The 72,089-nt window shown below is 35.9% G+C and overlaps 3 protein-coding genes across 4 annotated transcripts; 2 read left to right on the top strand and 1 right to left on the bottom strand.

The window, feature by feature from the left end:
• The first annotated feature begins 8,716 nt into the window (after positions 1-8,716).
• On the top strand, positions 8,717-19,585 carry LOC105061130 (uncharacterized). Of its 2 annotated transcripts, none has more exons than XM_073246014.1 (7): positions 8,717-8,878; positions 9,018-9,193; positions 9,618-9,679; positions 9,951-10,065; positions 18,099-18,221; positions 18,715-18,886; positions 19,270-19,585. In XM_073246014.1, exons 1-7 carry the CDS (start codon positions 8,804-8,806, stop codon positions 19,456-19,458), a joined length of 912 nt encoding a protein of 303 aa, XP_073102115.1. In that variant the 5' UTR covers positions 8,717-8,803; the 3' UTR covers positions 19,459-19,585. The 2 variants fall into 2 exon arrangements, with proteins under 2 accessions (XP_073102115.1, XP_073102116.1); XM_073246015.1 differs by having other exon boundaries at positions 8,740-8,878; positions 8,962-9,193; positions 18,090-18,221.
• A 23,849-nt stretch (positions 19,586-43,434) lies between these two features.
• LOC105061129 (uncharacterized) lies at positions 43,435-46,833 on the top strand. Its single transcript, XM_073245236.1, has 7 exons — positions 43,435-43,668; positions 43,783-43,958; positions 44,030-44,085; positions 44,348-44,462; positions 45,023-45,145; positions 45,749-45,917; positions 46,269-46,833. The coding sequence occupies exons 1-7, from the start codon at positions 43,567-43,569 to the stop codon at positions 46,455-46,457; spliced, it is 930 nt and encodes a 309-aa protein (XP_073101337.1). The 5' UTR covers positions 43,435-43,566; the 3' UTR covers positions 46,458-46,833.
• Positions 46,834-47,771: 938 nt separating this feature from the next.
• Positions 47,772-56,753, bottom strand: LOC140852619 (protein TRI1-like). Its single transcript, XM_073246111.1, has 2 exons — positions 56,431-56,753; positions 47,772-48,100 (listed from the first exon to the last, which is right to left on the bottom strand). The coding sequence occupies exons 1-2, from the start codon at positions 56,665-56,667 to the stop codon at positions 47,975-47,977; spliced, it is 363 nt and encodes a 120-aa protein (XP_073102212.1). The 5' UTR covers positions 56,668-56,753; the 3' UTR covers positions 47,772-47,974.
• Between the last annotated feature and the right edge of the window lie 15,336 nt (positions 56,754-72,089).

Below are 72,089 nucleotides of genomic sequence, written 5' to 3'. Positions count from 1 at the left end.
ATATTTTCTGTTTAGTCACCGGATTGACATGCTTTTTTAGCTTAGGTAGGAGTGTGGTGGATTTTCACTCTGATAAACTTTCTTATGATAATAATGGAGGAAGACAAATATGAGACAAGTGGTGGTTCTCATTTCATTCTTTGGTTTTTACTTGTGTAAAATAGTTTAACTATATCACCATTTATAGACTAGATAAGCCTGATTTCAATGACTTTTCATTTAACCAATACTTCATTTAATACCACTCTTAATTACCTACTAAGTAACATTAGCACAACTCTTCATCTTATTTGAATTATATATATCTTCTATTATGACAATATATGACTTCTACCTCGACCCTTCACTTGGCCCTTGATTATTAACTATGCTAAGTAGGATAACATGTAGGATGGCTAAAATGGTCAATTGATCATATTTAAGTTTTTGCAAGAGAATGCTCAAATCAAATCGTACCAAGGTTGAAATCAATATTCATAATTAAAGTAAATTTTAATTGAAGCCTCACAAAGCTATAGCCATATTAGGAATATTTTAGTAGGACCCTAACTTGGTTGTAAAGTAATTTATGTTTTATATGATCTCAAATACAAACTTGCTAAGCTTATGTGAAATTTATTGAACTTAGTTCAGACCTCATGGTACCGAGCTTTAACTTGGTACTTAAATTTAAAATCATTGTTGAATCAACCCAACCCAATTATGTGTAGCTCAAAAATTACAATTCTTCCCAATATTTCTTGTCAACTCCAATGTAAATTCATTAAATTCAATTTAGAGTTAATTGCACTAATAAAATCCATTTCAATTAGACATACTTTGTATTAAAATAGGTTTCATTTAATAATATACTGCAGCCAAACAAGTATATTACATTTTTTACAAAAGAAAAATGCCTATATTGAGTTAGCTACCAGCATGAGTCAAGCCATTTGTAAATCTAGGCTCAATTCAACTTGCAAAAAATTTTATTCTCAAAATTTCAGAAATAGATATTAATTTATGCACTGGCATCCTAAAATGGCATCTATTTGTGCATTTTAAATTTTAGAGTAAAATATAAAATCCCCCTAAAATTTTTGTTTATTATATTTATATCCAATAATTTGAAAACCTATACATATACCCTTGAGATATAACGGTGTTATTTAAGGTGTTTCAAAAATATGAAAAAACCAAATTACCATCCATTATAAACTTGATAAAAAGAAGTCAGTTAATCTCGACCCCTTTTTCCATCTTTTCTTCTCCTTTTTCCCATCTCATTTTTCCTCTTTTCCCCTATGATTAAGGTTTCTCATTACGAAGCTAGAATATTAAGTCACCATTTGAGATTCTTAAGGAGGAATGAGATAATGTGAATACATTGTGCCACTAACGGACCCCACAAAATCTTGAACCCCATTCTGATTAGGATAGTCATTTATTCATCCATAAACCAAAAATCTTATCCATTTACGATATTTGGAATTGTTAGACATCTGCTTCAAGTTTTTATGTCAAAATGCCAACCAATTACTCAGCATAATAGAAACCTTATAAATTATAAATTTTCTATCAAGTCCTCTAGGATGAAAGCAAAAATCTTACCTCATTTCTCGGACAAACAATAGCATTAAGCATCAACAAAGTCCACCTAAACAAGCAAGGCTTGCCCAAGGCATGCATCTTAAGGAAGATCACTTAACATAATTTCAAGATCACATAACATGCACTTCGAAGAGTAGATTTCAGCAGAGAAAAGTTCATCAAAGTTAGATGGGGTCAGAATTTTTGATCAGGTTGAGTGATTTCTGGTTATAGAGCCACAAAGATCATTTACCGATCGGGCCAACTTTTACAAAAGAAAGTCTATAAAGAGACAAAGATCTTGCCTATTTGCTAAGCCAACCGCTACCAAATCAGCTTCCTCTATTTTTAAACTGATCTTATACTTTTCATCCATAAATATCTTGCTCTAATAAATTGTAGGTATAAAAAGAACTGCCATACACTAGAACCTTCTTTTAAATAAAAAAGTCTACCCACCCATCTACCATTTCTCCTTTTTTTTTTTTTTTTCTTTTTGACTCCTTTCAAGAAACAACATCCCTCTCCACGCCACCTCCCCTCTTTGAATCGCTTCCAAGGAAAATAGAGACCGATCTCCTCTCTTTTCTTTGGGTTCTTTTGGTTTTTTGTGAGGGAGAAGGGGTTAAAGTTGGTGTTGAAGAATAGAGAGGAAGAGATTGTCGAACGGAGCTGGAGTGGTTGGGAGCTCGAGTATTTTGGTTGTGTCTACCATCTGGACATCAATTTTGTCGGCCATGAGTACTGCCATCTTTGGTTTCTCTATCTCAGGTATAAGTATGTCGTCATATTCAAGAAGGATCCTTACGAGAATCATGGCATCAATATACTGTATGCTTCAAAAAGAATTCTTTCTTGATCTTTTTGTTATAATCTTTGAATTATTGGTGGCTTTTTGAGTTTTTTTTTTGAGCTAGATGGATACAATATTTGGGCTTCATATGTATTTTTTTTGAAATTATAGTTACTGTGATATAATAAGACATGGATGACACCACCATCTCCATAGCAATAGAGGCAAAGGACTAGGGTGACGACATGACTGAACTAGTTGATAGATATAGCGGATGGAGCACGTCATTAGTGTGAGTAAAAAAGTTGAATCGGCAAGTATAACTAGTTCCATCCTTGTGAGAGCTGGAGAGTAGAGGTACACAGGAGGAGACTATTGATGAAAATAGAGGAGACCAATTATTAGAAAAGGATGAGTTCCGACTACGTTTTGCTTATTTATTGAAGACTATTTTGATTATTTCATAAAATTATTATGATATGAAATTTAGATTTTGTTTAGGATTAATAGTTTGTTAAATGACATGGATAAATTGCATGCTTAAAATAAATATGGAAGATATAAGTGTAGATTTTGTAAATTATTGAATATAAATATAATGTCTCAGGAAGATTTTTGTAATTTATTTTAAATTTTAATAATATTTTTTAAAATTTTGGAAAGTTACTGTTAGCGAGTATGGAGAAAACTCTTGGACTGAATGTATCAAAAAAAAAAAAAAAAAAAAATATCTTGGGCTGAAAATTTTATAACAGAAACCATTTTTGTGGAGGGAATTAAATTGAAGCCATCATTTAAGAGGGGCGGAAAATAACAAAAGGTGCCAGTGTACCAGTGTCAAACCTCCAGGGCCACCAGCGTGTACGAAAATCAAGTCCATGTTCTCAGAGTATCTTATCTAATTAATTAAAAAAAATTATTTACATAAATAATTTAATTTTTAATTTATTTATCAAAATGATGCAAATATGATAAAATATCATTTAAAATAATATTTTTTGATTGCCACCTCACCACCCCATTCCATCCAAATTTCTACGTAGATGAAAAAATAAAATAAAATAAAATAAAATCATCATTTGAAATGGCATTTTTGAAAATGCCATTTCAAATGGTACTTTTGAAAACGCCATTTAAATAGTATTTTCAAAAATATTATTTTTTTCTTCATTTTATTCCAAAAATAAAATGATATTTTAAAAATACTATTTTTTTTTTTCTTCATTTTATTCCAAAAATATCATTTTATCCAAAAATATCATTTTATCCAAAAATATCATTTTATTCTTTTTCTTCATGTTACCCCAAAAATGTTATTTTATCCCAAAAACATCATTTTTTTCTCTTTTTACGATATTTTTTATTTTTTTAATTTTTTAAGATATATTTTTTTGGGATATTTTTTTAAAAAATTAATTTTAAAAGAAGATTGTAATTTGAAATGATATTTTTATTTGAATTAAAATTATTTTTTTTAATTTAAAATTTTTATTTTTAAAATTACATTTTTGGGGTAACATGAAAAAAAGGATAAAATGATATTTTTGGGATAAAATGATATTTTTGGGATAAATGATATTTTTGAAATAAAATAAAAAAAAATATTTTTGAAAACATCATTTTAAATAGCGATTTTATTTTATTTTATTTTATTTTTGTCATGGCCTGGCCTGGCCCATACAACAATCAGCCAAAGTCCAAAACAAAACAAAAAAAAAAAAAGAAGGAAAACAGAGGAGAAGAACTCCCGAAGGGAGTCTTCTTCTCCGTTCACCGGCTCCTAATCGGAGTCGGAAACAAGTTCTCTCTGGCTCTATTTAAGGAGGAGAACCCTCTTCTCTCCTCTCATCGAGAAATTTGGGGCAAAACGACGGCAATCGCCGGAAATTCTCACGAAGACCGTCCCTGTCCCGTGCAATTTCTCGCCGGAAAAGCTTCACCGGCGACGGAGGTAAGCCTCCTCCCCTTCCTCTCTTCTCTCCCCTCCTTCCCGTGCCGATGTGCACGCTCGCTGGCGACCGAAGTCGTCGGATTTTGTTGTGGAAGAACCTTCCTTTTTGCCATTTTTCATCGTCGGTGGTCACTGCCGACCACCGGTTTTGGCCTCCTCTTGCCGCGGATCGCCTCTCCTCCTGCCGACGGCCGTCCATGCTGGTTGTGCCGCCGGTCGGAACATCATCGAGGGGACCTCAAGGTCCCTTGTTTCAGCCCAAAAAGAAACCCACGGGAAAGAAGAAAAGAAGAAGAAGAAGAGGAAAAGAAAAAGAAAAAGAAAAGAAGAAGGAAAAGAAAAGAAAAAAAAAGAAAAAGAAGAAAAAGAAAAGAAAAAGAAAAGGAAAAGGAAAAAAAAAAGAAGAAAATAAAATAATAATAATAATATAATAATATAATATAGGATTTTCTCTCCTCTCTTCTGTGAAGAAAAAGAAAAAAAAAAGAGAAAGAAAGAGAGCAAGAAAAGAAAGAAAGAAAAAAAAAAAAATATTAAATTAATTAATAAATAATGATATAAATAATAAAATATGAGAAAGAGAGTTTCTCTCTCTTTCCTCTCTCCCTTCAACTTGAACTAGTATTTTTTCTCTCTAGAATTGGACTTTCTCTCTCTACTTTCTCTCTCTAGAATTCTTCCTCTAGATTATTTCTCTCTCCTAAGATTTTTAGAATTTTGAGAAGAATGATGATGAATTTAAATGATCCTTGTGATAGATTTTTGATCTGTGATCGTCGGACGGTACACCGACATTCACTTTGATCAGATCATGTATTTTTAGATTTTATTTCTCATGATCTTATTGAATTGTCCACATGATAATTTCAGCATGATTTGATCTGATCGATCGAATTTGTTGAATCATATTGTCTGAAGAATTCAAAATGAGTTTTCTCTCTCTAAAATTTTTCTCTCTAAAATATTCTCTCTCTTGATTGATTCTCTCTCTAAAAAGGTTAGTGAATGAAGAAATTTTTTTAATAGTTCTGATCTGATTCTAATGAAGAACCTGATCCATGGTTGTCAGACACGTACTGGCACCCACTTGATCAGACCATGAATCTTTAGATTTGATCATCCATGATTTCGATCTAGCCATGACTTGATTTGATCATATTGATTTCACCAATCGAGATATTGGACCAATCATAATGTTGGATTGTGTCACCTGATAAATTCGAATTGTACCTCATGAATTCTCTCTCCTCTGATTTTCTCTCTCTACTTGATTTTATGAAATCGATGAAGAAACCTTGTCCTATCACTTCTTATTCGACTTGATCTGATAGTCAAACTTTGGATCATTTAGGTCCTAATTAGATTTTGATTAGATAAAATTAGATGATCGGACCCAATCTAAACCATTAAAATATGATATTCGTATTCTTTCTAATTATTGAAATTGATTCTGTATAGGATTGTGGATGTTTGATCATGGGATATCACGATATGATCTATGAACAGAATTTTTGGAAAAAAATTTATAGAATTATGTGGATTTATTGGAATGCTTCGAGGTAAGTAATGTTTCACTTTTTCTAGATTTATCGGTAAATTATAATGTATTTTTCTGACATGATTTGTGAAACGATGCATGAATTGGATGAATGTATTTTGTTATGAAAATATCTTATTTGAAATGTTATGATGAAGCATGATTGAACATATTGATTTCATGATGCATTATATTGATTGATTTCGATACTACATGATTATATTTTTATTATCGAAATTAGAATATGAAATATGATTTATGAAGAATTATGATATAAGAAACATTATGAATTGACAACCTGACTATGTAAAGGACCCTGCCAATGGGGTATATACGTTGGCAATTGTTTGTCCTGAGGATTTATGTCGCCAGCGAGACCAGCGACATGTCGCAGAGAGACCAGCGACAAACCGCCAGAGAGACTAGCGGTTCCGAAGGACTTTGCTGCCAGATGATTCGCAGCCTACCGCAAGCAGATACGTGGTATTATGACCCTGCATAGGAAAATATGGTCATAGCTCATGGTTGATGAAAAGAATTGAAGAACAAAAGAAATTGAAATCTCGAAAGAAACTTGAATTTTTGAAAAAGAAATAAATTTGGCATGAATTATGTTGCATAATTGAAATTGATTTCGAATTGATGAACTTTATATGCTTATTTTCTATAAATATTATTTACTTAAATGCCTGATGAAATCTGTTGAGAAGTGATCATTGCTTACTGGGCTGTCTAGCTCATTACCTCCTATTTACTGTTTTTACAGATGTTGAAGAATTAAGATGATACAAGATATGAATGGAAGAGTGATCAGAAGCAGAATCTTTATACTTTTATTTTAGGTTGAAAGGCTTATTGAATTTGATGCAAGGACTATGAATCATTGTTGAATTTATTGAGACATTAAGAAAAAAAAAATTATGTCGTTATGTTTTGGATTTAAATTATTGACTAATTATTCCGCTATTGGTTTAAGATAACATGATAAGATGCCTTGCATGCTTATAGGAAGAGTTTTCTATGAGTATGCGGCGATTGCCATGACCCTCGATTCACAATCTCGGATCGGGGGCGTGACAATTTTCATCTACGTGAAAATTTGGGTGGAATGGGGTGGTGAGGTGGCAATCAAAAACACCATTTTGAACGGCGTTTTATCCTGTTTGCATCATTTTGGTAAATAAATTAAAAGTTAGATTACTTTTGTAAATAATTTTTTTTAAATTAATTAGGTAAAGTACTTCTCATCAATCTGTCACTTTTTTTTTTTAATTAATTTTTTTTAGTTTTTTCGGTTGGTACAATTCGTCATTTTCATTTTTTGGTAAGATCCGTCCGTCATACAAAGATCATTTACCGATTGGGCCAATTTTTGCAAAAGAAAGTCTATACAAAGACAAAGATCCTACCTATTTGCTAAGCCAATCGCCACCAAATCAGCTTCTCCTATTTTTAAATTGATCTTATACTTTTCCTCCATAAATGTCTTGCTCTAATAAATTGTAGGTATAAAAAGAACTGCCATACACCCCACCTCCCCTCTTCGAATCGCTTCCAAGGAAAATAGAGACCGATCTCTTCTCTCTTTTCTTTGGGTTCTTTTGGTTTCTTGTGAGAGAGAAGGGGTTAAGGATGGTGTTGTAGAATAGAGAGGAAGAGATCGTCGAACGGAGCTAGAGTGGCTGGGAGCTCGAGTACTTTGGCTGTGTCTACCATCTGGGCATCAATTTTGTCGGCCATGATTACTGCTATCTTTGATTTCTCTATCTCAGATATAAGTATGTCGTCATGTTCAAAAAGGATCCTCATGAGAATCGTGGCATCAATATACTGTATACTTCAAAAAAAAATTTTCTTGATCTTTTTTTTTCTTGATCTTTTTGTTATAATCTTTGAATTATTGATGGCTTTTTGAGTTTTTTTTTTTTGAGCTAGATGGATACAATATTTGAGCTTCATATGTATTTTTTTTGAAATTATAGTTACTGTGATATAATAAGATATGGATGACACCACCATCTCCATAGCAATAGAGGCAGAGGACTAGGGTGACGACATGACTAAACTAGTTGATAGATATAGCGGATGGAGCACGTCATTAGTGTGAGTAAAAAAGTTGAATCGGCAAGTACAATTAGTCCCATCCTTATGAGAGCTGGAGAGTAGATTACATAGGAGGAGACTATTGATGAAAGTAGAGGAGATCAATTATTAGAAAAAGATGAGTTCCGACTACGTTTTGCTCATTTATTGAAGATTATTTTGATTATTTCATAAAATTATTATGATATGAAATTTGGATTTTGTTTGGATTAATAGTTTGTTAAATGACATGGATAAATTGCATGCTTAAAATAAATATGAAAGATATAAGTGTAGATTTTGTAAATTATTGAATATAAATATAATGTCGGTTTAATCTTAGGAGGATTTTTATAATTTATTTTAAATTTTAATAATATTTTTTAAAATTTTGGAGAGTTACTGTTAGCAAGTAAGGAGAAAACTCTTGGACTGAATGTATCAAAAAAAAAAAAAAAGTTTTGAGCTGAAAATTTTATAACAGAAATTATTTTTGTGGAGGGAATTAAATTGAAGCCATCATTTAAGAGGGGCGGAAAATAACAAAAGGTGCCAGTGTACCAGTGTCAAACCTCCAGGACCACCAGCGTGTACGAAAACCAAGCCCATGTTCTCAAGTCGAAGGCATCAGCCCCGAACTTCCGCTTCGTTGGTCTGGGTTCTGCCTCGTCAATCTGTCACCTTTTTTTTTTTTTTTTTTTAATGCAATTTTTTTTAGTTTTTTGGGTTGGTACAATCCGTCATTTTCGTTTACCAAATCCGTCCGTCATCTTTCTTTTGACGTGTCGGTCCGTCTTCTTTCCATCACCAGGCCATACAAGCCATCTCCCTCCTGCTCCTCTGCTCCTTCCGCTTCGCACAACAAGTCCTCATGTCTCTCCTCCCCATCCCTCCTGGCTCTCTTCTCACCGCTGCCGCTGGCACTCGCCCCGCCGTCATTCTACCAGTTGAGCAGCTTCTCCTCCTCCTCCTCACTTAATCTCTCTTTCTCTCTCTCTGCATATAACCATTTGTTTGCTTATTTGCTAGCTTACTCCCCTGATGCCTGCTGAGCTGAGTTTGTGTGTGGTGACGGTATGTGGCAGGGGCTGGGAAACAACACAGGGGACTACCAAGGTCTGGCCATGGCGCTGAGGGAGAGGTACGGCATCCCCTCGGTGGTGGCCAGGGTGTCTCGCTTCGACTGGCTCCGCTACGCCGCCGGTCTCCTCGATGCCAACTTCTGGAAGGGCACCCTTGGCCCCCGCCCCGTACTCGACTGGTACTATGTGCTACTAGTTATCTTGCTTCCTCGATCTCTTTCATGCTAAGATTAGGATTAATTACACTTAACACTTAATAGTTCAAAGGCCCTTCCATTGTTTAACTTTATCCAACACTTTTCACAAATAACTTAATAGAATATTAACCAAACAATTAATCTTAAATAGAATCTAAACTTTATATTAGAAATAATAGCTATCCAAAGATATAAAAAAAAAAAGTGTGCATCTTCCTCCTTACCCAAATACAATTAATTTTGACATTTTACATGATGCACAAACGTCGTCAATTTAATTGAGTGTAAATATAGGTCTTACAAATTATTGGATATAAGTGTGATACATATAAATTTTAGAAGAATTTTTATAGTTTACTCTATTTTTATAAAATTATTGTTTTCTCTCATCCATTCCAACCACTAGGTATCTGGAAAGAGTTGATGAGGCTGTCTCCGAGGCAAATCAGCTCTGTCCACGAGATAAAGGTATTCCTTATTCTCCAATCATTAGGTTAGCTAGTTTATTTTGACTCTATAATAAACTACTCTCTTACTTTAATAAGATTCGAAGTACCTATAGCATTTTACATAATGTTAACACTTTCTTTCATACATCTCTCTTTTGGGTGAGGTAGTTTCTCGGCTTTGGCTTTTCTTTGCTTATTTTTCTTTGTGTGCTAGCATTTGATTATTGAATTTTGGAATCACAAGGGGATCGAATTGCTTGCTTTTTTTTTTTTTCTGGCATCTTGTGTAGGTGGGAGCATATCATTTATAGGTCATTCTGCAGGGGGATGGCTCGCACGCATCTACATGGAAGAATTCGAGTTGTCTCATATCTCTCTACTGCTCACTCTTGGATCCCCTCACATGTATGATTTTGTTAATGTATCATATATGCATATGCTTTTGCATTTGGTACCATTGATGCAAAATAGACAATTTGTTCACTGAATCTCAAAGTATGAGCTATATCAAGTATCCCTCCATCTATCAGAGATTAACTATAGTTCTTGTCCTTTATATCCACTTTAATTTGCAAAAACACGAGGGCAGTTTCTCATTTGGTGTGACAGCTTTGGTTATTGCTGTTTTTATATTAGTTATCATGATATATGTTGTTTTCTATCAAATTTGTACTTTTACAATAGATGTTGATTTGGCATCAAATAAACATGGTGATATGGTGCTATTAGATTTGAATAGCATACAACTGACATGGCAACTCCATCAACATGATCAGACCGGGTCAACCCTACCAACCATATGGTCAAGCCAAGTAGAGCAAAAGCAACCAACTTTCGAGGTCAAGTTCCTAGCTCAGCCATGTAACCTCTAATCTTAGTGCCAAGCTGATGAGGGTCCTCTCATCTCCGACAATGGACAAAGATGTAAATTACAGCTAGTGCCCACTCCTACAGATAGTTATAACATGTTCTGTTGAATATGGCTTGAATTTGTTGTGACTCATGGTACAAATCCGATCTATTTTAGATTTTAGTGATTTGTTTGAATATTTTGATTTTTTTTTTATTTTAGAATTTGATGGCTATATATATATTGTAATTACACCTCTTTTATTATTGAAGGATCATTTTTTGTTATTTAAGCTACCATATACTTTTTATACTTTAGTTTTTTGATATGGTGAAATCTCTCATCATCTTCATCCATAGACGTAGGCCAAAGGTCGAACCACATAAATTATTGCATTCTTTTTTTTTTTTTTGCATGTGATTTTTTGTTTCAGATTTCACATTAATTAACAAGTAATCTTACAACAATCTGGCATTAGAGCTTGGGGTTCAGATTTGTTTTGATTTGTTCATCAGATCTATTTTGGATTTTAATTATCATTGATTTTATTTTTTATTCTTAGTGATTTCATCATGATGGCTTCGAAATTTGAGATCAAAAAGCTCCATGGCAAGAATGATTTGAGTCTTTGGCATGTAAAGATATGAGTCTTATTGGTTAAGTAGGAATTGCTGAAGGTGCTAAAGAATAGAGATGCTTTGTCAATGATATTGTTAGAGAATAATAAGGATGATCTCCTAGAGCATGCACACAGCACGATTCAGTTGTCTCCAATAGACGAGATTTTGCGAGAAGTTGTAAAGGAGTCATCTATTGCAGGATTATGGCTCAAGCTAGAGAAAATCTATATGGAAAAGTCTCTAATAAATGGATTTTATCTGAAGCAGCTGCTTTACACTCTTCAGATGAATGAAGGTATGTCTCTTAAAGACAATCTTGATGAATTCAATAAAATTATTTAAAATTTAAAAAATATTGATGTGAAAATTGATGATGAGGGTGAAGCTCTTATTCTATTATATTTATTACCTTCCTCATTCGAGCATTTTGTTGATACTATGCTATAAGATCGAGATACTCTTTATGGAAGATGTGAGAGCTTCATTGAATATGAGAGAGTTAAAGAAAGGATACTTGAAACTTAGGATGAAAATTAGGCTGATAGTTTGGCTGCTAAAGGTTGATTAAAAGAAATGAATTTGGGTTCAAGTAAAAACGTAAAAGAGACAGATCAAAATCCAAAGAAAAAGGAAAGAAAGACTAAGTTGTAATTATTGTAAGAAGAAAAGGCACTAAAAATTTGATTATCCTAAACTCAATGAAAAGAAGAAAAACTTCGACCATATCTCTAATGCTGGTGATTTGGCCAGTATAGTAAAGGATAATTCTGATGGTGTTGATGTTCTCTCAATATCTATTAATTTATCTAAAGATGCTTGGATTTTTGATTTAATATGTTCTTATCATATGTGTCCTCATCAGGATTGATTTTTCATTTATCATCCTATTGATAGTGGTGTTGTGCTCATGAAAAATATATACCCTATAAGATTGTCTGTATAGGAACAGATCAAGATGCATGATTGTATTGTTAGGATCTTATTTGATGTGTGGCATGTACTAGATTTGAAGAAGAATGATTTTTTTGAGTGCTCTTGACTCACATAGTTTTCAGTATTCTAATGAAGATGTAGTTTTTAAAGTTTCAAAAGGTGTTCTTAATTATTATGCTTAAAGGTAGATTGTCTCGTAGCTTTTACTTGCTTTAGGATAGCACAGTTGTTGATGCCGCATTAGTTTCTTCAACAGATCCAAATTCGGATAGTACTCATTTGTGATATATGTTTGGATCATATGACTTAGGCAGGTATGTCTATTTTGAGCAAATGGGATCAGTTGTGTAGTCAAAAAATTAGAAAGTTTGACTTTTGTGGGTATTATTTTATGGAAAGCATTCTGGAGTCAAGTTTAGCATAGCCATTCATAGGACAAAGGGTATGTTGGATTATATCCATTCTTATTTTTGAGGTTCTACACCCATTCAGTCTAAAGATGATTTTCGGTATTTGTTGACTTTTATTGATAATTTTTTGAGAAAAGTTTGGATATATTTTCTAAAGTATAAGAATAAAGTCTTTTCTCTTTTTAAGAAGTGGAAATCATTTATTGAGAAACAGTCTAGCCAGAAGATCAAGAGATTGAGAACTTATAATGCTATAGAATTTTGTAAGCATTACTTTAACGAGTTCTATGAGGTGGAAGGCATTGTAAGGCATCACATAGTTAGAAAGATATCATAATAGAATGGTGTTGCAAAATACATGAACATGACTTTTTTAGAGAAAGCACGATGTATACTTTCTTAATTAGATTTATCTTAGGATTTTTGGGCTAGAGCTGTTAATATGACATGCTACTTAGTAAATAGATCTCTATCCACTCTCTGTCAAATTTTTTAAAATTAATCTTCAACCTGCTACATATGATATCTCAAACCACAATCACAACAACACAGATCTGATTAAGAAAGATATCTTTGACAGAGAACTTCAATCTTGGCATCTCTTTCCTTCTCCATGCTCCATTCTCTGATATCAATTTGTCATGCAGATTTTCAGGATGTGGATACTTGAGAACACCGCAACCTGCACCAAAGGAGGCAACATCAGGGTTTTGCTTAATCTCTACCTAGAGCAGCATGCAAACTAGAGAGAGATGAAGGATTTAGAGAGAAAAGCTTTGTATTGGTTCTATCCTCAATATGTTACAATACATGGTTTATATATCTTAGGGTTTACACCCAAACCCTAATAAATTCTCCTGGCCAAATTCAATTACATGAAAGTACTCACTCGAGCCCATGTACACCCATGCCTCACATGCTCTCACCCTTAGACTTAATCCGAGTCTAAACCCTTGAGTTAGCCACTTTAAGACCTAACAAACCAGATCTTAAGACCTTAAGATCAAAATTTGATCCCAGACGAAATAAGAAATCCTGCTATGCTCAGCCCATGCAGCTGAGTCAGCTCAGTCTCAGACTAAGTCGACTAACCTGACATTTAGTCGACTCAGTCTGAAACTGAGTCGGCTAACCTGTGTACCGTGCCAATTTTTTTAAGAGCTTATTTTTTGTCACTCTCAGACTTGGTCAATCAAGTCTGGCACTGAATCGATCCAGTTCTCTAAAATCTGCTTTCCACCGCAATCTTCAGCCCCTTTTTAGTTTCTCGCTCCACCTTGTGTCCCTGGTATCCGGAGTCCCAACCAAGCTCCTCAAAGTCTTCATCGCTTGAACCTCAAGCCTGTGGATGCTAGATACCACCTCCACCCTAGGATCACTCCTGTCCTAGCTTATGACCATGCCCGTCATCGTGAATCTGAAGCCTATCGATCGGCTCCACCTGTGGTCACATCCAAGGCTATGGGGCACTACAAAAACCCTACATAGACCATGTTGGATTTCTTGCGGGATTGTCTTAGTTGGCTACAGTGGGCCATCTGTGCTTACAGTAGGCCACGTTAGATTTTTTGGAGGGTTGCCCCGATTGGCTATGGTGAGCCATGTGGCTACAGTGGGAAGGCTATAATGGGCGATGTTGAATTTTTTGAGATGTTGTCCTGGTTGGCTACAGCGGGCCATGTGGCTACAGTGGGCCATATTGGATTTTTGAGGGCAAAGCCTCCATGCTATGGAAAACCTCAGGGAGTCCTTAGCCCTTTCTTGAATGTTGAGCCACCTTCAATCCTTGAGCCTTGGGAGGCTTGAGGCTTTGTCTGCATGCGAGATCAGTCGATAACCAGTGTAGGCTAAGATCCTTTACGAACTGGAAGAGCAAAATAAGACATCGGAGCTTACTCGAAAGGGAGGCGTAATTGCATGCTTCACTTCAAGTGCACTAGCAGTTTGAGGAACCAGCACCCAATGAGCCTGCATGGCTGGGGGCAGATGTAGCCAAGTAGATCAATGCAGTGGATTGTGAATCCACCATGCACGGGTTCAATTTCCGTCGTTCGTCCATCATATTATTTCAAATTCAAAACAAATTGGAGGATTCAATTATCCTGATTGGATTGTCATATACCGCATGAGCCTTTTGAGGCTGCTTCAAGGATACCATCACTGGAGTCGAGTATCGTTCGACATAGCTTCGGCTCTAATCTCTCCTCCTTTGGGTCAACTAGCAATTTTACCCTTCAGACAACATCATGAAATGAAAGGTTAGATAAATTTTCATTATAGGCAGAGCTTGTATTTACATCATGGCTGGCTATCGTTGGCTGTGCGATGACAGTGCCATTAACTTCCCAAAAAAATTAAAAAGGAAAGTGATGCCCCCAAGTCTCCTGCACCCCACACCATCAACTGGGGTGGAGATGGTGCTGATGATGCTAATCGTTGATTGCTTGTCGTTATTCTCCTCGTCGGATGCTCGATTTTGCCACTCCCGAACATATTTACTGAGGTAGCTAGCCCCTGCGATCAAGGCCTCAATTTTGTCCTCGAGTTGATGACACTCTTCAATGTTATGGCCGTGGTCGTGATAGAAACAATAGTACTTCTATTCCTATCTGAAGAGGACTTCATTGACCCAGTCATCGCAGGTACCCTTGGTCCTTGATTTCCATCAAGATCTGGGGTCAGGGGGCTGACAAAGGAATGTAGTTGTCGAACCATCAGGGAGGACTCCTCTGCGGTGGCATTTTTAGGATCGAGAAGATTTCCTCTTGATCTGAGCTATCGGGGATCTTCCTGATTTCTCTTCTTGTTGGAGGTCCTCTTTCCTTCAGCCTACCTGTGGAGTTTTTGAGCTTCCTGGCCTGAGCATACTTTCGAGCTTAGACTAGTAGGTCAGTGTAGTCCCTCGAGAACTTCTTATCGAGAAAAAAAAAAAGATGCTCATTTCGCAGCCCTCGTTTGAGTGCTGACATTGCCATTGAGTGATCGAGGCTCTGCACTTCCAGTATGGCAGCATTGAAGTGCAGGATATAGTTGCACAGTGACTCACTCTCTTCATACTGGAGGAAGAAGAGGCTGTCCTTAGTTGGAATGAATGAATGGACCCTGGTTTTAGTCTAGAATGCACACATGCCGACTTTCTGAGGGTGGCTGGGAAGGCGAGGCAAAAGAGGACATCTGAAGCATCCTACAGCATCATGAGGGCTCTATAATCTTACAGATGATCAAGAGGATTTGTGGAGCCATCATAAAGCTCCAGTTGAGATATCTTGAATCGAGTTGGGATCAATTCCTTCTGATTGATCTGGGTGAATGGGGGTCGAGAGTTGAAGTCAAGACTAAAGGTGGCAATTTTTCACATGATATGCGAACCTGACATGAACGTGATACAGAAAAATTTGGTTCTGGGTTAAGCTTATGTAGGTTTAGGTCGAAAATGGGTCGATACGATTACAACCCACAAAATTCGTATCATTCACAGGTTGACTCATGAACCCAAAATAGACCCGCATAATCTGTTTCATATTTTTATAATTTTATTAAAAAGAAAGATTATTTCTATCAAGTTTATAACAATCTAAACCCTAACAATACCTAACCATTTTAATCTAACAGAAAAAGCTTGCTTTAATTTCTACATACTGATATTCTTTTACAGTTTAGCTGAACCCCCAAAAAAATTAGATTTATTTAATTTTTTTAAGATTTTTATGTATATTTTGTTAATCATGTCATAAACGTGTCGTGTTCGTGTCGATCCGACATGATTCATTTAATAATCGGATTATACAGGTGACCCTTTAATAAGTAGTCCGTGTACGAATTGTGAATCCCAATCTATTTAATAATCATGTCGTATTCGTGCTTAGGTTATATGGGTCGTGTCGTAAACGGATTGATCCGTTTATGACCTGCCAACATGAATTGCCACCCTTAGTCAAGACCATCATTGCTCCAATGAGGCTCATCTTGGACTTCACCAAGATGACGCTCGATGTCCTGAACTCTCTTGTTGAGGTCCTCCTCCTGCTAAGATCTTTTAGGACTAAGGAAGTAGGCTAGGATGGAATCATCGATGGATGAAGAACTTCCCAGGTGTGCCTCTTCCCTCAAGCTTCGATAGGAAGATGAATGAACTAAAATGGCAGTGTAGTGGTGGGAGTGCCACTGGGGGATGGATTTTGGACTCTGGGAGCGAGACCGCCAGCTGAGATGGAAGGGAACCGCTTGGGAGTTTGGTTCTACATGTGCTGTTGTTACTCCATCATTTGTTGGAGTTGTTGCATGGCACAGGTTAGTACTGGGATATGGTGAGCCAGGAATCGAATAGCAATGGATCTACTGCAACAGATCCACAAGCAGCACTGCTTTGGCTGTGACGATGGATTGTCAACGAGAGGCGGTGGAGTTTTGCTCTCTCGTTGCAATCATATTTTCTGTTCTCTCAAAGGAGCCTAAGCTTTCCTCTGATGCTAATTTGTTGCTGCAAAACTTCGGAGAGATGCTGATATGGGGGAGCTAGATGCCGTCGTAATTTGTGATGTCAGAGGGTACTACAAAAGAAGTCCACATTCGCAAGGGATATTTCGATGGGGGACCCTTTGATGTTTAAGTTAGCTGGAGCTTTGGAAACAGTAGAGAGAGAATAGTACAAGAGTTGGAAGAGCGAGGGAGAGCTATAGAGTGTTTGAGTGTTCTTGCTTACTTACTTTAGGAGTCCCCTTCGTACCTCTTTTATTTGGAGATTGAGCCCATAAGCTGCTAGTTGAAATCTATAAGTTTGTTAGGTCTAGCTTTGCAAGCCATTAGGCTACATTCTGGCCCCTTTATTGTGCATTAAATATTTTGCACCTTCTCTGAATCAAGGTTGTTAGTCGTGGTTGGCCGAATTGATGGTCCTGGATTCATAGCTAGTGTGACCTACCACATCATTTTGGGCGCATCTTGATGGAGGATTGGTCCCGATCAGTGGGTCTCTCCATAATAGATATGAATGACTAGGATATAGAGGATGTATAAAAATTATTCACTGCTATAAACAACAACCATTACTCCAAGTTTCAATTTGCGGATTCTAACCTTTTTTTCCTTCCCGGCTTGAGCTATGTTACTTGCAGATTTTACTGAAGTAAAATTATATTGCACGATGATGGTCAAATCTGATTATGCAAAATTCTTATCAACTATTAGTCTTCTCCTTTGTCATCCTCGTATATGTTGGATAATGATTGATAATAATCAAGGTTGTTAGTCGTGGTTGGCCGAATTGATGGTCCTGGATTCATAGCTAGTGTGACCTACCACATCGTTTTGGACGCGTCTTGATGGAGGATTGGTCCCGATCGGTGGGTCTCTCCACAATAGATATGAATGACTAAGATATAGAGGATGTATAAAAATATTCACTGCTATAAAAAACAACCATTACTCCAAGTTTCAATTTGCGGATTCTAACCTTTTTTTCCTTCCCGGCTTGAGCTATGTTACTTGCAGATTTTACTGAAGTAAAATTATATTGCACGATGATGGTCAAATCTGATTATGCAAAATTCTTATCAACTATTAGTCTTCTCTTTGTCATCCTCATATATGTTGGATAATGATTGATAATTCCTCTAGTTATTTCAGGCCACCTCCGGCGGGCTTGCCAGGAGTCATCGATCAAACCAGAGGCCTACTGGATTATGTTGAAAAAAATTGTGCACCGGCTGTTTATACGCCACAACGAAAATATGTATGTATTGCTGGAAGGTATTTCCACCATCTTCTTCGTAGCAGTAGCTGTTGAAGCAATTTCCATATATTACCGGCATATGTACCTCATAAACAGTATGACGCAATGATTTTACACAGCATTTCAAGGTAAGCTAATCAGTATGGTTATCATGTGCATTGTTTACAAGTTATATCGAGGTTCATCCTGCAACTCTAGTACTTTGTGCAATTTTTTCTGTTCTTTTTGATACTTCACTTCAGATAATACTTGAGAGGCAGCACCAAGCAAGCCAAATCTTCTAGACCAGACAACTTATCACGTATTTTTCTTGCATCTATAAATATGTGGGAGACACGAGCAACTTAATTCACAGACAACAATGTTTCTTTGATAAATAAATATAAATAAATAAACATTATCAGATGATTAGACCAGAAAGAAATTAATGTAACAAGAAAGTAAAAAATAGTAGCAATTCTACACACGGGATCTTGGATATGATGCAATAACTTCAGCTCTTTTATGCAGGTATATCCAAGGAGCTACTTTAGCTGGCAATTCTGATGTTACTTCTGGCATGACCCCTACCATCGATAAGGACCAGGGCATGGCTGAATCAGTTCCAAATGTTAACAACAATAAATCCATCTCGCTTACCCCAACCTTGCGTGCCTACTTCATTGGTCAGGGCTACAAACAGGTATATGGCATGATTACCCAAAAAAAAAAAACAGGTATGTGGCATCCTTTGGACAGATTTGTAATGCCTCAATAGTCGTGTGCGAGCAACATCCATCTGGTTGATGCTTCAAATGACCATAAAAGACCATATCCATGTTCAGCATATGCTGACGCTGGTTCTAAGCTGGCTGGATGAAACTGGTGGAAGGTTGATATTTGATTGGCAGCATATTGCAAAATACTACCGAATGATGTGAGACATGCATGCATCTGCCTTGCTTCTATAATATCTAGCAAACCACCTTAGGATTTCTCTTTCTCTCTCTCTCTCTCCCCCCCTTTTTTCCCCTCCGATTTTTCTCTTTCAGCATGAAGTATTAACAGCTTGCATTATGTTTGCAGCTCTGCGGGCAAGCAGATGTGTGGGGTGATGGTGTGGTTCCTGAAATGTCAGCGCATCTAGAGGGTGCACTAAACATGAGCTTGGATGGTGTTTGTCACTCTCCAATTGGTTCAGATGATAGAATGAGGCCTTGGTATGGCTCCCCATCTGTGTTGGAAAAATGGGTCCATCACCTTCTGAATCCATAATTACCTACTTAAACATAAAAAGTGGAAAGCTGAAATCAGCAATTTCATGATCTGGTGGTCTGTTATTTTAGATGGCTGAATATATTTGCTGATGATTGTAAAGTCATTGGATAGCATAGTTTCTGCCCTTACCATGCATGCTGAGATCATGAGTTTGATGCCTAAGAAAATTGTGGGTGTGCCCTCCTCATGCGGGACCCATATCTTTTTAAAATAACAAAAAAAAAAAGAAAGTCCAAATATGACTGCTATAAAGTTGTGAGCATGGAAAAGTTGTGTGGCGTGCGGAAATCAGCAGCGGTGCCGTTAAAAGAAGCTGAAGCAACGTGAAAGAAGAAGAAAAATATGAATTTGATGCTATTTTATCAAATGATAGTTGATTATATTCCATTATAATAAACTTTTAGTATGTTGTTTCTAGTATCGATAACTATAAATTGAATGGTTTTGATTTTAAAAAATTTTTTCATTAATTATTTCAAGTATCCATATGTTTAATGAGATCTATCCTCTACCTTTATTTATTGTTAAATTTATTTTATTGGTGATGGTTATTTTATTATGAAAGTCAAGATTTATTCTTGATGATATATATTTGTGTAACCTTTAGTTGATCTAGAGAAAATATGTAGTAATCCTATTATTTTAAATAGTGAAAGATTCACATCAAAATAGTGATATCTTTTTATAGGTTGATTATTTTTACTTATTAATTACTAAGTAAGTAGTAGAGATTATAGTTGCTTTGTGATATTCTATTTAATTGGACAAATAAGAAAAGAAAGTTTGCAGTTTTATTGTCTATGATTGCAGTTTTTTCCCAATAATGTGGTATCAGAGAAAGAGTTGTTGTTGATTGAATTTTCTTGCATTGACTAAATGAAAGAACATATGGGTGGAAGTATTAAACTTACGTCTTCTAATTATTTAATTTGAAGCTCCAAAAGAAGATTTATTATTCTGTAAAAATTTATACAATCCCATTAAAGGGGATAGTGCCAAACTAAGTAAGAAAACTAAATAAGAATGGTAGAAAATAAATAGAAAGTCAATTAGATTAATCAGGAAATGGATAGATGATAGAGTTTTTCATTATGTTGTCATGGAGCCTAATGCTCACAATTTATGGAAGAAACTAAAGAGCTTCTATGACCGAAAGATTGCATAAACAAAATATTCATAATTAGAAAACTTGTGAATATGAAGTATAAGGAGGGAAGTTCAGTTGCTAAGCATTTGAGTAGTTTTTAGGATGTAGTAAACCAGTTGCTGCTATGAAGATGATGCTAGATGATGAGTTGCAAGTATTGTTGTTGCTTAGTTTTCTATCTGACAATTGAAAATCTCTGGTTATATCACTCAGTAATTCAGCTCCTAATGGTATGGTGATATTGAAATGGTAATGGATAGTATGCTTAATGAGAAGAGCAAAAGAAAAAAATAGATGTGACTACACAGTAAAGACATTGGTTACAAAATGGTAGGAGAGAGTAAAACCAGACACACAATTTTAACAACCATGGTAAGTTAAGAAGAAGGTCCAAATTTAGAAAAGAAATTAAGTATTTTTATTGGGGCAAGCTAGGGCATATGAAAAAGAAGTGCAAAAAATTTAAAAGGGAGCAATCAAGTAAGAGAGGTGAAGAAGAAAAGGATGAAAAAGTAGTTGTTGCATCTGATGTTGATGTTGCAATTATTTATGATGATGATTCTGCAAATCTTACATTTATGATTGTACCTGGATTGTTAACTTAGGTGCCTCTTTTTATATTATTTCTTAGGTGATTTCTTCACATTCTACATTAGCATAATTTTGAGAGTATCAAATCGAAATGATAACTAACTAAGATTTTGGGTGTGGGCGATGTTTGCTTGGAAACTAATATTGAATGCCAACTATTATTGAAAAATGTGAGACATATTACAGATATCTACCTCTACTTGATCTCCACTGAATACTTGATGATAAAATTACCACAGCCATTTCGATGAAAAAAATAGAAGTCACCAAAGATTCTCTAATGGCAGCAAGAGGAAAGAAATCAAGCACACTATATATGATGCAAGCAAAATTAAGCAAGGTGGAGGTGGATACAGCTGAAGACTCCTCCACTGAATTATGGCACAAGTGGCATGGCCACAGAGCGAGAAGGGACTTGACATTCTTATTGAAAAGAAATTCCTTCTATCAAAGTATATCTCTGAAGATATGCACTGATTGTTTAATTTGTAAACAATATAGAGTTATATTTCATAAATTCCATCCACAAGAAGATTATATGTTTTGGATTTGATTCACATTGATGTTTTGAAATCTAAAGATTAGGTGCTTTTGTTTTGAAATCTAAAGATTAGGTGCTTTTGTTTTGAAATCTAAAGTTAGGTGCTTGTTGTATTCCAGCATTTTCATGCTATTATTGAAAGGGAAATATGAAGGAAACTAAAGTGTAATTGAGCAAATAACGTAGTGAATACAAAGGTCTATTTGAGAAATATTGTAGAGATCATGGCATGAAGCTTGAAAAAATTATTTCTAAAATACTTCAACATAATGAGTTACTGAGAGAATGAAATATATATTTATGAAAGAATTTGGTATATACTTATTCTTTCATGCTAAATTATCTAAATCCTTTTAAGATGAAACGACAAAAACAGCAATGGATTTGATCAATCTTTCTCCTTCAATTTCTTTTCAAGGTGATGTGCTAGAAACAGTGTGGATTGAAAAGATATTTTATATGATCGCTTGAAATATTTGGCTATAGGGTATTTATTCACATCCCTAAAGATGAGAGATCCAAGCTTGATAGAAAGTCTAAACAGCATATCTTTTTGGGTTATGCATATAAAAAGTTTAGGTATGGATTAAAGAATTTAGTTGATTAAAAAGCATCAGAAATAGATATATTATGTTTCTAGAAGATCAAACTATTGAAAATTTGAAAAGATTGAGAAGCCAAGGTCAAAATTAGAAACTATATATGTTGATATGAGTCTAGGGCCTCTTACCATGTGAATAATGATAATGGGGGATTGTACAGGAAGATGATAATAATGCAGTTGGTGAGCCTATACTAAATAATAATATATCAGTTGAGTATGCTGAACAAGCCCCTCCAAAACAATCAGTTGAGTCTCAGTTGAGAAGATCTACTAGAGAGTATCATCCTTTTCAGAAACATTCTCCTTATGAGTATATGATGATCAATGATGGAGAAAAACCAAAATATTACCAAGAGGTCATGAATCATGAGCAAAAGAGAGTGGTTAAAAAAATGCAAGAAAGATAAAATTCTTGTATGAGAACCATATATTTGAGTTAATAGAACTACCTAAGGGTAAGAAAGCACTCAAAAATAAGTGGTTGCTCAAATTGAAGACTAAAGAAAAGAGCTATGTAAGAGAAGATAAAATCCTTGCATACGAACTACACATTTGAGTTGGTGGAACTACTTAAGGATGAAAAAGTACTCAAAAAAAAGTAGGTGTGCATTTGAAGACCGAAGAAAATAGCCTATAGCCAAGATACAAGGCATGATCGGTTGTAAAGAGATTTGGTCAAAAAGCATATTAATTTTGAAGAAATTTTCTCATCTGTAGTCAAGATGTCTTCAATTCGAATTGTTCTTGATTTAGCTGAAAGCATTAATTTGGAGATTGAACAACGTAATATGAAAACTGCTTTTCTTTCTGAAGTCTTAAAGGAGAAAATTTATATGGAGCAGTTAGAAGGATTTATAGTTGAAGTCACAGAGCATCTTATATGCAAATTAAATAAGAGCTTACATGGACTCAAGCAGACACCTTAGTAGTATTATAAAAAGTTTGATTTTGCATGATGGATTATGGGTACAGCAAAATTATTTTTGATCATTATGTATTTATAAAAAGATTCTTTGATGAAGACTTTTTTATTCTCTTGCTTTATGTAGACAATATGCTGATTAGTGCCCATGATGCTAGAAAAATTGAAAGCTTAAAAATAAAGTTAAGCAAATTCTTTGCTATGAAGGACTTAGGGCTGGCTAAACACATCTTTGAATAAGAATTACTCATGACAGAAAAAGACTTTGATTATCTCAAGAGAAAATATCGAAAAGGTGTTTGAAAGATTCAACATGAGCCAGTTTTCTCTCTACTTGCAAGTTACTTCAAGTTAAGTTTCAAACAATACCCTATAAGTGAGAAAGATAAAGAAAATATGAAGAAGATTCCTTATACATCCGCAGTTAGTAGTTTAATGTATATCATTGTTTATACAAGGCCAGATATTGCTCATGCAGTGGATGTTGTAAGTCGGTTTCTTTCTAATCTTGGTAAGGAATATTAGATAGCTATCAAATGAATCCTCAAGTATCTTAGAGGTACTTCTACAGTCTTTTGTACTTCGGTAAAGACAAACCTATATTGGATGGATATATATATGTAGACATGGCTGGTGATATAGATTCTAAAAGGTCTACATTGGGATACTTGATCACTTTTTCAAGGGAAGCAGTGTCATGGTAATCTAAATTATAAAAATATATTGTTTTATCCACTATAGAGGTCGATTATATTACAATTATAGAAACTTGCAAAGAACTTTTATGGATGAAAAATTTCTTACAAGAGTTGGGCCTAGAACAAAAGATGTATATACTCTATTGGACAGTTAAACGCCATCCATCTTTCAAAGAATCTAATATTTTATTCGAGATCCAAGCATATTAATGTGAGATATCATTGGATTTGGGATATTTTGGAGATGAAGTTGTTTTGTTTTGAAAAAATCTATATCATGACAATGAGTCAGATATGATGACTAAAATCTTATCCATGAAAAAGTTGAATGTTTGTAGAGAGAAAGCGGACTTGATGGAACCTCCTATGCGAGTTGGGAGGGAAAGATTTGTTGGTGTAGTCCTTCTTCATGTGGGACCCATACCTCTTTAAAATAAAAAAAGAGATAAAAGAGTCTAAGTAGGACTCGAATTAATTGGCATGTTGGTCTTTACGGCTAGAAAGTTGTGAGCACAGAAAAGTTGTGGTACGTGGAAACCAGTAGTGACACAAAAAGAGAGATGGCGGCAACAAGAAAGAAGAAGAAAAAAGGATTTTGGTGTTATTTTATCAGATGATCGGAGGGTTGATTATCCCAATTGTGATGAAATTTCAGTATATTATTTCTGATATCGAGAACTACAAATTAAATGATTTTGATTTTTGAAAAGTCTTCTTTATTAATTATTTCAAGCATCCAATATTTGGTGACATCTATCATCTATCCCTATTTATTGTTGAAATCTGCTTTATTGAGGATGATTATTTTATTGTAGAAGCAAGATTTATTTTTGATAACATATATTTGTTTGACTTTTAGTTGATCCAAAGAAGACTGTTGTAATTCTATTATTCTAAATAGTGAAAGATTCATATCAAAATTGTGATGTCTTTTCGTAGGTTGCTTAATTATTTTTACTTATTAATTGTCTGAGTAGATCATAGAGATTATTGTTGCTTGGTGATATCCTATTTAATTGCATAAAAAAGAAAACAAAGTTTGCGGTTTTATCATTCGCGATTGCAATTTTTTCCAACAAAAATCAATGTTCGAGTGCTATCATTCAGTTTAGCAAATCAAGTATTAAAGGTTTAGGAACCCCTTTCGCTTCACTGATTTCTCTTTGAATCCATTAACTGATTTGCCAATCTAGAGTAAATAATAAATGGACTTCTTAGTATCTTGACACGAAAATAAAATTCACTAAAGGTGTTCAAAGTAATGAAATGGTCTTTGTGGAGTGCACATCAGGTCAAATATCAATAGAAGTCCTGTAGACTTGCTGATTCACACCTCCATGGTTGCAGGTTTTAACTGGTCAAGTGCCTCTTTAATACACCCTGGAATCACTTGAGTTACATTGGCCCCATGTCAAGATCAAATGTGCTGGTGTGGTTTTGCTCGGTTTTTATTTCTCAACTTGGCTAAGGCCTAGAAGATATCATTATTAAAATCATTCAAGGATCGGCTAAATGCAAGTTGGTGATAATCCTTAACAGAGAAGACATTGTTATTGAATAATGTTTAGCAAAATTGGATGCAAACCTCCAGCACTAATTGACACAAGGTCTCTGAATAAATTATGCAATATGTACGGTGTTATAATATATAATCCTTTCTACGCTGACCATGGTGGGGTCACCTAGAAAATTGGCTGAATAGCTTAATGATGTATGCTTGTGCAATTACCACTGCGAGAGTGAAAAAACACAGCTGACATTTTTCCCCGACTCAGACAATTTGGTCGGCTCTTCCTTCATAATATCTGATCGCTTCTCCAGATCAGAAGACATTTATACAAGTGAAGGACTTGCTGTCATGGCCTCATAAATTTGTTTGATCACAGGATTTGCACTTTGCTGCCTGTCCCCTGTGAACACACACACTCTGTTGGTCACTAGATCAAGGTGATTTTAATACCGCTTTGTTAGCTTAGGTTTTCACTCTGACAAACTTTCTTATGATAGTAGTGGAGGAAGACAAAATAGGTTTTTACTTTGTATAAAATAGGTCGACTAGATAAGCCTATTCCCATAACTTTGCACTGATCCATTATTTAATATAACTCTTTACCTACCAACTAATATTAGTGCGACTATTCCTCTTACTTGAATAATATATACCTTCAACTATTGTAATATATCACTCTTCTTCTATCATGACTCTAGACTCGGCCCTTGATTATTAACTATGCTAAGTAGGATAGCATGCAGGATGGCTAAAAGGGTTAATTGATCGTATTTGAGTTTTTGAAAGAGGATGCTCGGATCTAATTGTACCCAGGCTGACCTCAATATTCATAATTGAAGTATATTATAATTGAAGCCTAACAGAACTATAGCCTTATCACGAAATTCTAGTAGGACTCTAACTTGGTTGTAAAGTAATTGATGTTTTATATGACCTCGAATATAAGCTTTCTTAGCTCATGTGAAATTTACTGACCTTAGTTTAGAGCTAATGGTACCGGGCTTTTACTTGGGACTCAAACGTGAAATCAATTTTGAATCAACCCAACTTAATGAGGCATATGTCAAAAATTACAACTCTTCCTAATATTTCTTATCAAGTCCAATATGAAATCCATTAAATTCAATTTAGAGTTAATTGTGCAAACAAAATCATTTCAATTAGACATGCTCCAACAAAACTTTAATTGGATATGCATATAATATGCTCTATAAAATGAAAAGTATATTTGACAGTGCAGTTTATGTTCTTTTAAATTTATCATATTTGAGGAGCTTTAAATCAAAGCTCAGCAATATTAAAGCAGATCTTAGCTTTTATTAAATAAAAATATATATTTGATAATTTTCTTTAGTTTACATCACATCTAGACCAATTGCGATCTAAAGACCGATACATTAAGAGAGATCGGACTGAAATGCCAAGAATCCATATGGAATGAATGTGGTGCAGAACCAAGGTAGTAAGAGTTATCGGCTGTGATGAGGCCTTAGTGAAGCCGAATCTAAGAAAGGTATCCATCTCGACAATCCAGCTGGTGATCAAGAGCAAGCACTATGCAAATATGGTTTTGATGGAAACAAATAGATGAATGTGACATGACTTTTGTTGAACACAGTAGAGTTTGGTAGTCTTACTAAGGGTAGAGTTGTAGGTGAAAAAGGTAGAATTCGGCAATAATATAGATAGTTAGATTGAAGAATTGGAACTCGACTATGGTTACCATGATGTATGGGTACAAGCCACAAACTGAAGGACATCATGATCTGCTTCATTGTTGCATGTGAGTGAACCTCAGAACCACTCATGGATGGTTATAGGGATCATGTGAATGTGTTACCATAGTTTTGTTGTTAGTATAAATAATTGATTTGTATTCTGAATGAGAACTTAATCCAAATCAATATATTTTATCTTATCTTAGCATCTACTGATAATTTCTACATGTAACTTAGATTCCCTATGACCATAATCCAATGCTATACCTCTACCTATATTAAATCAATCTTCTTAGAATGGTGGTGTGGTAGTGGTGAAAGCCCATAAAAATGAGGCACTGGAAGCTAAGCTATTCTCTATCCTTCCTTTGGTCACCATCTTTTTGATTGATTAGATATGGTGGCACACCTGCATATCTATCTACCATTATCATTAACCTTGTGCAAACAAGTATCTCCGGTAGACGGTGTGAGAGAAGCTCTATGGCAAACAAGTTTTGTGGCATGCTCGATAGAACACTGCATGTCATCATGCCACTGAGGAAGAAGGTGGAATTTTCATAGTCAGATCACCATGCTATTCGTCATTCCATGCCCAGGAGGTCTATATTCTCAAGTGGTGCAATCCAGACTTCCTTCTCTAGCTTGCAATGCCACTCACATCTCAAATCTAGGCATAACATTACCATGCTATCATGGGATACCACCCACGATAACGTGTAGCCAATAATTACAATCTATATACAAATCCACCTTAAATAAATATAACAAAAGGATCCAAATCCATCATTCAAGCTATAAAATCTCTAAGCTTTCTGGCATGAACTCCAGCCTGGACAATCTTCATTCTATCCTATTCATCTAGAAAAAAAATAAGAAAGAGATATGAGCTATATATTAGTAAGTAAATCCTACACCATCTTATCAGATTAAGTATAAGTTTTATTGAAATAATACATCATTTTAAAGAAATAACATCATTATAAAATAAATATTTATAGTACATCATGATAAAAAAAAAATCACAGAAACCAATCATATATGCATAAATCATGTATGAAGATTTACAAACATGGTTCGAAGTATATTACATAAATAAAGTCATAAATCATAAGCCATTTAGCCTATTTATAGTGTATAATAGTACTCACAAACATTCAATGTTACGGTTACATTATGTCCATAACATGATCGTCATCATAATCGACATAGTATCACATTTCATATTCATTTCCAACTTTATGCCTCTTGGTAGAGGACCATTTTCATTGGATGCTAATTCCAAGATATCAATCAACCCCACTTCAATGAGACTATCATTTAAGAGCCTTTAGCCATATTTCTTAAATGATTTTTCTTAAGTCATATTTTTTTAAAAATTAAAGAAAACACTAAATATATTTATAGAGTTTGTAGTCCATAAATAAGTCTTTAACAGTAAAGCAATCATGAAGTTGATCTTTTCATAAAAATACACGTTTAATAAATTTGAAGTTTATATTTCATAAATCAGCTATTATAGTAAAATATTTATGGAACAATAATTATTTCACAATAAATCATGAGTTGCATAATATCATATGCTCGATTCTTAATTAAGAGAAACAAAATCATTCTTTCATGATAAAATAGACAATAGATGAAAAAGTAGTAAGGAGTGTCCTAGTTACTTCCCTTTTCCACTTTGGAACCCTCAAAGCTCAACTATGAGAATAATCCGAACCTATTCAAAGCCATTAACATGTATCATCAACAACTTCAAAACCTAAGAGAAGGGTTAAAATCCTCTAGTTTGAGGAATTGTAAGGTGTATGGCTTCAAGGTGGTTCAAGGACTCCTCACTGGGTCAACTTGGATCTATAGAAAAAGAGAGACGGGACCATATAAGAGGAAGAGTAAAGAAAGAAAAATAAGAGAGGGGTGGGTCTACTTTTTACTTTTTCTTCATTAGCAAAATAAGAAAAGAAGAAAGGGCTGGCTTATGGCTGTGGTCATTATGATCAGTGCTGGAGGGCCAGCCATACATGATGGTGCTAGGCAATGAAGAGTAGCTAGCAGTAGCAACCAACTAGTGAGAAAAATAAGGGTAAAAGACCTACAAAAAAAAGATTTTCTTGGCAACCCATCTTTGATGGCTGGGGCTTTGGTCCCTGGTCATGGGGAAATGAGTGAGAGCCCCGATGACAAATGTTTGTGGCATGCGTGGCTAGAAAAAGAAGAAAAAAGCTAGAAAATAAGGGATATAAAATAGAACCCTTTCATGAATAATTTTTAGACGATTCATTGGCCGACAACAAATCTAATCACAAAGGAAGGTGAGGAGAAGGAGGACTGCAACACTTACTAGCTCTAGCAAGTGTTGCAGTCCCAAATTCCAATGATAGAGTGACTTGAAGTCATGGACTCAAAGGGAGAAAAGAGGAAGAAAGAGAGAGAATGAGAGGCATTGCTTGGTAGTGGAGTGTTATGGAGGAGAGAGGTGTTCCCTTCCCAAACTCAAGGGAGAACAAGACTCACAATGAAATTTTCTCTCTCTCTAACATCTGCAATGTGCATGCCATGCCAATGGGCTGACTTCTTTGGTCTAGGCCAATCCAATTAAGAGGCTGGGTCTCACACATAGAGAGTCGAAGTCTTCAACGATCACCACAGATTCCACCTTTTGAGGGAGCTTGCTCAGGAAAGTCACTCTCCTTAGGTAGGGATGACTCATTCTCCAATCAGTCTTCTCCATAATATGGTTGCACAGATTATATTCCATATTTATGAGAGTCAGCACAATCTCTTGGAGGGTTGTCGGTGGTCAAATGGCCACATTGTTAAGGCCATTCATGGAGCAAAATAAAGCTTCATCTGCTTTAGTTGTTAAATAGGTCAATCAACTTGTTTCAATGTTCATTAGTCAGTTCCAAGTGCCATAGTTCACTCTAGTGTATAGTGCAATGAATAGGCTAATTATGTTTCAATCAGGAATCTCTATAGTATAAGAACATCAAACTATTAAAGATGCCTAATTTTTAGACAATAAAGCCATGTTTGAATATTACCATGATGAGATCTTAGGTTCTCAAGATCGAGATGATGAAAATGCTTTTTGGGAGATAGGTGCTTTAATAAACAAGCTGAAGCAATGGTTGCTAATGCCACACCTTCGGCATGGCCATCAAGCAAGCCTAGGATGGATTCTAATCATCCTAATCCCCTTAATCCTATGCAAAGGAATATTGGTGATGCTTCACCAATACCAATTCTAATTGTAGGGATGGTTCATCCGTAGGGAGGAATGAGCAAAATGCCCCATCTTAGGCACATCCCATGCTTGCATCGAGGGCTAGGGGGCAACCACCTCCCAAAGTACCACCACCTCCTCTTCATTAGGAGCCACACACACCAAATCTATATACCAAGGGCATCGGCCATATCATTGGGGCTTTACCCTTTAGATAAGCTGCATTCGCCATACCCACAAGCGATGAGGCAAGTATGGTGATACCTCCACCAAAACCTCCATGGTTTCTAACCATTACTCAAGTTTAAGTCTCACTACTATCAGATCCTTCGTGATCCCCAATCAACCAAGTTGAATAATCTTAATTTAAATATTATACTGATGGATATAGTGTTAGATACATCCCATCATCCTTATGACCATCAACTAATGGTATATAAAGGGTATTATTTACACTTCATCCAGACTGATTATGATTTAAAAGGCTGATGCACCAAGCAAGGTGTGGATCAAAATACCACAGGTGCAAGCCGAATGAATGTGGTGTAGACCTGAGGAAGCAAGAGTTATTAGTCTATGAAGAGGTTTTATTCAAGTGAAATCTAAGGAGGATAGTTGTTTACACCCCATCTTGACAATCCAACTAGTGGTTGAAAGCAAATGCCACATGGATCTAGTGTTGATAGAAACTTTGTAGATGAGAGTTATGCAACCCTTGATGGATGGGGCAAATTGTTGTCTATGATGAATCTCAATAAGGATGAAGGCATAGACCAAAAAGATAGGATTTAGGTAGGTTGGAGAATTGGAATCAGATTGTGATTAACTATGATACACTAGTAAAAGCCATAGGCCGAAAGATATCGTGATCTAGTTTACGGTGTCACCACACGTCAAGGAACCATCGGAACCACCAAGGATGATAACAATATGGGAAGTTACAGGGATCAACGGTTGTTTTATAAATTTTTTTTTGTTATTAGTATAAATAATAGATTTATATTTTGTATGAAAATCATTTGAGAATCCAAATTAATATATTTTATCTTATCTTATCTCTTAATCCACCTGTAGTTTCTATCTTATAAATAGTTGTAACTTAAAATCTCTACCACAAGAGCCCAGTGTTACATCTTTACTCCTATCAAATCTATCTCTTTTGAAGGTGATGTGATAGTGGTGAAAGTCATTGAAAGTTATGGCACTTGAATATATGCTAGTTTCTGTCCTCTATTCAATCACCATCTTTTTGGTTGATCCAATGTTGAACATATGTCATCACATCTATCCACTCTTATCAATAGACTAATGCTATCATATTTTTTAGAACTCCTACCCCCCTTAGGCAGTGCAAGAGAAACTTTGTGCAAATACCTTTACTTAAGAATGTCTAGAGATTTCTTTGCTTTTATGAGATATCTAAAGGTAATTTGGTAAACTCATCAATATACAACTGAGGAGTGAAAGAGGAGAGAAAAACCATAAGATATTCATAATTTTAGGATAAAATTATATAGATAGATCAAGATAATTATGCTAAATAAAATGAAAGCAAGTAATGTGGTCAAAAGCATTGAAAATCCCCATACTAACAACTTTGATTAATTTTAGTATGGAAAATATTATATATTTCAATTTTTTTTGTTATTATTATATATTTTGATTAATCAAAATATTTTCTTGGTAAACAAGCAGTATGCTTCCAACCAAACAAATAGTTTATAGTTTTTAGAAAAAATATGTATACGAAGTTAACTGCAAGTATGATTGCCTATGTCAAGCCATTTATGAATCTAAGCTCAATTCAACATACAAGATTTATTCTCAAATTTTTAAAAAAATATATTAATTTAATTTATGCACCCACACCCAAAAATAGTAGCTGTTATTTATTTATTTTTGTATATTTTACATTTTAATGATGCTTTTTATACTTTGAAAAGCTATTGAGGGTGGGCTTTTCGGAAACACTTTAGGCGAGATGGCTTTGATCTTTGTATGATTTTTGTGCATTTTATCGAGCATGTGATATACATCTGAGATGGGAGATCATAGTAGAGAAATATTGGAGGAGCTTCAAGTGGTAGGGATCAGGTGTCTCCATTGGTGGATGACAAGGGCCACTTATGGGCTAAAGTGGCTCAGGGCCACCTTCAGAAGGCTGTTTGGATATCTCATAAGATCACTGTTGAGGAACTTGAGAATCTCCTAAAATATTTTTTAGAGATTCTTGAGCTACCAAAGGAGAGAATCAAGGTCTTAAGGTGGAATTGGGAAAGCATGGCAGTTATCGCTAAGAGCTTTGGATGGAGACTTCTAGTGGAGTGGGTGGCCCAAGAACTGAAGGAGAAGGGAAGCTTGCAATATGAGGTGCAAGGCTTCTCTTTTTTGATCGAGGATCCTTGTATCTTAAGGTCCAAGAGCAAGAATAATTATGAGATGGCGCTTATTAGTGGTTAGCTAGGCAATTCATGGAGATGGAGAGATGAATCTCAGATTTTATGTCGAGATTGGAGACCATCAAGTCCACCATGGTGTGGATCAGATTGCCAAGCCTATCGATTGAATATTGGGATAAAGAATCTATCTTAGAGATTGCCTCGATGGTGGGATAGTTGATTGCTATGGAAGTATTTATAGACCAACCGAACAAGTTTGGATTTGCTCGAATCAAAGTGTAGATAGATGCCTTGTAGCTAATCAAGCTGGGGATTCACATTAAGGGTCAGTCTAGAGTCTTTTAGCAAGTCTTTATCTTTGATATATTCTGATGATCTATATCACTATAGACGAATTGACTGTAAGGATGATGATTTGTTAGTTTCCTCTATTGGTCCTGAGCAAGAAGTAGTGACAGGCCTCTGAATCTTGGGCACTTTGTGAGCTAGGAAATGAATCCACTAGCCCAATGGTGGTGGAAGAAAGCAAGCTATGGAAATTTGGGAGGGGATGTGTCGGGTACTGGATAGCATCCTATCTTTGGCCCTTCACCAGTCATGATGAAGATCTAGTAGTCTAAGATTTCCAAAAGGGGATTGTGACTGAGGAAGGAGACTAAGTTGACCCTTGACTTGTCGATCCTCGATCATCCTCATCTCAGCCGAACTCTCCCCCTCTTCCAAATTGGTCGAGTTCATTGAGTTTGCCTGTGCACTCAATGGATGGTAGAAACCATCTAAGGTCACTCGACAATGTTGTCTAGAGAAGGGTGGCTTGATGAAGGATGCATAGATGATTAAGTAACAAAATATTTCTCTTTTGGATCTGGCTTTGCATTTGAACCTCTAATGAAGCTAGACCTTGCCCAGGTCTTGAGCTCAGATGTGATGATGGGTGAAGTAGGTTAGAGCCCAACCAACCACAAACAAGTTAGAAGCCCATCATCAATGAAGCGAAGATTGGGCCAACCTAGTTCAGAGATGGCGAAGTCAGAGCCATGGGCTAGGATCCTTTGGTTAATTTGGGCCTATCATCAATAAGGGTCGGTGTCTCAATGCAATTGGGTCCTCCCACCAATCTTTGTCTCAAAAGATCCAGCAATAGGTAGAGGCCCCATCTGACTCCTTGACTTCGAGGCAACTAGGAGAGATGAGGGAGCTGATGCTAGTTTCAAAGGAGAGTGGGCAGTCCCTGAGTGCTCCTCTATCTGTGAGCTTGCTGTCTAGACTGTTTACGATTCCATCTCAAGGGGACTAGAGCAAAAGTCTTCGACACCAATCAGAAAGCAATTTAATGAGATGATGGAAAAACAGACAGTTCAAAGCATGCATTTTTAAAATTTTTTTAGCGAAAGATAGTAAATTAAATATTTTAATCTCTTATGCATGCTTTAGATCAGATCTAAACTATCTACTAAGGATCTATGATATGAGATTTTGTATACAAAAATTGATGTAAATAAAAAACTGCATCGATCATATCAATGCTTTGAATCAGATCTAATCGTTAGATCTGATCAGATGAGTTCAGAACTCATTACCTTATCATGGATCGATGATCGCACCACTGATAAGTATGGTATGAATTTTTTCTTATGTCAAGTAGTCGCACAGCTCATCCGGTCTCTACAGAAAGTCCACTCGAAGCTCCAAATGGATCATCCTTCTGAGAGTGGTAGCTCACATAGAGGCACTGAATGGCTGGAATAGGCTCCTTTCTTTGGATTGCCTAGATACTTCTGGATAGAAGAGGGAGCATGTCGAGGAGGTGGTGGTGTGGGAGATAGGAACAAGATCCTCTTGTATTTTTCCTCACATAGAAACCTAGAGCCAAAATCCGAGAACTCACCCTAGACCTCACACCAAATAGGAAGGACTCTTCTTCTGTTTCTCATGCACAGAAGCCCGCCCCCTCTCTGTTTCACCCCTCCTCTCACTGAGAAACAATTCTATGATGATTTCCTAGCCTTTGTCGCATAAACTTTTGAAATATTATAAAGATGGCTGGAAGAAAAGGGATAAGGATGAAGTGGTTTGAATTAGTTCGAATTCAAACCATTTTGAATTCAAACTAAAAATCATTTCATTCTTATCAAATGGGGCATTAAATAGGTAGAGGCATGAGATATTTTTCACACCAAATCCTTCTCAATTTGTCACATAAATCAGCCTTCCCAAGGAGATGGCGCTAATGAAAGGATGAGGATAAGGTTAAGGTGGTTTCATGTCAAATTCAAACTCCTTTTGAATTCGAATAATAAATCAACTTATCCTCATCCAAAATGAATTTGAGAAGGGGCAACAGAACCATCTGGTTGTGAGAAAAAATTCATGTAAGAATTTTTCTCGCATGAAGAAAAGGTGGGTGCAGAGAAAGGAGGCACAGGGGATATGTCTGTTTGAATTCGAATTCAATTTCTCATCCAATTAGATTTTTAACCTAATCAAATTAGGTTAGACTAATTAGACCACAAAACCTAATCTAATTAAGTAGTAAATAGTCTCGATAAATTTTAATTAAATTAAAAATTAATTAAGCTCAAATTTTGATCAAATCAGGAATCAAACATCCTTAGCAATTAGATCATCTCATAATCTAATCAGATCAAATCAAATTGAATCTAACTCAATTAAATTTGATCCAAACCTCAATGCTAATTAAATTAAGCTAATAGTAATCTGCTAATCAATCCTCCTAAATTCACTAACAATTAATGAATTAATTTATTATAACTCTTGCATAAGATTAATCATCAATCTATTGACTATTATATCCTAGAATGATTCTTAATCGTCGATCAGCCATATGATCAGTCAGAAATTTTTTTTGAATGTAACATCATAGGTTCGAATCTAGACCGATAGTATAGAAATAATTTTTTTATACCAATCAAAGTGATCATTTAGTAATGGTACCCAACGTCCAGATAGATCAAAAGATTGCAAAACAACATTCAAGAACCTATTGGCATATGGTTACTGTATAATTTATCTCTTTGACCCTAATGCTTAAGGTGACAAAAAATTTAACTGTCCACCCTAAAAAATCATCCACATTGTATTTTAACTTTTTAAATCTATTACATGATTATCTCGATCGAGATTTTACTGAATTGAAATACACTGATGTATTAACTCCTACTTATTCGGAGGGATCAATTTCATCTTGATTATATACCGACTTTACAAATACTTGACTATGCCCAAAAATCTTTCATCACTGAATTAAAAATTCAGATAGTCTGGCATCAAAGCACAGTGAGTTGCTTGCAAGTCACTATGATGATTTCAGATCGGAGGGACACTTATACCCATATCCTTTGTGAGCTACTCTTGACAGTAAAGTGCTCAACAGTTAGTCATATTTAGTGAGATGTACTCCTACGTCTTATTTGCATGTCATACTAGTGTCTCACACTCCTTGATTAAGAGGACAATCAATGCATATGGACACCACAATCTACACTTGACTTAGCTATCTCCTAATAATAGATATCATTTAGCCGTGAACAATATTTAAGGACTAAACGATATATCCTCCTACATCGATTCAAATAGTTCTAAGGACTTCATCACAAAACACACAGTTCAAATAAGATGTACACACATTGATAAAAAAATTAAATAATATTTATTAATTCAATAATTCATATACAATTATAATGGTTAGCTCAACCGTCAACAGACTGATGATTGGCTTTGGGATATAATTTTAATAGAGATACTCTGATGGGAAGCCTAAGATAGGGGATCAGTATTTCATTAGGCTGCAATTCATTCGAGGATCACTAGGGGTTGGTCTGCAAGATCAAGTAGCATTGAGCTGTGGTTCAAATGGGATGGAGGGAAAGATGCTATGGTGGGCCCAATAATGGTGGATGTAAAGCTTGTGCTATGAAGTCTAGATGCAAGTGACCAAATCTTAGTGGAGCCTTAGTCACCCCCCCTCCAACTTTCCACCAATGAAGTTCTTCTAGTGAAATTGTAGGGGGGCGAGAAGCCCTTCTCAAGTGCTTTTGCTAGACTAATTGCCTTGCATCGATGAAAAGTTTATGTGCCTTTTGAGACTCACCTCTTTAGGAGTCTTCACTATCTTCTATAGTGAATTCCAAGTTCATGGAGTTTTTATGCAGCAAAGTCTCAAGGGTTATCTAGTGGGATCATTGTTGTGTAAAAAATGGGCTTTGCTTCGTTGATGTTTTCCACTATTGTAGCCAAAATGTTGTAATTGTTATTTTTGAACCTAGTGGAATATCTTGGGTCTTATCAGCTATGCATGCTAGCATGAAGTATAGGCAGCATGGCATCTATGGGATGAAGTGTCCAATTTGATCCAGCAATATCTGTTACTTATAGTGGTTAAGGATTCTTAACTATATTGTGAGCCTCTAGGATGAAAGAGGAGGTAGAGTCTATTATAACAAGATTGAGATCCATGAGTTTTGGGATTTTTTTGAGGTGAATAGATTGATTGAGGCATTATCCAAATTAAATTCATCTAATGTAACAACCAAGTGGGTCAGGATAGTGTCTAAGAGCGGATTGACAGAGCATTGTGACAGTGCTTGGGTCCAGCAATTTTTCAATTGCTAGGTGCACCTCACTTCTGCATTGCTTCTGATCATTGTCCTTTAATGATACTACTAAGGTTTACTTTGACTATCGAAAAACATATCAAGGATGCAGTCTAGGGTGATGAGATGTGTTGGGTTTCTCAAAAGTTGGAGCTCACTAAGCAAAGGCTTCAAAGGTGGATCTGAGAGGAGGTTGGCAACATATTTAGAAGGCTTGAGGAGTTGGAGGTTGTCATTACAAAGATCCAAGCTAAGGAGGATCAACAAGGTGGATGTCTTGTGAGGAGCTAGGTGACCTGAGATTTATGTTGGATACTCACAATTCCCTTCTTTGATAGTGGGAGACCTTCTAGTGGCAAAAATTTAGAGCTAGTGGATCAAGGAAGGGACAAAATACAAGATTCTTCTACCAATGTACGATCATCTAGAGGTAGAGGAATAGCATTTGGAGACTAAAGTTGAGCAATTGGGGGGATGATGCATGATGTCGAGAATGATGAGGGGAGAGATCCTCCAATTTTTTGGATCAAGATGGTTGGCTAACTTAGGATAGGGCATATCTACTCTATCATTGAGGCCTGACAGTATAATTATCGATGATGAGAATGCTACTCTCATTTGTCAGGTTTTAGATGAGGAGATCAGGGGTGCCATTTTGTCTATGGCTAAGGATAAAGCCGATGGTCCAAATGATTTTTTACCTACATTTTATCATAGATATTGGACCATTATTTGCCAAGAAGTGGTTGTGGCCATTCAGTAGTTTTTCTGTACCAGTGAAGTCCAAAAGTTAGAAGTGGACCTTTGTCACTGTAATCCCGAAGAGGTAGGATGCATCCAAGACTGGTCACTTTTGGCCTATCAACTTCCATATCACCTTGTATAAAATCATTGCCAAGACTATGATGAGAAGAATGAAGCCGATATTACTGCATCTGATTGATCAAGAATAGGGTTCCTTTATTGGAGGACACAACATTTCAAACACATGCTTCTTGTCCAATAGTTTATGCATAATTTGTTGAGAGCCCTTTGCTGCAGGATTCTCATGGAAATTAAGCTCAATATGGATTGCATGTGCTAGGACTTCTTAAGGCAATTATTGAAGCAATTTGAGTTTCATGAGGTTGGATCAGGTCAATCCTTAGCTATGTTCAGAGCCCATCCTTTTTAATTCTGATCAATAGCACCAACCGAGTTCTTTGATTTGATGGTCAGTTTTTGCTAAGATTATCCCCCCTTTCTATACTCATCTATTATTTATGTTAATGCTTTATCTAGAGCATTTCAAGCAACAGTCTGGGATCAAACCTTGGAGGCTTATAGTCCAGTGCTAGGTTCCTGGTCATTAGGAGCATTATGGAGGACTACTGCATAGCCATAGATCTAAAGATGAAGCTTCTCAGGTTCGTTGTTTCATTTAGCCCAAAGATCAAAATTATGATCAAAGAAAATATTATTGCATCTATTATCGAGGCAGCGGATCTCTGTTCCTATATTGGGATTGCTAAATATAAAATCAAGAATCTACGAACTCCTTGCATATATTATAGATCTCATCTATCACAAACATCCATCCAATTTTTATATATCGATATATTTTCTACAAACTTTATTGTATCAATTAGCAATCATATCTGGCACTTGGATTCATAATTCTGAAAAAGCTAATTCAAATAAATAACTCTATCTCTTCTCTCTACTTATTCAATTCTTATCCAAATAACTCCAGGCTTTCTAGATAGAAAGAAAGGTGGGAGAGAGAAGAATTAGATATATGATCATATTAGATAATCCTATAATATGGGGCCAAATGATCAGCTCATATAAGATTTTAAAGATTGCATTTGAATAGCTCAAATGAGTAGCACTGCATATTTGATAAATGTAGTTAATTGCATTTGTAAACAAAAAATGAAAAGAGGAATGCTTGAGATTAGGAGAGCTGATTAGAAAAAGAAAGAAAAGAAAAGATGATGAGGAAACATAAATCAGATTTGAAAGGAAAGTTAAGAAAGCTGGATGAGTAAATGGAAAATAAGCTGAGGTATAAAAGGGTAGTATAGTCACCCAAAAATGTTTTGGCCACAAAAGCATTCTTCCGTTAAAGTAATAAATAGAAATAGTTCTTAAAACGACAAATACCCCTACCATGAAAAGTAGTTCAGTTATCCAAAAAAACATGATCACAGAAATCTTATCTTATTAAAATAACATATATGGACATGAGATCTTTCAATTTCTTGTCATACTATATGCATGGCGATTTGAAATTTGGATTATGTATCAGAATTTCAGAGATTTTTAAGTGATCTTTGATGGATATCATAAGATCCAAAGTGATTTTTTTTTTTTTGTAAAGATAGAGGAAGTAACATAACATAGAACTCTTCATATAAGTTATTTATAAGTAGTTTTATTATATTATTTGAAGTCACATTATTTATTTTATTTATTTTTTTCTTTAGAACCTGTAAAAACACACTATTGTTGATGGACCAATACATGGCAAAATCAAACAAATTATTAAAAATAATTTATTAGCAAGAAAGTTCTTTCCTACTTTTACGAGAGTAAGTTGGTCATTTCAAGGTCTTCTTAAATTTAGGATGTATGGAAAAACATCAATGGAAAATGTTAGCACTTTCTTCTAACACATGAACCATGAACAAATTCATGAATATAAAAGATCTTTATAAGCATCTAAGTGACATGGCTATAGCAAATCATTGGTTTTCCATGAAGACATATGGCATTTGAATATGATGTATATTTTGTTCGTCAGGAAAGTAACCAAATCAATAACCTTAAAAAATATATTTTTATATTCTTGTGAACTAAGTAAAAAATATATCAAAAAATGCATCATAAATCAGAACATAAGTTGTAAGGCTTTTTTTTTGATCTAAGGAAACTGCAGTCTAAAATTTTCTGTTTCTTAAATTTGTAGAAAGTTAATAGAGTAAATTATTTTAAAGTGCAAATTTTTATTTAAGCTTCCATCACTTATGAATTATCAGTGAACACGGTGTATAAAATTTACATAATAAAATTTGGAATCAAAAAATGCATATAACTTTAGGAAAATCTAAGTATTGCACACAACCAGCAAACTTTAAATTAGCTCTCCAAAAATCCCAGGGCAATATCCAAAGATCCCTTCAAGCACGCTCTATCATGGGAGTAGAAACCTTAGAATAGGTAGAGTCCAATTGATGTTAAAATGCTAATTTTATAGTGTACACCAATGAAATCATGTAGCCATTCTCTGGCCGATCCCATCAAATTCAACAAAGAAATCATGAAAAGTTTCTATTGAGAGAGAAAGAGGAACTCACAAGGATCTGCTTCAGCATTCACGATCCACCATTCGCTAAACGTTCTTCCTCAAATAGGGGAGGAGAAGGGGTGGGTGAGGCGCTGGAGAAGCTAATAGCACAAGGAGGATCATGGTTAGGGGGTGAGCATGAAGAGGGTTTCCACGGAGACAAGAATGGAGATTTCTTTTTCTTAAGATGAGCACAAACACAAAGAGGTAGATGGGAATTGTTTTTTTTTTTTTTTTTATTCGACCAGAGGAACAAAGAATCATGATTTTTTTTGTCCTTCATGACTTTTTTCCTTTTTTTGATTCAAGAGGAAGATTGGAGGATCATGGATTTGTGGATTTCCAAACTTAATAGGACTCTTTCCAGCCATAAACCTCTATGAAATCAAACCACCGGTCATCAAAAGCATATGGGAATTGATTTTTTCAATAAAAAAAGGATACTTCTGTATGGTTACTATGGATATATTTACTGTATACTATATTTTTGTGTGCATGCTATTAAAACTATATTGCCATGGAAATAAATTGGTGTGATGAGCCTAAAAAAATTCATCCATCATTAAGGTACATGCATAAGTGGTACTGTCACGTATTTGTAACAAGTCAGTTCATCTTTCTAGATTAGCTTACACATATCAAAAACTCCCTATTCAAATAGCTATAGATCAAAAATGTCATTAGCAAATCAAATCAAAAATCATAGAATAAATGAATTACTTGCTTATTAAAGACTTTGCCCGCGAATCTACTAGCTCTTATGATGCTTCACATAGACTAATTGATCATATTACTTATTGGTTGCCCTCTCTGCAGCATCATTAGTAATCATACTAACCATGCCAAGTGGAAAAGTTTGTACCAATCAATATAAGAGAACATATAATCTATTCTTAAAAAAAAAATTATTTAAAATTTTTAAATATATCTATAATTTATAAATATTTTTATGTCAGTTCAAAATAATTATTATAGATGTGAAAATAAAATTTTCTTTTTTATAGATTTTTATAATCAAAGAAAATTACATACTATCTAAAGAAACAATAATTAATACTAATACTTTCATATTAATTCATTCTACATTTTAAGATAGAGAACAAACTACTTTTGAGCATTATATTAGTGGCGACAAATAAATCCACCACCAATATTCTTAGAATTAGCAATGATGCATATATATATATAGCTACAAATACTCATGATACTTGTGAAAGTAGAATTTTATCACCACTAATAACTATAATATTAAAAAAAATATTATTGTTATTCATGATATCTCATATTCACCACTAAAAGTGATTTTGGCATCAAAATTCTTTTATATGCTAAAAAGAACAAGATATTAGTGGTAGTTTTTTTGAAACAACACATATTATCATCAATAATACAAGACATTTTGTGGTAAGAAGAATTGTTGCCAAAAAAAATTTAATATTAATGACAACTTTGAATTGTCATCACAAAAAGCATAGTATTAATGACAACTCTAGATAGTCACCACAAAAAAAATTACTACTAAGAAGAGGAAGTCTTAGAATGAGTGCATGAGTAGAGTTTTATCTCATTCTCAGAGCATTCAGGCCGCTTATATGGCATATCACATTTGATTGGCTAGAAATGCCTATATTTTTTAGAGTACTTGCCGGTTGTCGACATTCATCCTAAAGCGTGCCCTTTCTCAGGTAGTTGAGATGAGTCACTTGTCTACCTTCAAAAATCCTTTGATATCCAAGGATACTTAGGACCCGTCTTTAGCAATAGCTTCAACCTAATTAATCTTCATCACTTGCAACCCTCACCCTCTTGCTTTTTCAAATTGAATTGCAATGATAGTGTATAGGACAATGGTCAGAGAGGCATGCTTGCTTTATGATTAGAGGCCCTAACTCTAGATTCATTGTTGCTAGAAGTAAGCAGATTTTTGATGTCTCTATATCGGGGGTAGAGCTACAAATGACTTGGAGGGGATACGCTATAAGAGGTTTATTCTTGGAGCTAAGTCTATCATTCTCGAGGGTAATTCTATTGTGGTGATTTGATAGATTGCAAGGCAATAGCCTATGGGGGTTATCACCCCTTATTGCTAGACATTTGGAGGATGATGGGGAGTTGCTACATCTTTCGAGCAATCTATGTCTACTAAGAGACAAATGGTACTGTGGATTGAATTGTCTCTTTTATGGAGGAGCATTTGATGGGTGTGGCTCATGGCTCGGCACGTGAGATATTGTTCGCTCTGACTCATGAGTCTCATGGTTTTATCCTTTAAAAGGCGCTTTATGTAAGAAGGCTAGTCCCCTCCTATATAAATCAGAATCCCACTTGACTCACAACCAATATGAGACTAATGAAGCCCCCCATTTTACACCATAACAGGAACGATTTTGCTTTATTCCTCTCTCTTTGACACTTTGCTTTCTGATTTTTTTTTTAATGCATTCACATTAGAATTTTTTTTTAATGCATTCACATTAGAATTGTATGATTCCTTTGCTTCACCCCAAAAGGAAAAAAAAAAGTTACTGTTAGGATAAAGTCCTAAACTGAAAATTTACAGCAGAATCATTTTCTTGGAGGTAATTAAATTGATCATTTGAGAGGAAGTGAACATAAGAGAAGGGACTGGTCCCAAATGTCCAGAACCAACAGCGCGTGCAAAGCCCATGTTCTCATGTCACTCCGAACCGCTTTGGTGGGTGTGGGTTCTGCTGCGTCGGTCCATCCTTCTATAACCACACAAATACACATACCGTCTCCCCCTCGTTCTTCCTCTGCATCTTCCACTTCGCACAACAAATCCTCATGTCTCTCCTCCCCGCTCCTCCTGGCTCCGCTCTCACCACCCCCACCACCACCTCCATCACCACCGGCACCACCATCACTCGCCCCGCCGTCATTCTACCAGTTGAGCAGCTCCTCCTCATCCACTCTCTCTCCTTACTCGTTTGCTTGTTTGTTAGCTTAGTTTTCTCTGATGTCTGCTGAGCTGAGTTCCCGAAGGGTGATGATATGTGGCAGGGGCTCGGGAACAACACAGGGGACTACCAAGGCCTGGTCATGACGCTGAGAAAGAGGTATGGTATCCCCTCGGTGGTGGCCAGGGTCTCCCGCTTCGACTGGCTCCGCAACGCCGCCGGTCTCCTCGACCCCAACTACTGGAAGGGCACCCTCCACCCCCGCCCCGTCCTCGACTGGTACTACCATCAATATCTCTCTTTCTATTTTTTATGAGTGGTTTCTTTCTCTCATCCATTCCCATGGCCAGGTATCTGGAAAGAGTCCACGAGGCCGTCTCTGAGGCAAAGCAGCTCTCTCCACAAGGTGAAGGTATTCATTGTTCTCCCATCATTAGTTTGTATTTTGTAATAAACTGCTTACTTACTTTAACAAGCTGCGAAGTATCTGCAGCATTTTATTTTACATAATGCTGACTCTCTCTTGCATAATTTCTCTTTTGGGTTAGTTGGATTCTTGGGTTTGGGTGTTTCTTTTGTTTCCTTTCTTTGTATGCTGGGATTTGGTTACGGCATTTCGGTATCACAAGGGGTTTGCATTGCTTGCTTCTTGCTGGCATCTTGTGTAGGTGGGAGCTTATCATTGATAGGCCATTCGGCAGGGGGATGGCTGGCACGCGTCTACATGGAAGAATTCGGGCTGTCTCATGTCTCTCTGCTGCTTACTCTTGGATCCCCTCACATGTATGATCTTCCTAATGTATCATGTATGCATATGCTTATGCATTTGGGATTACTGATGTGATATATATATTTTGTTCATTGAATCTTGAAGTATGAGTTATATCAAGTATCACTACATTTACCAGAAATTCACTAGCTATAGTTCTTGTCCTGCATGTCCACTTTAATGTGCAAAAACATGGGGCAGCTTCTCATGTGGTGTGACAGCTTTGGTTGTTGCTGGATTTATATTAACAATCATGATATCTGTTGTTTTCCATCAAATTAATTTGTAGTTTGACAATAGATATGAGTGGCTAATATGCAGAGGATGTATAAAAACTATTCACTGCTTTGAACAACAACCATTACTCCAAGTTTAAATTTGAGGATTCTCGCCTTTTTTCCTTTCCGGGTTTAAGCTATGGTATTTGCAGACTTTATTGAAGTAAAACCATATTACACAATGATAGTCTAATCTGATTATGCAAAATTCTGATCAAGCATTAGCCTTCTCCTTTGTCATCCTATCCTTCACATATATGACTGATAATGAGTGATAATTCCTCTGGTTATTTCAGGCCACCCCCGAAGGGCTTGCCAGGAGTGATCGATCAAACCCGAGGCCTACTGGATTATGTTGAAAAAAATTGTGCACCAGCTGTTTATACACCACAACTAAAATATGTATGTATTGCTGGAAGGTATTTCCACCATCTTCTTCATAGCAGTAGCTGTTGTAGTATGCTTTGTGGCAATTTCCATATATTACCAGAATGTGTACCTCACAAATAGTACAAGGAAAGATTCTAAACACTATACAGCATCCAAGATAAGCTAATCCATAGGAATTGTCATATGCATTGATTACAAGTTATATTGAGGATCTCCCTGCAACTATACTACTTTGTGTATTCTTCTCTGTTCTTTTAGATACTTCACTTCAGATAATACAAAGAGGCAACACCAAGCAAACCAAATCTTCTAATATAGTTGTCTTTTCTATGATGATATTAATCTGATGCAAGTTTACTGTATTGTAGATTGGGATAGAGTGTCCATTTGCTAATCTCTGTCCCAAAATTATATATGCTTTTGCTTATTGCACATTTGAATGTAAATATGTGGGAGACACAAGCAACTTTGTTTATAGACAATAATATTTGTTTGATTAAGAAATACCTATAAATAAACTATATCAGATTGACTAGACCACAAAGAAATTAATGTAATGAGAAAATAATAGATAATAGTAATTTCTACACAAGGATCTTGGATGTCACAAAACTTTAAGCTATTTTATGCAGGTATGTCCAAGGAGCTCGTTTGGCTGGCAACTCAAATGCTACTTCTGACATATCTACCATTGATAAAAATCAGAGCATGGCTGAATCAGTTTCAAATGCTAGCAACAATAAATCCATCTCAGTTGCCCCAACTTTGCGTGCCCGCTTCATTGGTCAGGCCTATAAACAGGTATATGGCATCTTTTGGACAAATTTGTAATGCCTCAATTTTCTTGTGCGATGAACATCCATACTGTTGATGCTTCAAATGACCATAAAAAACCATATCCATCAAGCTTTATCTCAAACTATTTATGTTCGGTATACGCTGATGCTGGTTCTAAGGCTGGATGAAACAGGTGGAAGGTTGATATTTGATTGGCAGCTTATTGGAAAATACTACTCAATGATATGAATCCTAATCTGCACTATCATAAGACATGCATCTGCCACTTGCAAACCACCTTAGGATTTCTTTCTTTGTTTTTCCTCCAATTTTTTCTCTTTCAGCATGCAGTAACAGCTTAAATTATATTTGCAGGTCTGTGGGCAGGCAGATGTGTGGGGTGATGGTGTGGTTCCTGAAATGTCAGCCCATCTGGAGGGCGCACTAAACATGAGCTTTGATGGTGTTTATCACTCTCCAGTAGGTTCAGATGATACAACGAGGCCTTGGTATGGCTCCCCATCTGTGTTGGAGAAATGGGTCCATCACCTTCTGAATCCATAATTACCTACTTAAGTACAAAAAATGGAAAGGTGAAATCAGCAATTTTCTGATCTGGTGATCTGTTGTTTTAGATGATTGTATATATTTGCTGATGATTGTACAATCATTGGATAGAATAGTTTCTGCTGTTACCATGGCTTAGGTTGTAAGTGTTGAATTGTCTTATTCAAGCAGATCAGCTGTCTTGAAGTGCATCATTCAGTTTGGCAGTAGGAAATATAGTCAATAATCTCCTTGATCAAATCAAGTTTTAAAGGGTTCGGAACCTGTTTCTCTTACGAATTCATTAACTGATCTACCAATCTACAATAAATAATGAATGGGCTTTTTTGTAGCTGGACAAGAAAATGAAATGCACCAAAGGTGTTCAATGTAACGAAATGGTCTTTGTGGACTACACACCAGGTCAAAAATCAGTTTTATTCATGTTAGCTTGCTGATTTATTATACCTCCATGATTGCGGGTTTTGAGTTCTAACTCTTCGGGTGCCTTTTTAATACACCCTGGAATCACTTTAGTTATATTGGAGATCAAATGTTGCTGTCGTTTTGCTATATTTTTATTTCTCAACTCCGCTTAGAAGATATCACCAGTAAAATCCCTGGAGTATTCACTAAATGCAAGCTGGTCATAATCCTTAACAGATTGCACTTGGTTTAGCAAAACTGGATGCGAATCTTCAGCATCCACACAAGGTCTCTGGATAACTTATGCAATACGTATACTGCGTTATAATGTATATTCATATGTATGCTGATCAAGGCTGGAGTGACCTAAAAAAATTGGCTATACGTTGGCTTAATTACCACTGCCAGAGTAAAAGAACAAAGCTGACATTTTTCCCTATGACAATTTGGTTGGCTTTACTGAGCTAATAATACCTGATCGCTTCTCCAGAGTCGCAAGATATTTTATACAATTGAAAGATTTACGGTGATGACCTCATCAATTTCTTTGATCACAGGATGCTGCACCTTGCTGCCTGTCCCCTATGCGTGCACACTTTTAGCTTCACAGCTTCAACTTTCTCATTTGTTCCCTCTGCATCAAGATTCTTTGGCATGGAAGGCATGCCATATCATTGCTCACTGTTTCGAACAAGTTTTTTAAGGCTATTCTGGCAATCAAGCCATCAGACTGCTTTCGTGATTCAACTGTACGCTCCCAATAATTGCTTTGGTTGTTCGATGCCGACACCCTGTTTAACAACCCACCATCCCTTCAAATGTCGGGAGCAACAATGACCATCTAACCTAGGTGGTGCTACATGATGCACCATCCAAAGGAATTTGCTGTGGAATTAGAACCCTATATACCAAAGCTGGAATCAGCATAGTAATCAAACTAAAACAAAGACAAAAGGCTGCCAAATTTTGTACATAAATGGCAGTTAGTTAATCCTGGTCATAACATGCAAGCAAAAACCAATTCTAAAAGATCACATTGACTGTTAGAACGACCTGAACATAGATCACAAAAGAACACCTAAACATCGGTCTTTGATAATTTAATCAGTTTAGCTAGATTTCTGAAAATGAGGGGTGATCAATCTTGCAATCTCCAACATCCCAACTTTGTCTCTCCCATTAAATATAGTCTTCAGTTTCTCATCACAGTGAATCTCCCTCTTATTTGTTGGGTTCTGCAATTGAAAGATACATCTGATCAACACAAGACTAATAAAAAAAGTATTTAATTCAAATCACATTAAGCGCAAGCTAAATAAATACTTCAGACCAGAAATAACCAATTGACAGCACAAGAGGGAGAAAAGCCAAAGCCTCCTAGGCTCCCACCTGGATAACCAAATACCCTCGTTCTCAGTCATTACTGCTAGCTTTGCACGGATGAACACTCGTACCTTGAATCTATTTCCTACTGGCCAAAGTTTTCCATCTAAGGTACTACACAGGGTGCTGTACCTATATCGGAATCTCTCTGAAATCTCACCCACTCCCTGTGCTTAAAGATTGTAAGCAGTGAACAAGCAACTAGGGTCTGTCTAGTGCCCCTAACGGTGCCCAAGGACCAAAGCAGCCATCATACATTTTGAAAAAAATATATATGAGGCATCTAAAAAATAATTATAATCCAAAAAACGAACATCATATATCTAATAAAGTCTAGCAAGTCAAAAGGAAGCACCAACTTGGCAACATTCAATAATCAATACTAGTTCATAAAGCTATCTCACCCTCTATATTCCAATATGCTACAACATTAAGGTGGGCCTAAGCATGATCCTGCCTACGCAGCAAAGACAGGTTCCCTAAAACATTAATAGAGGAATTCCAGGCTCTGTTTTTCTGAATTCTTCTCCCAACCTGATTCGCTCCCACACTCACTCCCAACTTGAATAACTTAACCATGGTCTCTCATTAAATGTGTGAAGAGGTCCTTATGGGATTCATGAAGTGCTTCTTGAGAGCGAATCCAGAAAAGAAGAATGCCAAACATGCCCTCCATGTGACTTCCATCAAGGCCAACGACTCTCTCTCCAAGAAATTTCAACAAAATTGAAACCCATTCACGCTCTAACAAATACACTAATCCAATGTGAAAACCAGGTAACAAATAAAATAAGCTATGGATTATATCAAATCACAAAATCTTTTCTGGGAGAGAAAGGGACGGAAAACCCATTTGAGGTAAAATACCCAAGTACAGAGACTTCGGGATGGACAACTCAAGACTCAAACACAGAAATCCTCTAAACACATTTGATAATTGGAGCATCACACCTATATAGGCAGTCTAAGGAAGAATATTGGGCTGGAGGATCTTCAGGTGTTAAGACTGAACCTATAGATGGCAGGAATTTCAGCTCAAACCCTTACTTTTTAATAAAGGTGAACCATGTAAGAAATTTTCTGAAGGAAAAAACACCAGGGGAAACTAGGGCTTAACCAATGATTCTAGGCTAGAATAGAGACATAAGTTAAAAAGCAAGGAAAATTATGAAAGAGAGTGGATGGGCAAGCAAAAGAAAGATAAATATGGTCCATAATGCAGGTGGTTTCGCACCAACATTGACCCTAACATTTGAGAGAATGAAGAAAAAAAAGAACATTGTTGTTACGGGCACTTGCCCAAGCACCCAGGCATTGCCTGGGCAAGGCCCACCAGGACGGCCTGTTCACACCCGCTTGGGCTATCAAGCATTGCTTGTATCACCTAATTTAGGTGGGTGCTCACTCAGCCCATCCCACACCAGTTCTCACACAAGTTCTAGCTCGGCCCAGGTGCTTAGCTTCTGGGTTCAACCAAATTGGAAGGAAAAACAAACCTAAGCTAAGAATAAATGGGGCAACCCATGTGTACTTGTCCATTCTCATTTAATTTAGGGCAAGAAGATGGCTTCTCTCTCATGCCTCTCCACTCTCTAATCTCCCTGAATGATGGTCAACAGTGGCCAACGAGGCTTAAAAAGGGGCTGGCAAGGGTTGATGGTGGAGCATGTTTCTCACTCTCTCCCCTCCATCTCTCCCTCTTTCTCCTATCTCTTTCTTTTTCTATTTTCTTTTGGGTGGTGGTCGATGCTGTTAAGCCTACAAAAAAATGGGTTGGTCCAAGCCTCCAAAGAAAAGGGAGTTTGGTGTTTTTTTTTTATAAAAACTTTTTTCACTATTTTTTACTATGGCTCTAAAAGATGCAGAGCATCAGATACTATTGCAGTGCATTCATTTTACCGATTACTTTATATGTTTAAACTATTTGGGTTGTTCTCTTCCAATGGTAGGGATTCAGGTAAGCTTTCTTTTGTACTTTCACTATACTTCAAGATTTTATTTTAATCCTCTGTTAGAATTATTTGTTATAATTATTTGCTCTATATTGTGATTTTTTGGCTGTGTTTTATATTTTCTCAGCAGTAGTAACTAGTAAAAGAAGGCATGATTGATTACATTTGTTGCATACAAAGGAAAAGGAGGGGTATTTCAAAGAGTAAACTCTAATTTGTTTTACTCAGTTCCATAAAGTAGTGATAGATGAAAAGTTAATAATTATGCTCTATTTTTCTAATTCAAATCCTCTTATTTTTTATTCTCATATTTTGTTATTCTGTTGTACCCTAGAAAGAGGAAATTTAGATTTATTTTAATATTTCTATGGTGCTCTATGATTTGAGCTAAGGCAACTATGCTACCATGTTCTCTGAATTTAGTATAGTTAATAAAATTGTGCTAAACTAGAACATTTTGTTAGATTTAAATATAACTAAAGCATTAATTATCATCACGTATCTTAGAGTCATATTTTGGGATAGTTTATTAAGAACATCACAAGTTTTACAAATTGAGATACGTGAAAACATTATTTTGCAAGATCCATATAAATTATTTTACGGGGACGATTACACACTTGCTTGGTCTACGCCTAGGCTACAGGAGGATCCATCAACTAGGGTTGCCTAGGCTATTTGACAACTATGGAAAAGATATGGTAAACCACACTCACTCTAAATGGCCTCACATTGAACCTCAGACCATCAAGGGAATCTCGTATGTAAAAGAAGGCACTTTCATTTATTACTAGGAAGCATGGATAATTCAAAAAATACTACCCATGACCATATCTAATATGTATGGGATATGAATACAGTCCAGATATGGCTCCGATACAGGAAAAAGTATCCTGGTTTTTTTTTTTATGATTAAAATAGGATCAGGATACTCCTAGGATACATTTGGATAACCATGAATACTTTAGGATACGTCCAAATACTTCCTGGAAACTCCTGGGACACTTGGATACTTATCAATATATTGGTAAATTATCAGGCATGGATCAAGCAAGTTTTGAACAATGGACCCAATAATTTAAACTAGTTTACTAACTACCCCTCTTTTTCTCTCACATTCCTAATTAAGGTCAATTTTTCTTTTTCTTTTCTTTTTTCTCTTCTTCTTCCAAATCTTTTTTCTTTATTCCATTTTTTCCCTTCATGCATCTCTACCATGACCAGAAACCCTTTGCTTTTGATTTAATTTTTTGTTATTCTCATCCATGTGTATCACAGGATGGGTAGGTTACATAGCAAAGGTGGTGGATTGGCTCCTAAACCTTATTTTTTTGAGATGGCATAATATTTTTTGCATAGGACTTGATGATATGGCATTTTGTTTATGTTGCTGCATTTTTTTGGATAATAGATTTTCATTGTGTTGCTAGTTTGTTGCATTTGTTCTTATTTGGTTCCAGCTTTTTTTATTCTTGTTAGTTTTGTTTCTGACTCATTGAATCTTTGCTACCACTATTCTTTTCTATTCATATATTTTGCTGCATAAATTCTCATTAGCTTGCTGCAGTCATTTTAATTGTGTTGCTGTCTTGTTGCATTCATATCTCCAGGATATAGAATGTTTGTTCCATTTATGATTACTCACTTTCATATGTTTACAAGATTTATTTTTATTATGTTGTTACATATTTACTGACATTTTATTTTGTGAACCATCTTAGAGCATCTGATATTGAATGTTACTGTATGGCGTTCTATGATAAACCAAGCATGCTTGTTGGATGTTTTGTATGTACGTACATACGTACATACATATACATATATATATATATATATATATATATATATATATATATATATATATATATCTATGGTCATAAATTATTTTTTTTAAAAGATTTGTTGTATCGGTTTATCCGTGTCATGTCACATCCATATCTGTGCTTCCTTGATTCATTATCATTACATTTTATGAAAAATCCAAAGGGAGGAGGGAGTCACTTGTTATAATGACCTAAAAGCGGCTTGAGACAAAAACAAACCTCCCCTAGACTTAATTATAACTTGACCCCTGCTTCAAGATTCAATTATAACTCAACCCCTGCTTCATGCCCAACTAACTTGTTGACCAAGTAAACATAAATTAAAATGGACATCATTTCATAGCAAAGCTGCTTAACACCTATGCAGAACAACAAAATGTACTAGACATTACATGGATCTGACTAATGACTCAATAAAAATAAAACTAATAAGACTCAAATAACTTAATTGTCTATGACTCAATTGACTTGACGCAAGCACTCGATCAACACTTGAAGCTCTTTGACAACAGCATCACCCAATTCACATAAAATCACAAAGTGAAGAAAACCCTTATCCTTTACCCACTATTATTGAGGTTGATTATTTCTCTACACCTTGCTGTTTGTACTCCAACACTTTGGGTTAATTAAAGCATCTTGCCACACCTAAATGACATATTTGCCCCCAAAAAGTAGAAAACCTTTTTCTAATTGGCTCTTAGTGCATTCTTCCCACCATCTGTGGCTTCTCCCATCTTGTCCCCACCAACTTATACCCAAGCTCTCCTTAATTTGCTGATACCTTTATCATTCCTTTGATGATTCTATTTATCTCAGGGAGAGAGAGAGAGAGAGAGGAAAAAAGTTCTTCAATCAAGGTAACGACTAGCCCCATCCAACAGGCCAAACTATAAGGAACCATTTTCTCAAAAAAATGGTAATATACCGAGAAGGCAAATGATTGCTCAAGGAATATGTTAAATTAGTATTATTTGTGATGAGAAAGATGAAATTGTATGATCACTTTTCTCAAATATATACAGTTTATGAGTTGAGGTGAACTAGTTCAAAACCAGAGGGACGACATTAAAAGAAACACTACTCTTTAAAGCCTTCTCAGCTAGAATAAGGATGTACTGAATGAAGTTTGTAGATAGAGCTTATGTACTTATGACAACTTCTTGCATTCCTAATCTTTAAAGAAAGATGGGAAACTCATCAGCTTTCATTTCAAAGGAGCAGCTAATGAAGCTATCAAGGGCTTCCATAATGGAAGTGATAAGTCAGCATCAGTTGACATCAATAAAGAACATGTGCCCCATCCAACTCAAAGATAAATATTCTTACTAACACTACCCAAGAAAAACCACAAAAGCCTCAAAACAGACCCCTGTGCAACCAAAAGAGATCCATGGTGCAGACAAAAAAATAAGGGCAAAAAGACACAAAAGCATGGTATGGCTGGCAATCAACATCCTAAGTAATCAACATATGCGGGGCTTAAAAAAGCTGTTGTGTTTGTCAACCACTCTCTTCGAAAGTCCGAGGACCCCTCTTCTGCTCTCCTCCAGGGATCCTTATTCTCCATACTCATCTTACACTAACAGTTATAACTTTCGTAAATTATTTGCCAATTGGGATCTAATGCCTCTCCTCTATTAAAAAATAAGAAACAAATCCTTCTCCGGATAGGTTTTCTGCTTGAAGGGGCAAATATATCATTTAGGTGTTGCTAGGAGCATCCCATTACTTAATCCAGCAATATGCAAACTATCAGCGATTGAAAATAATCACCATGGGTAATGATGGGTCATTTTGGAATGAAGGAAAATATGGTGTCTCTCTTACAATACCTCCAAAATCTAGAGAGCTATATAAATTTTTTCCAATCACAAAATCTTCATCAACATGCATTCTGAAGTTTTAGCAATGGAATCTTTAAAAATTCCAGTTCAAACTAAAAAGGAAAAAAAGGTGAAAGAATGGTACATTATATAATAATTTATATGACAATTTTTGTCACACCCGATAAACATCATAACATGTCATATCCTCAGATTAAACCAAGATCACAACAAACAAATCTAGCACTATTATAAGTCCTCAATTAGCAAAAGCTTTATCAATATATGCCCCTTATTTCACATACAATATTTGCTCAGGTCCACCTTACCTACTCACAAAAAAAATAGAATCCCTCATTCAATTGTTTCCTCTTAACTTTACAGCATATGACCAGATCATCTCATTATATTCTCCCAATCAGTTAATTGATTATATTCTTAACATTCTATGAAATTCCATTTTCACCATATTCAGCTCCGCAAAATAACATTAACCTCATATTCTTTTTATTCCATAAAACAACAGGAGGAAGAAACATGCATTAGCATAAATTGATGAACCTCTATAAATAAAATGACAAGCCAAACCATAGCATAACTAAATACTATTGCTAAAAGACTGCCAAAAAAATATTCATCAATAGCAAATTTGACAATTCTAACAATTATGGGGATCAAAACAGGACAAAATGCCAAGTATAAGTGTATGAATGGTGAATAGAAGTAATATGCAAATACAAGTCATTTGAACTAAACAACACTCATGATGAATAGAAGTAATACACAAGTACAAGTCATTGGAACTAAACAACACTCATGAGAATCATCCCTAAGGAAACCATTTTCTTCAGAAGCAAGAAGAAAATAGCAAAAAATTCTAGATATACCATCCACCATGTATGCAGCACAAAATCCTCAACCAAACAGCATGCCACACACAAGCAGAATTATGGACATGCAAAAAGTAACTCGTACAAAAACATGTATTCTACCAATGTCTAAAGGAATTACATTGACAAAAGAGAAGGATAATACAACTGAAAAACAAAAACAGAATAATGAAGTATAGTTACATTCTAAGATAATTCACGAATGGAAATCAAATGAACAAAAAGCTACAACCACAAATATGGGCCTAAAGAGAACCCTAGTATCAATTAAGTTACACATATAACCACAAATTTGCAATCCAAATCTCAAAGCACAGGCACACAAACTCTCTTCAAAATAGTTTTTCCCAAAGAGGAAGCCTGTTTTCCTAAAACTTCCCACTAAGTTGCAAAAGTGATAGATTCATTTTTATGTATTTTTCCTTGTTCTCATCTTTTGAGAACCTGCCCATAAACAGTCAGTCTTCAGGCAGTGATACAATTAAATATTCCTAGTGTCACATAGATGAGACTCAGAAAACCAGAATGTGGAAATTCCAAATGATAAATTCATCGCCTGTACTAAAACAACACTAATTAGAATCTTTATCAAAATGAAACTTAAATGTGCTACCAAACAGAAAACTTTCAACTCTTGTCCATATTGTCATTGAGGTAATTTAACAAAGTTATTAGGATATCCAAACATGGGATTAGGTGGATGCTATTATTTCTTTTTGTTCTTTGTATAACCATTTGTCCATTTTAATTAAAGAAAATCAGGATTCTTGAATACTTGAGTTGAGTTAATAAAACATAAAGTGAAATAGCATCATTTTCACAAGGTTTATAGTATCTGATTTACATTCATATCAACATCCATTTCATTTACATTCATATGCATATCCATTTCATTAATATCCGATTCACAATCCATATCCATTTCAAACAAAGACAGATGCAAAATATAGCACCTAACCATTAATTGTGTCCCGTGACAAAGACTTGATATTAAACTCGGAAATCACACAAGAGAGAAAAGAAAAAGAAAAACTCCACCATAAGATTCGAACTACCGAAGCCTTCCTAATCTCTAAAAGAGGCTCTCACATCTTGTGGAAAAACTCACGACAACCTAGACCAACAACCTCGCCCAAAATACACAACTTTATTAATACTAAATGTTGTTACGTTCTTTTCAAGCAATTTCACCTCCATTAACATCTGAAGTTCACAAGATGAAATTTAAGGGTCATCAACATACTGAAACTCGGATTATTGCGTATTCATTGCTTCTCTTCTTTCTTTTTCTTCCTCCATGTTAGCTAACATAGAAACTAGCAGCCAGTGGCGGCCTGGAAACGAGATGAACCAAATCAATAAACTCATCGGCAATCAAACCTTTCGAAAGCTATGCTGAAGAGAAAGGAACCTTTTTTTTTTTCCAAAAAAAAGGGTTCAGCTAACAAAATAATCATGTTCACAATTCCATTATCACTTTTTGGCATCATCCGCCAAGCAGCTCACGATGCAGGCAAAAACCTGGCAACATACGACCTGACCAGATCTTCCAAATAGCACAAAAGCATAAAAGCTGAGGGAAGTCGGAGCCAGAACCAAGAAATAACAAATAAAACAACAAGAAAGACGAGAAATAAAATTCTTAATAAAGCAGGGCAAAAAAAGGAGAAAGAGGGAGGCCGTAAGAATACCTGGAGCTGGTTCAGCTTGATGTGCTCCCAGATCTTCTTGACGACCTCAGCGCGCGAGATCTCCGGGGCACCGACGAACTTCCTCATGGCCGGGGAGACGGGCAGCGGCCTCAGGACCGGGTTGCTCTTGGGCTTCGCCGCCCCCGCCGCTCCTGCTGCCGTGGGGGTGGCCGCTGCCTTCACCCCGGTCCTCGCTGTTTTCATCAGAACCCGGCAGCCTTCAAAAACCCTAGACATCGCTCCCCTCTCTCTCTCTCTCTCTCACTCTCTCACGACGGAATCGAAAGCGGGACGAGGGTTTGCAAATGTATTCTCTGCTCCGCTGCTCACTATGGCGGATTTTAACTATAAAATATAAAAGTCCAGACGGACGGATCCGAAGTTTTGATGTCCGAAGTAATGCGGGCTGGTTGGGCCTTGGTTAACCGTGGACCCTTTGCTTTTGACGTTTTGATTCCCAAGTCATGCGTGGTTTGGTGCTTATATTTTTAACCGGGGTTAGCCGCGGACCCTTCTCCTGTCTTAATTTTTTGAAGTCCAGTTCCGGTCTTGTCGGGGCCACTTTGCTCTTTGTGACGTCAGTTCCTGTGATGACTTATGATGATATAATAAATGATTATCTTACAATAACGTAAATTAAAAGTAGTTCTGAACATCAACAATATGTATATAAATTTATGATCAATGCAAACAATTATCTAGGATAAAAATCATTGTGAAGAATTGAATTAGAACAAAAGCAAAAAGAACAAAAGCAAGCCTTTTTGTCAAGATCAAGGTGAGGGCACGATGGAGTATATGTTGATAAAAGCAATACTTGGTGACTGAAATATCTCAAAACCTGATTGTCTGATACAAGTGTTGGACTTCCATATTTGCTGGACCATAAGACCAACTGGTGCACCTAAGAAGAATGCTGGCCAACGGCAAGATAGGAGTGGGACAAAAGAGGGCTGTTATGAGCAAAAAAGGGAAAGGAAACGTAAGGGTTTCAACGGACCCCTCCTTGGTGGTGAATCAGAGGGGGCTTTACACTTGATCATCCAAAAATCCTTGATCAGCAGCAAAAGGAGGGGTATGGTCCTCCTTCGTAGATTTCATCCAATAAAAATGGACCTAAAGCTACCGACGCATGCAGGACCTGGGCTCAAACTGTCAATGGGCTTCGAAGATTCAAGTGGGAGAAGGCGAAAGCTATGGAGGAAGAAGTGGAAAGTCTACAGCAATATTTCACTGAGGTGGTAGCTTTTACTGAGAAAGATATCAACAATGCTTGTGATTGGTGGAAAGCGGCTCTGATCTGTCGTGGAATTGCAATCGCCAAATATCTATCTGGAGAGAGATTCCTTGTCTGTCATTTCTATTATCACTAACCAATCAAAGGATAAAAAGAATGACTATCCTGTAGGTTTTTGGATATTCAGCAGTGGAAGAATAGTTGCCAAAATTTTATGCTTTCTCATACCTACAAGGAAGCAAATCACGCTACTGACTACATTACAAAAAAGGCATAGCAGGATTATTGTTGTTGGAATACTAATGATGCTATTCATAATGAACTAGCTGCTATCTTGCAGGGAGATAGGATGGGCATAGCGGTGCAAAGAAGACTGTAGCAGTTTTTGTAGACTTTTGAAACCTCTGACTCGCTGCTGAAAAATAATTAGCTCGTTTCTATCTGGAAGCAGTCTTTACTTGACTTTAAGTAATGGAGGAAATGGATTTTGATAATATAATGCTGATGCTTTTATGCTGGATTATTAATTCCTATCAAAGGACTGAGCATCTTGGCTTGTTTGTAATCCACTTAGCTAATGTACTGTATAATATGGGGATCCTTAGTGGTTGTTGGTTTTGTTTTTGTTTCTGTTTTGCTGTTGATCTATGACAGCAGACTCAGCTCATTGTATTAGATGACTATTGCATTCAATTGCTGTAATAAAAGATTCAGGCTCCAGTTTTACCAAAAAAAAAAAGAAAGTGGCCATCACCAAAATTACATTTACAGCAATCAATATAAATTATTGGAATAAAATCAAGCTTAACCCATTTAAATTTGTCCCAATTTGATTTGTTGAAGATTGAAAGATGATCAATTGATTTGATACAACAACATTCAGACTCACTTAAAAAAGGTTCATTACTGATACACTAAATACAAAATTGGTTGTTTATTTGTGCTTGGATTTCACTTATTAAATGGCACTAGTTTATCTATAGATGCATACTTTCTAAGCTAACAAAAATCGCTATAATCTCAATACTGGGCCTCATTTATACTAATGCAATTAAGACATTGGGTAGGCTGAGCTCAAATTTCAAGATCTTAAGCCGCTGATCTGGTCTGAGCCCGGCAGAAAGCCTAAAATTATATTAATTATATTTTGTTATACTACATTTGTACACAAAAAAATATATATAAAAGCATGCAACCAAAACCATGAACACTTGTCCCAACAACTTTGGTTTTAGCTCTATGAATGACCATTCGCCAATAATTTCTATCATATAAATACATACATACAGACATGTACACACACATATATCTACACAGATATTACATGATGTCTAATTAAGACATCTATGCTCCTTTTGATGATACTTGCATTCTTCTTACTACTTTCTCACATCAAAGGACAGTAGTATGCCAAGCTAAAGAAGCATATTGTTGATGGGTAGTAGGGGCTATATTACCTGGACACAGTCTTAAAAGTTTATAGAAGAATCAGCTATCTTTGGACATTTGGGCATGATAGGACACAACATGACGCGGTTGGGCAGTCAATACTCCTTTTTTTTTTTTTTCTTTTTTCCAGTGTGTCGTGTAGGAAATTCTTAATTTCAGGTGCCAAACACTACTTTAAGCAAAGTGTCATTATGTTTCTAACATAAAGCTATCATATTAATCTGCAAACTTAAGTACGAAATGACTTGAACAACCTACAAGCTCACGGCCATCCTATTATACTATGCAAAACAGCATAGGTACCTACCTTTTCTTTTTTTTTTTTTTTTAGCTTTATTTTTTTAATAAGAATCAAAATAATATATTATAAAAAAAATTATAGAAATACTTCTTCAACCTTAGTTGAATTTCATTTACATCCTTATATTTTAAAAAATATCAAATTGACTATTTTAGTCATCAATATGTTCCAATATAATCCAGCCATTCATTTTACCGACAAACGACGTTAGCCTTCCCTCTCAATAGACGGAAATGCCCCTTGTTCATGGATGGATTTGGAGGAAGAGGATGAGAAGGAAAAATTGATGAAGAGAAAAAGGAGGGAGGAAGGGCCACCAACAAGAAATGGGTTGGAGGAAGAGGAGGACAAGAAGGAGAAGATGGAGAGGAAGGAGAGGGACAAGGATGGATTGTCGGCGAAAAGAGGCGGAGGTGGAAGGAGCCATCATGGAAGGAGATGGCTTATGGACGGTTTGGACGAGAAGGAGGATGAAGAGGAAGAGAAGCAAGTAGAGAGATGGTTGGAGGAATGAATAGGTTTGGAGGAGAAAGAGGATGAGAAGAAAGAGGATGAGGAAGGAGAAAAGGGGAGAGAGGCGAGAAATGGGTTGGAGGAGGATAAGGAAGAGAAGAGGATAGAGAGGAAGAAGAGAGGTAAGGCTGAAGGAAAGATCGCATATCCGATCGTCTAAATCAAGATGCAGTAGAATTCAAAAATTTGATCCGGCATGCGATCCGATTAAGATCGCATCTCGATCTATACCAGATCGTTCATGTACCTAACATTAAGAGAATTTAAAACTATTTTAAATCTAATTATGTTAACCATGATGATCGCATCATCACCTTTGCATGGGTAGTGATACATCGCTGTCTGATGATTGTGGAGTTGAGGTTTCGCGTCGAGCCACACACATATCCAACCTCTATGAGTATCTATTTGAGCTCAAACTAGGATACTTTCTCCGACTTTGATTCGTCTTCACCAAGATGGATCAGCCTTTGATCAAATTTCAGATAGGATCTCGATCAACCCTTAATCATAGTCTTTTTCTTCCTTTGTGTAGATCGACCAGCACCCGACTCTTCAAGTACACCAGATGGACCAGCCCAACTCTTTCTGGCATGAAAGAGGAGGAGAAAGTAGAGAGAAGAGGGAGGAGGTGTGGAGAGGAGAGGAGGGCTTTGAATTTTTTAATGATTAAAATCTTATGGTAGGGGGCCTATTTATAGATTTAAAAACCTAAGAGTCCCAAGGTTTTAAGTCATCAAATGACTTAAAGCAGAAGGACTCCTAGCATGTGGCGCCCCTCCCTCTCATTTTTCATGCCATTTTGTCGAACAAAAATCAGATGGGGCATGGCCCTCATCTCTTATCCTCATCCATAAGGGGATAAGTCCCCTTTAAATTTAAATGAAGCTTCATCCCTTCATCTCAATTTGAACTCAAATGCAAATGGGATGAAGTCCTATCCTCTCTTCCTTACCCACAAAGGGTGCACGCCTTTGGATCTTATCCATTTGGGCATCCCATCTTTTTCTCTCCTGGATATTTCATGAAGACAAATGTGGGGCACCAATAAGCACCAACTATTGGTGCTCCCATCCTTTAATTCTTATATGAGAAGGCTTTAGGGACTCCAACTCTTGATGTCCAAAAGAACTAGCTTTGATTTGATCAAGCCTTATCTAATAGGAAATCCAAATCTAGAGAAACTGGGTTTAATCATATACTAGAATGATTTCTTTAAATCTAAAATTAGGATTTAATTAATCCTAATCTAGTCAGACTATGGGAGCCCAATTGTGCAATCCTAGGCCAATATCTTTATTTGTGTGATCTCATAGATTCAATTCTATTTAGTAGTGGGATATATCATGATCTCTATCACAAATATCATCAAAATTCTTTTTTATAGATTGAAACTCTTTTCAATTCATCTAATTTAGAATTATCGATCATCAAGATAATTCTAATTAGTCCTATGATCCACCAGTGACACCTAGCAGTATGTAGTGGCAATCCATTAGAATCGAATGGTTGAACCTCTGGATGTGGTTGTCGTGTGATCTGATTCTTCTATCGTGAGTTTTGACAAGATAGAAGTTAAGGATAACTCATCAAATCTCATTCTTGTCATATGTTAGATTCAATTGACTCGAGCCCACTAGTGAAACCATATGAAAATGCCTTTTTATCATTCACACTGCCATGGCCATTGCCTTAGGACTCAGTTCATGATCTATATAGGACTACTCCTCATCTACCGAGGTTGATAGATCCCATCTTAATACGTACCCTATTCCTACAATGAGTTTACTGCAGCCAACATATACCTTAAAGCTCCGTATGACTAGGAGACTAAGTTATGTTATAGTTAAACTACAACACCTTCACTATGAATAGTCGAGGCACCGTAGGTCTAAGAACTACTCATACTACCGCAGTATCGGATTTAGTCACTAACGAGAATGTAGATATCCTAGTGGCTACTCGTGATTGATCACACTCAGTATTCTTATTTTTAACAAGCATTTGCACTCTTACTCCAGTGTCTTCACACCATAAATTCAAGACCCATCTATCTTAAGGAAGTGATCATGCACCAATCTCTCTGGATCAAGCACCGTCTTCGTAATGATCCTATAATCGAGAGTAATTTATGAATTAATTATTAATGACACATATCTCAAATTTTCAACTCTTGAAAATATGTGTCATTATATCCATTAACTCAATGAATGATACATAGACACAATTTAATATAAATATATATAAAAATAAATCCAATTTTATGAATTTATAAGTCAACTTTACAAAATATGCCCTAAGAAAGTTTACAAGTGTCGGTCAATCTAGCTTCTAGGGTATACATCTAACAATCTCCCACTTGACCTAAAGTCAATTAGCTGCAAATTTAAATCGTATCTTCTCAAGATGGGCTTCAGTCTTTTGTTGACTTATTTACTTCATCAGTGGGTTAGCTACATTGTCCGTGGTATCGACTTTCTTAACCTCGATGTATCTCTTCTCGAGGTAATCACGAATGAGGTGGAATCATCGCTCGATGTGCGTGGACTTCTGGTGAGATCTCGACTCCTTAGCTAGGGCTATGGCACCGTTGTTGTCGTAGAAGAGTAGGACGATATCTGATGGTATCACATCTAGCTCCATAATGAACTTCTTGAACCAGAATGCCTCCTTAGTAGTTTTCGATACGGCGATGTACTCCGCTTCCATGGTAGAGTCTGCTATAACATGCTACTTGAAACTCTTCCAGCTCACAGCACCACCATTGTATAAGAAAATATTATCTGATATTGATTTTCAATCATCAATATTAGACATAAAGTTTGAATCAGTATATTCTTGCACCCTTAATTCTCTATTTTCAAGGATCAAAAATATATCCTTGGTCCTTCTCAAATACTTAAAGATACATTTCACAAAAGTTCAGTATTCTTCCCTTGGATTCAATTGATATCTGCTCATGACACTCACAACATGGGCAATATCAGATCGTGTACAAAGCATGGCATACATGAGGCTCCTTATGGTCGAAGCATAAGGAATCTTACTCATGCATTCTATCTCTTTCGATGTGTTGGGGCACATCTTCTTGAAGAGATGGATTCCATATCTGAAGGGTATAAGTCTTCTCTTAGAATTTTTCATGCTGAACCTCTTCAGCACCTTCTCAATATACATTTTTTGTGACAATCCTAGCATCCTTCTAGATCTATCTCTATAGACTTTAATCTCCAAGATAAAGGATACTTCCCCTAGGTCTTTCATAAAAAATTTCTTGGACAACCACAACTTGACCGACGTTAACATGGGAATGTCATTCTCAATTAGGAAGATGTCATCCACAAACAATATGAGAAAAGTGACAGCACTTTCACTGACCTTTTTAAAGACACATGGTTCCTCTTCATTTTTAATAAAACCAAATGATTTGATTACATCATTGAAATATGTATTCCAACTCTAAGATGCTTACTTGAGTCCATAAATAGATCTTTGTAGCTTGCAAACCTTATGATCTCCATCACTGAAAGTGAAACCCAATGGCTACTCCATATAGATATCTTTCTCAAGATATCCATTAAGAAAAATCATTTTTACATCCATTTTTCATACCTCATATTCGAGATATGCTACAACAGCAAGTAGTGTCTAGATGGATTTAAGCATAGCAACTGACGAAAAGGTCTCCTGATAGTTAATGCCTTCGCATTGCCTATACCTTTTAGCCATAAGCCTAGCCTTAAAGGTCTCTACCTTTTCATTCGAACTAATCTTTCTCTTGTAGATCCATTTACACCTAATAGGTACAATACCTGCTGGTGGATCCACTAAGATCCATACTTGATTGGAATCATCAAGTCAATATCTGACTTCATTGTCTCAAACTATTTTTCGAAGTCGATATCTGATATCGCCTCATCATAGGTTTTGGGGTCATCACTCATGTACCCCATTCTCAGTGAGGAATATTTTCTCAACATCCTTTGTGATGATACCTAAGTATGACTCAGAAGGATAAAAAATCCTACTAGACTTACGAGGTGGAGTAAGAGATGCACGAATTTGAAGGAACCAGATCTAGGATTTCAGGGTTAGATCTTGAAACTTTTTAAGATCAGGCAGCGGAAGACTAAAATAAATCAAAATTTATTTTCTAAAACTAGAGAATCTCTAGATCTAAGATTCTATTACATGATTATTACATAGAATTAAATCAAAAATTAAAATATATATAGAGCATGAACTACATGTTGATCATATCAACATGTTTCTATACTACATCTAATGTATATATTAAACAATAGATCAGATCTATTATCTTGCAAGTTAGACGTTCTAACCTTGCTGATCCAGACTTGAGGATAATGTTGCAAACCGCACACACATCCGATCTCTAAGAGTCGTCCACACGAGCCCACGAATCTCGACCAGAAGTTCTGCTTTAGGAAATCAGCACAGTATGCTAGTACTGCGCTGATCCTTCTTCGATGGTTGATCAGGTGCCTCCTTCTTCTTGATTTGGATTCTTCCAAAGATGAGAAGTAGGAAGAGAAGTTTTAGATCTGAGACGCTCTCAGAAAACTCAAGATGGAAGAAGAGAAGAGATGAAACTAACAATCCTAGAAGAAGACCCTCTTCTTCCTCTCTTTACTCTCTCCTGGACACCTTGTCTTGTGTCTATTATATCTCCACGACCCAAAGGTCTTTCTCTCTGATTTTTGGATGCCCCAAAGGTCTCTCAAAAATCTCTATAATCTATAAAAATTTTATAAAAAAACTCATTTTATAGAGAGAGATATGATAGAGTCCTTGTTTAGGTCAAATACCTAGTCAAGGCTTATCCAAACATGGCAAGATAAGGGGCGTCCAACTCTTGGGCACCACCTTCTTATTTTCATGCATGGACCATCAGCAAAGGGTGCACAATGTGTGCCCTAAAAGCCATGAAAATCTCATAAAAAATCTGAGTAAATTCGATGCAAAAAAGAAAGAGTTTTGAATTTCTAAAACTCTATCTCATAGAATTTGAAATCCAAATTTATTTCTACTTTGATTTGATCCACAACCACTTTTCTTGTATGAAAGAAGAGAAGAAACTTTTTGGACGTAGGAAAGATCTAGGAGAGAGCTTTTGTCACACAAAATAAGAGGGGATTGGCATGGAATAAGAGAGAGGGCGTGGGGGGGCTTATGTGGCGCAAGGTGGAATCCTAGTCTTACTAGGATTCTATCTTATAACTTGTTTTAATTTGGTTTCTCAAATCAAATCAAATCAAAATTAGATCAACTCAATTAAAATAGATTTTAACCCAATTAAAAACTTAATTTAATTAGATTAAATTAAATTTAAATCTGATTTAATTTTCTAATCAAATTAGAAATTAGGTTGATCCAAGTCTTAATTGAACTAGGACTAGTTTTTCCTTGCACTTAGCTTATCCAATAAACCAATTGGACTTGATCCAATCCAGTCCAAACCAAATCTAATTAAATCATATTCAATTAGACTTAATCTCAGCCTATTGACTTAATCAAATTAAGCCAATTAGCAATCGAATTGCTAATCGATCCTCCTGCAACACTTGCACTAGGTTAAATGTCAATCGTATTGATCATTTAACCCTAGAACGATTCTTAATCGTTGATCAACCATCTGATCGGATCATGAACTCTAATGTATGTAACCTTATAAGTTTGAACCTAAGTTGATAGCACAGAAATAAATTTTTGTACCAATCGAAGTGACCATCTAGCAATGGTACCTAACGACTGGATAGGTCGAATGTGTAGAGCAACATCCTTAGAATCCATGCGGATATAGTTTCCATATAATTTATCCCTTTGACCAAAATGATTATAGGACATCTCAGAGTTCAATTGTCAACTTTGATCAGGTTGTCCACATTGTATTTCAAAATATTAAATCCATCTGATGGATTATCCTGGTCAAGATTTTGCTAAATTGAAATACAGTGACTCATTCTTCTCCAACACTTAGAGTGGTCAATCCCATCTCGATCACACTCTGACTTCGCAAGTACTTGACTATGCCCAAAAGCCTTCCGTCACTGAATTAAAAATTTAGTTAGTCCAGTACCAAAGCACAGTGAGTTGCTTGCAAGTCACTGAGGTGATCTCAGGTCTAAGGGACACTTATACCTATATCCTATCAGAGACATTCTTGATAGCAGAATGCTCTGGAGTTGGTCATGTTCAATGATGATGTACCCTTACATCTCACCTGTATGTCATACCAGTGTCTCCACACTCCTTGGTTAAGAGGACAACCAACCCATATGGCCTACAGCGATCTATGCTCGATAGAAGCTGTCGTCCTTATTAACAGCCTATCATTTGATCATGAACAGTTTTAAGGACTAATCGATAAATCTTCTCTTTATCGAATCTGACTAGTCCTAAGGACTTCATCATAACAACGGAGTTCATTAGAAGATGAAAGCTTATGACGAAAATGCCAAATATATTTTATTTATTAACAAATCAATTATCATACTTGGTTGCTCAACCGTCAACAGCTTGACGATTAGCTTTTGGGATATATTTTTCAACAGAATTGGCTCTAATTGAATAAGTTCTACAGGTTTCGAAGCTCGTTGCTCTTCAAAGATTTTCTCTTCGAGCCCAATCTGTCTCCCTATGCCTCCATCTTGCATAAATTATTTTTCAAAAAAAGATAGCATTTTAACTCACAATCACATTCTGATCCTCCAGAATATAGAAATAATATCTTAAAGACTCCTTAGGATATCCTATAAAATGAGTTTTTAGGGATCTAGTTTCTAATTTATCCGTATGTTGTCGTTTGACATGGGTCGGACAACCTCAAATCTTAAGGTGACTCAAACTTGATTTCTTACCATGCCATATCTCATACGGTGTAGTAGGAACGATTTTAGATGAAACTCTATTCAGTAAGTAAATTATGATTAATAGACTATGATCCCAAAGAAAAATAGGAAGGTCAGTAAAGCTCATCACGGATCGAACCATATCTAATAGGATTTGATTTCTCCATTCTGAAATCCCATTGAGTTGGAACGTTCCAGGTGAAATCCATGATGAGACAATGCCATACTCATTGAGATAATTTAAAAATTTTCTACAAAGGTATTCACCTCTTCGATCTAATCGAAGAATCTTAAAAAAATTTTCAGTTTACTTTTCTATTTCATTTCTGAATTTTTTGAACTTTTCAAAGGCTTCAGACTTGTGTCTCATGAGATACATATACTTGTACCATGAATAAACATTGGCAAAGATTATGAAGTAGAGATAATCTCCTCTGGTTGGCACATTGAATGAGCCACACATATCAGTATGTACCAGAGCAATTATCTCTGTGGTCTTTTCCCCATGTCCTACAAAGAGAAGCTTGGTCATTTTTCTTGAAGATATAACTCACAAGCCGAATATGACTTGAAAGTCAATAAACCCAAAAATCTAATTTTCTCCAATCTGTTAATCATGTCTTCTCTTATATGACCTAACCTTAAGTGCATAAGTATTTTTAGTTAATTTTATCTTTAGATCATTTAGTTCTTATGGCATTCACATCTTACTCGATACAATTTATAGACACATCTACATATAGCTAAAAGAGACTGTTAATAAAAAAACCACTTTCAATCTTTTTATTTCTAAAATAAATATTATAGTAATCCTTATAAAAACTAATTACATAATCTTCTTATATCAAATAAGAGACAGAAATTAGATTTCTGCTAGCAGTAGGTATAAAATAACAATCCCTAAGCACTAAACTAATCCCTGACAGTAGTCGTAGATGATACGTTCCCACAGCCATAGCAGTAATTTTTACTCTGTTATCGATCCATAGGGTCATCTCGCCTTCTTTCAACCTCCTACCATTCTCAAGATCCTGTATAGAAGTACATAGGTGAGCACTAGATTTAGAGTCTATCACCCAACTGGATGTAGAAAAGATCATTAGATTAGTTTCTAGAATAAGCATACCTTCAGAAGGTGCACTTCTTTCTTATTTTTCTGGATCGTCAGGTAGCTCGGACAGTTCCACTTCCAGTGGCCATCCTTATGCAGTGGAAATACTTTTTTTTTTATGATCTTTTTCTTCGAAACTTTTTCTTCGGTATGTTCTTTACCTTCTATTTCTTTGCAGACTTTTCTTCTTCCTAATAGACTTTTTTATGAAAGAAGTCTGCTCCGCAGTGAGAATGAATCTCTTAAACTCTTTAAGGTTCCTTCAATCGTTACCAACATATTCAACAATTTGGCGTTGGTGCATTGGATCTTTTTATATGGTAGTTTATGATAAACTACATATATGAATCGTAAAGATTACAGAATGAGGTCAATCTGTCAACTCTTTATCCATCGACATCCCAAGCTTCTTGAGCTCCTCTAGGTCTTTGATTATTGTCAAACATGTTTATGAACCGACTGCCTATCAACATCTGAAGGAATGACTGCATGCCCAATCGATCAAATCAGGATGCAGCGGACTTCAAAAATTTTTTCTCGATCGACATGCAGTCAGATCGTGATCTGAATCTCAATCGTGGCAGATCGATCATGCATCTATATTAGAGAATAGAAAATCAGATATTTAAACTACTTTAAATCAAATGCTAATGTGATCATATCACCTTACGTGGGTCAAAGAACTCCATAGTCTGATGATCCGTGGATTAGAGATTTGCTGTTGAGCCGTGCACGTATCCGGCTTCTATAGGTATCCACTCAGGCTTAGACTAGGAACTTTCTCTATCTTTGATTCATCAACTCCTAGATGAATTTGCAAGCTTCTGGATCAGCCTTGGATTTGATTTCAGCCTGGTTCTGATCAGTGCTAGATTGCAGCCTTCTTATTTTTTTACATAGATCGGATGGAACTTGATGCTTCAGGACCACTAGATGGAATGCCCAACACCCTTGGATGTGGGAAAGGATCAGATATCAGATAGGAAAGGAGAGAGAGATGCAGAGAAGAGGAGAGGAGGTGTAGAGACTTGTTATAATCAGCAAACTTGTCAAACCATTTGATAGGGATTTTATAAATATTTGATCAGATTAAATACCTTAAAGCAGAAAGACTTTGCTAAGGCATCACCCACCATGAATTTTTTTTTATTTTTGTCATACAAAATCATCGAGAAACTCAGATAGACGTGGACATGGATAAGGTAGTTGTCGCTTAAGTCAATCCTCTTCGATTCGAATTTGAATGCTTCAAATTCGAATCTGAATTCAAATCCAAATTTAAATTTAGATAAAACCACCTCATTCTTATCCTTATCTATAAGGAGATGGGGTTTATCCCCTTCTCTCTCCCTCCTTTATCTCCAACTAGTGCACACCCCTGGATCTTATCTATATGGGGTGTCCCACCCATTCTGTGAAGAAAAATCACGATAAAAAATGTGGGATGCCTCCATTATTTAATTCTTACATGGAAGACTTGCTTCAAGGACTCCAACTCTTGGTGTCCAAAATGAGCTTGCTTTGATTTGATAAGTCCTATCCAATAGAAATCCAAATCAAGTAGGAGAGAATGGGTTTAACCATATGCTAGCATGACTTTCTTAAACCCAAAGCTAGGACTTAATTAATCCTAACCCAATTGGTCTATACTTAGTCCAATTGTGCAATCCTAGACCAATATCCTTATTTGTGTGACCCCATAGGTCCAATTCTATCTAGTTGTGAGATATTTGTGATCTTCATCAGCAACATCATCGAAACTCTTTTCAATGGATTGAAATTTTTTTCAATTCAGTCAATTAAGAATCATTGATCATCAAAATGATTCTTAATTAGTCTCATGATCCACTAGTGACACCTAGCAGTATGTAGTGGCAATTCAGCAGAATTGAATGATAAACCTCTAAGTACAATTATCATGTGATTCAGTTCTTCTATCATGAGTCCCGACAAGATATAGCTTTAGGATAACTCATCAAATCTGATTCTTGTCATATGTAGAATCAATCGACTCGAATCCGATGTGAAATTCAATAGAAACTTCTTTCTATTTTTTACACTACCATGGCCATGGACTTTAGGACTCAGCTTCATGATCTACATAGAATTGCTTCTTATCTATCAAGATCAATAGATCCCATCTTGATGCACATCCTATTCCTACAGTGAATCTACTGTAGCCAATTACACCTCAAGGCTCTATATGGCTAGGAGATCAAGTTATAGTATAATCAAACTATAGCAATCTCACTGTGAACAGTCGAGGCACCGTAGATCAAAGAACTAATCACATTATTGCGTATCAAATTAGTCATTGATGAGTAGGTAAATATCCTATTGACTACTCATGTTTGGTCATACTCAATATCTTGTTCCTAACAAGTACTTACACTCTCGCTCTGATGTCTCAATATCGTAGATTTAAGACTCATCTATCCTAAGAAAGTGATTGTGCACCAATCTCTCTAGATCAACACCGTTCCCATGATGATCTTATGTTTGGAAGCAATTTATGAATTAATTATAATGACACTGTCTCAAATTCTCAACTCTTAAAAATATATATCACTATACCCATTAACTCAATGGACGATTCAGAGATAATAATACAAATTTGAATAGAAATAAATTTAATTTTATTAATTATAAATCAATATTACAAAATATATCCTAAGAAAGTATTACAAATATTGATCAATCTGACTTCTAGGACATACATCTAACAGCATCTTCATTTTGAAGAGTCGCTTGGACACTTCATAGCAGACTGCACAGCTCTGCTCACCACACAACTCTTGTAGGTGTATCAAATCTGTCAATCAGTCTTCATATCTTCATACTAGCGTTGTAATTCGCTAGATATTGAGGCCAACATATAGCACCTGATCTTATTATCATTGTTTAACCACTTATCATAAGATGCTCTCTGATTAGTGCTCGGACAAGCTGGTAGAGAAGGAAGATCCTGATCGAGTACATAGACTATCTTCTCGAAACTCAAGACAATCTTAAGATTTTGGAGCCAATCTTTAAAATTTTATCTAGTTAGCCTGTTGATCTCTAGGATATGGGTAAGAAGATTTGAAGCAGACATTTCCTACAAAGAGACGAAGATTTTATGTTAGACTTTGTAATCGACTTAATTAGCTTGTTTTAGAAAATTTATTTAAAAAATAAACCTAGACTCTCATTATTTTCTTGAATCTTCCATACTTCTCAGGTGGAGAAACGAAAACCTCCATGCTTTAAGGTTTCTAGTGGATACTGCGGTTCCACCGATTGGCACACCACCTCACCTAATCATTATTTGTGATATGTCAGTTGATGAACGAATAATTTTTATCCAATATTTCTCTAAATATGTTGCAGTCAATCTCAGTCTCTCAGTTCTAAAGCCTTATCTAATAGTTATTGACCTTATTTCTTAGTTAAGTTAGACCCATCGCTCATCAGTAGATATAAAGCCGTCATTGGATCTCTTACCTAATAGTTATTGGATCCAACTCTATCTTTACCTAAAGCATCTTATGCTATAGAGTGGTTGTATTTTTCTTGATATAACTGAACTACTATAATCAGTCGAGACAATCAACACTCAGAAGAGTCTACACATCTGCAATCATAAAAAATTGATAGACTTAATATTTTATGAAAGATTTTGATTTGGGTCTCTTAAGTTTAATTGTTTATTACATCTCATATAAATTCACAAATAAATTAGATCTACTAAAGAGATCCTGACTAGGTCTGATTAAGATCAGACTCATGGTGCAATGCAAATGTAGTGGACTCAATCTTAAGCACTACAAAATTGAAATTGGTCTCCAAAATGGTCAAATAAGATAAGATGGATGGGAGGCTTTCCGCTGTCGATGGCAACGGTCCTAATTAAGAATCACCATCTAAATTTTTGCCTTAGATACTAAATTGGTCTACCAATTTGAGATTGAGTTCACTTCGGTTCCCCACTACGAATTGCAATCACAACCATTAAACATGTGTTCGTGATACAACCCTACATCAAGGATTGTAGTAATTCGGTGCAACCACTACATGTATCAATCGAACCATGCAAACCCGATTAACTTCATTTCATATCTTTAATTCTCAATTTCAGATCTTAATTAAGTATATTATGAACATCAGATTTTGTTTAGATATCGAAACTATTTTCATATC

The sequence above is a fragment of the Elaeis guineensis genome, chromosome 11 (assembly GCF_000442705.2).
Source record: "Elaeis guineensis isolate ETL-2024a chromosome 11, EG11, whole genome shotgun sequence".
Lineage (NCBI taxonomy): Eukaryota > Viridiplantae > Streptophyta > Magnoliopsida > Arecales > Arecaceae > Elaeis > Elaeis guineensis.
The sequence above is the reverse complement of the archived record's forward strand: the minus strand, read 5'-3'. Positions and strand labels throughout refer to the sequence as shown.

What these genes read in the sequence shown, in the direction of transcription:
- LOC105061129 (XM_073245236.1), top strand. Translation starts at nt 43,567, where the DNA reads ATGTCTCTCCTCCCCGCTCCTCCTGGCTCCGCTCTCACCACCCCCACC. An exon ending in GCCCCGCCGTCATTCTACCA is followed by an intron (nt 43,669 to 43,782) that starts GTTGAGCAGCTC and finishes GATATGTGGCAG; the next exon opens with GGGCTCGGGAACAACACAGG. An exon ending in AAAGCAGCTCTCTCCACAAG is followed by an intron (nt 44,086 to 44,347) that starts GTGAAGGTATTC and finishes CATCTTGTGTAG; the next exon opens with GTGGGAGCTTATCATTGATA.
- LOC140852619 (XM_073246111.1), bottom strand. Translation starts at nt 56,667, where the DNA reads ATGTCTAGGGTTTTTGAAGGCTGCCGGGTTCTGATGAAAACAGCGAGG. An exon ending in TCAAGCTGAACCAGCTCCAG is followed by an intron (nt 48,101 to 56,430) that starts GTATTCTTACGG and finishes TTTCAATTGCAG; the next exon opens with AACCCAACAAATAAGAGGGA.
- LOC105061130 (XM_073246014.1), top strand. Translation starts at nt 8,804, where the DNA reads ATGTCTCTCCTCCCCATCCCTCCTGGCTCTCTTCTCACCGCTGCCGCT. An exon ending in GCTCTGTCCACGAGATAAAG is followed by an intron (nt 9,680 to 9,950) that starts GTATTCCTTATT and finishes CATCTTGTGTAG; the next exon opens with GTGGGAGCATATCATTTATA. An exon ending in ACTCTTGGATCCCCTCACAT is followed by an intron (nt 10,066 to 18,098) that starts GTATGATTTTGT and finishes TAGTTATTTCAG; the next exon opens with GCCACCTCCGGCGGGCTTGC.